The sequence below is a fragment of the Cornus florida genome, unplaced genomic scaffold, assembly GCF_030987335.1.
Source record: "Cornus florida cultivar Cherokee Brave unplaced genomic scaffold, ASM3098733v1 CherokeeBrave_3.0.0_Hap2_Chr07, whole genome shotgun sequence".
In the NCBI taxonomy this organism is placed as follows: Eukaryota; Viridiplantae; Streptophyta; class Magnoliopsida; order Cornales; family Cornaceae; genus Cornus; species Cornus florida.
This window is the reverse complement of record NW_026775577.1, coordinates 26,634,491-26,706,579: the sequence shown is the minus strand read 5'-3', so window position 1 is coordinate 26,706,579 and position 72,089 is coordinate 26,634,491. Positions and strand designations below refer to the sequence as shown.

At 35.7% G+C, this 72,089-nt stretch overlaps 2 protein-coding genes across 2 annotated transcripts; one reads left to right on the top strand and one right to left on the bottom strand.

Moving 5' to 3' along the window:
• Positions 1-4,103: 4,103 nt before the first annotated feature.
• Positions 4,104-4,682, bottom strand: LOC132316482 (F-box protein At5g07610-like). Its single transcript, XM_059814954.1, has one exon. The coding sequence runs from the start codon at positions 4,680-4,682 to the stop codon at positions 4,104-4,106; it is 579 nt and encodes a 192-aa protein (XP_059670937.1).
• Positions 4,683-32,002: 27,320 nt separating this feature from the next.
• Positions 32,003-43,831, top strand: LOC132316481 (methyl jasmonate esterase 1-like). Its single transcript, XM_059814953.1, has 3 exons — positions 32,003-32,470; positions 43,283-43,405; positions 43,553-43,831. Exons 1-3 carry the CDS (start codon positions 32,003-32,005, stop codon positions 43,829-43,831), a joined length of 870 nt encoding a protein of 289 aa, XP_059670936.1.
• Positions 43,832-72,089: the final 28,258 nt, after the last annotated feature.

Below are 72,089 nucleotides of genomic sequence, written 5' to 3'. Positions count from 1 at the left end.
CAACCAAACAACATGCTGATCGTGTACTTGTGCTACTCAGGAAATTTTGTAGTGTCAAAAATCTATCTCTAAGCGCTCGTACCATGGGGGTAAGCTTGCAATTCTTTTCTTGATAATATTGAGTGTTGAATTTCTTTTTCCTTTTAATTTTGTTATTGCTATTATTTTTAAAATTTGATCTAGTATATATGTAGCACTTCCATGACTTATGTTCATGTCTTATTAAGGCGCTCGAACTGTGCTGGTGACAATAAACTGCCTTTATTCACTAATTTGACTTGGATGGGGCTGCATGTTCACAATTGCTATGGTTGGAAACATCTACTGCTTTTGTTCAATAGCATGCCAAACCTGGTATATCTTGATTTGACTAGATTGAAGGTGAATAAATTAACATATAAGAAAATTTTGAAGTATTTATTTTGTTTTTTATTCACAGTTTCTAAACTTTTGATTTCTGTGTCTAGAATTGTGAAGATAATGCTTTTAAGGATTTCAATTTTATTGAACAAGAAGTGGTGCCTTGTTTATCGATGCGTCTTCAAAAAATTGGAATTCATGGATTTCAGGGGCTGAGTGATGAGCTGAAGTTGACAGAGTATTTTCTGAGAAAATGCAATGTATTACATGAGATGTCAATTGTAAATTTTTATTTAGATGAAAATCAAGAGAGAATTTCTCAAGAAAGTGGAAATGTTTCCTAGAAGTTCAAGAAACTGTCAAATTGTTCTTGAGAAAGCACAAGAAGTTTCCTCACATGGAATTGCATCTGTTCTCTGTATTAAAACACTATCAAATTGTGTTTGTTACATTTATTCCCGATGGGACAGTTTATTTGATTTTTGTTTTGAATACTCCTTTTATACTATGTTTGTAGATCGGGTAATAAAAGGGTTCTTTTGAATTGGAGATGTAGGGGTAACGAACTCTTATCTTTTGCTGTATATGTTTAACTTTTATATTGAAAGAAAATTTTCTTCTTGTTGTTAATCTTGTCTACATTGGAAGAACAAGTGTTAACTAAAATCGAACACCAACCAGTAGAACTTCACGCTATGTTTGGGCTATTTATTTGTTGTTCTTCCGCTATTTCATATATGTGTGGCTTTTATCTCTTTTCTTTTTTTCTCTATTGCCAAAGTGGGCGATATTCGTATCCCCTTTGTTTCTTAACTGTAGTTTCTTTTCTGAGGGGATCATGGAGCAAGACATTCTAACACAGCTCGGGGGTTTGACTTTAACACCGGCTGAGAAAGAGCCAATTCACTTGTCAGTCGAGGATATGGCCCAAGGAGTTCAGGTTAGAGTCTCTTTGCCAAAGTTTAGACTTCTAAATCTCTCACTCTTGCAGGTGCGAAGTTTACGTTTGGAAAACTTTTTGCTAAGTTGTAGCCAAAGAATCAACATAAGCAACCCCTGCACCATCGGATTCAGGTTTTTAAAGTTTCGCATAACTTGTTCCACTTGATTATTCCAGACACAAGTGTTCGTCATGGGGTGATTCAGGGCTGTCCTTGGTTATTTGATAGCCACCTTGTGGTTATTAAGGTGTGGGAGGTGGGTCTTTTAAATTCTGAAGGTCTATTCCAAGTCTCTCCATTCTGGATACAACTTTCCAATGTTCAGGCAGATTACTTATCTGAAACGGTGGGCCAATGAATTGCTAACTCCTTTGGTAGATGCTTAAAAGTTGAATTACGGGATAAGAGTGGTGTGGATGGTAAAGAGAAAGGTCTTGCGGATAGTCGGGTTCTCTGCATTAATGTGGAGCTGAATGTTTTACAACCTCTTATATGTTATGTGGTCTTACATAACCCGACTAGGGTGGCTTCCATGGCTAAAATTCGGTATGAAAAATTACCTTCTTTTTGTTTCTTATGTGGTATCATTGGAAAGTTTATACTGTGGAAAGGGGTCCCGGGATGCCGGATTTTAAGGACTATGGGGGTTGGCTTGGGGTCGAAGGCTTTATAGGGCGGGATTTATGGCAGCCAGAGAATGATGGAAGTGCTAGTAGGGGTGAAAATAAAAAACAATGGCTTTATATGGAGGATAATGACTCTGATAGGGTGGATGATGCAGGTCACTCCCCTTCCTCCTCCTTGGCTCATCCTTTTCCTGAATGGTTTGGTAACTCTCATGGGATCTTTGGGAGCCATTTGGGTAGAAACTCTTTCCCTCAAATGCTTCCTTTGCAACCGCCAGTGGTTGCTTTGTCATGTGTGGGTGATCCAAATTGAATGCCAGGTGGAGAGGGTCATGGTGAGGGGTCTATAGGTACTATTGATTTACCAATTTTGCCAGCTGTGGAAAATAATGGTAAGGGGGTTATGGTGGATTTTAACCCCGGGACAAATCATTTGCCGGTGCTTAAAGGGGGTATTATGGTAAGGTCGTCCTCCTAGAGTCATGTAGCTTCTATGCAGCTGGACGATATAGTGAACTTTGATCTAGTTACCTCACCTATTAAAGGCTGGATTTTGCTGCTGTAGCGTTGGGCCCAATTGGTTAAAGGAAGGCATAAGGGCAAGGCGAAGTCCACAGCTGGAAAGGGCTCTCCCTCGGATTCGTCTGCCACTTCAAATAGTCAGGGCTCCTCGTCGGCTCGAAAGGGTCGTAAACTTCATCAAACACTATCCAGTGGGTCTTCAGCGGCTCAGCAAAAAGGGGATAAGCGGCGAAAGGGAATGGGAGGGGGTGATTTGAGCCAGATGGCTTCATTGAGTCCTCCTAGTAGTATGGCTGGTGTTCACTCAGGTTCTTCCGGCGGCTTGGGAGCGTAGTTGATGAATTCCTTCAATACCGAGTCCTCTCAGTCGTTTGAAACTAAGATTGCTATGTTAGTGGGGGCTGGACGGTCTCCTACCTCAGAAACTGGTTAAGCTTTAGTTCTCATGACAGTGGTCATGTCTTAGCTTTAGCATAGTTTCTCTGGGAGTTGTCTGGCGGTCTTCTTTTGTGGTTCTTTTGTGATGTTTTTATGCTTTATTTGCTTCTTGCTATTTCTGTAATGGCCTACTGGCTCTTTTTTATCAGGACAAATAAAAAAAAAAAAAAAAAAATACCAGCAGTACTTTAGAGAGGATTAGTCAATTCCCAATGTAGTGTGTTTAATATATATATATATATATATATATATATATATATATATATATATATATATTACAATACAGTATTTGGGGCTATTCAATTGCATATCCTATCTTCTGATAATTAGCATCTAACACCCTTGGTAAACACCTGAGAACTCTAGGAATAAGAGGATTTTTCTAAGCAGTACAACGACAACTAAAACTTTGATGGACATAATGCAATTGATGGACATAAAAGAACATAAATATAATGTAAACTAAATAGATTTTAATAATGGAGTTCAAGCTACAATTAGAACACTGAAATAGAGACCACCCAATCCTAAATGATTACAACGCACCATGAACAATCAAACAGAAAAAAGTGTCTCAATGTAACGATAGATACCAAAGTGTTTACGCCACATAAGATCATCAAACCACGCAAGATCGTCATCAAACCAACAAGAATCTGGATGGCTAGGTATATCACCAAGCTTCTTAAAGGTGTTCTCCTTAATGTTATAGGAGATGATCATATAATTCATCCCGGTGCGTACATATAGTACCAAAAACACATCTCCTTCATCTTCACTGTGGATTAAACTAAGCGCTGTAACCTTGCGGACAACCATCACTGCGTTAAAGCAAACCCGATACTTCATTGTCCACTTGGAGTAATCACTTTCCATCTCCCAGACATTGACATTGAATCCCATATCATCATAATATCTAATAAAATGCAAATGACCTCCGGACTCCCCAAAATGCCAGAATTTAAAACCTGCATCGTTACACGGTGGAGATGGCATTGGGCAAAATCTTTCTTGATGGACATCAAAGTATAAGGAAGTTTCTTCTGCGTGGTAAGAAATCCAATGGATGGAACCATTGCAATAGACTCCTTTATTCAAGTTCACACTATTTAATGATTCCGGAAAAGGATGAAAACCTGAACCAATATCGTCTAGTGGTGATCTCCGCCAGTCATTGGTTTCTGACGAATAAATATGTATTTGATACAAGTAGTCATTACCATGCTCTGAAGCTTGAACCAAAACAACTTTGTAGTGAAGGTGATTTTAAAGGATCGAAAACCAAATATAAAAAGTCATCAAGGAAAGGGAAAGTGCAAGTGAAAGGCCATGGAAGAGTAGCGAATTGCTTGGTAGTAGGATTATAAACATGGTACGAGTACGATTTCCAACTGGAACTGCCAAAGTGCTGCTGGTTAGTAAAATAGAGTAGAAAACCATTACAAGAGTGTGTGATTGTGGTAGACATATCAGGAAAGAGAGGTGGTGAATTGTTTTCTTCTCCACCATGAACAACGGTTGTAATATCACATTGATTCCTCAAGTCGGAGTGAGGGAGAGGAATGTATTTGATGGTTTCAGTTCGGGGTCTAGTGTTGAAGAAAAGGCCGGAGACTTTGGGATGATGATGGGATTGCCAGAGGAGGAGAGAGAAGCGAGGAGTGGAGATGAGAGAGTGCCATGCTTTAGAGACTGACTTGAACCGAATGAGGGATTTCGCCGGCAGATGCTGAAGGATCTCCACCGCCAAGTCCTTGTTGCTGCCGATGATTTCAACTGCAGCGGTGGAACCCATTCAATCAAACTAATTAATTCTTCTCTGATCAATGCTTTCACTTGTTGGGATTTGAATCCATATGTTCTAAAGGACTTCTACAGACAGCGAAATCAAATCCTAATCTATTGGGGATGCCTAAAACTCTCTCTCTCTATATATATATAACTATCTTCTTCAATTGTTTTCTCTGCAACCCTTTACAACACAACTTTTTGCTAAAGCATTAAGAAAGGCAGAGAGATTAGCCTTATATATATATAAAAGCTAATGGCACATTATACGCCTACGTATACATATTTAAAAGTAGGGTTTGTGAAATTTACGCCTACGTATACATATTTAAAAGTAGGGTTTGTGAAATTTAATCGAAACTATAAATTCCTTAATATATATGATTTTTTTTTTTTTTTTTTTTTTTTTTTGACACCCTTAATATATATATGTACATGGAGGAGATTTAGGCTTGTAGCCTGTTTAGTCCTCATCTCAAAACTTGTTTATTGATTTTCTAATTTAATAATTTTTTATTCATATGTCACGACTCAGGCTTCTTGGATATGTATTCATCATAAAATTTCTAAAATTATCTTTAACAACTTGGTGTACCAAAATAAAAATTTACTACTAATTGTATGAGTTTTTAATTTCTATTGATCTTTCTAATTATAGAAATTTAAAAGTATCACGATATTCTTGCTATAATTCCTTTAATTTAGATTATATTCTATACGTTAGCTAGCTTGATAATAATTAAAGTGGAAGTTTTAACGAAAAAATTAATCCAAATAGAACTAGGAGATTGCAGGTTCATTAATGTCTTTTGACTTTTCCAAGTTTCTCACAAACCCATCTCTCCATCTGCACCAAGTTCAACAGGTCGATTCTCTTCTTGTTCGGCAAGGGCTGGAACGGGCTTAGCTTATTCAGGCAAGGGTTTGCTTGGGCTGACAGATCCGAATTTGGTGATGTGGGTGATTGATGGAGCGAACGGAGATGGCGTCGCGACAGCCGGAATGACACCGAACCCAACCACCACAACAACAACAAACACCCAACCAATTTAACCACCCATTTCAGATCACTTAAACAAACCCACAGAAAGCACAACAACCCACAAATTCAAGAACAAGCACAACCTCACTGGCCGCAAACCTCCGCACCGACCAAAGCAACCAAAGTCGGCAACCCCAAACAACCCAATCGGCAACACCTACCAACCTAACCTACCTGTGACTGCAACTCACAACCATAGTCGGCACAAGATGGTGTCCACTTCGCCGGAGAAGAAAACAGCACCCGAGATTGACGCAAAATAATGACCCAACAAACCGTGGCCGTAGGAGAACACGACCCGCCGTCCCACACCCACAATCCACACACGACGGCCACGCAAACCACCGGCGAGAAGACCGTTACCCGCGACGCATGACAGCGACCCACAGTCGACGGCGCAGCAACCTCTGGTTTGGCGTCTTCCTTCCCACCAAACCACCACCGTCCGGCAACGTCCCGCAATCTTTGGTTTGGCCAACGCTGCAGTGCCCAACCGATCTCGATGCCTTCGCCGTCATTGCCTCTGTGCCTAACCGGATGTCTCCGCCGCCGGATTGTTACATATATATACCTGTGATATATATATATATATATATATATATATATATATATATATATATATAGATATAGACACTAGGGGTATAATGGTCATTTAAGTAGCTTGATAATTTGGAATAAATAAAATTAAAAAATTAGGAGTAAAGTTGTCTTTTCAATATTTTTAATAGAGACTTACTGAAAAGTAAAAATGAACTTAAGTCATAATTATTTTTAAAAAATATTTGAGAGTGATATTTGTTTAAATCTGAAGGGGTGTAAATGAAATTAATCCTTAATAATAATAGGGTTTTGTTTATCGAAACTATCTACTAACCCCCTAGAATATTAAAAAATCCTTTGATATAACATAAACTATCACATTACCCTCATTTTGTCACAGACCCGTTAAATTCTTGCAAAATAACAAGTATACCCTTAATAGTATATTAATATTTATTTAAATATAATTATAGTAATTATATATATAATTATAATTATAATTACCATAATTATATATATAAATATAATTACTATAATTATGGTTATTATATTTATATTATAGTAATTATATAATTATTGGAGACTGTAGAGGTGCCCATTATATAATAACTTCTGTATATTATTTCATCAATTCTTAAATATAAAAAAGATGTATAAAATTTACAACCTTATACCTGTTAATTATTTTTTTCATTAACAAGGGAATTAAAAATTCCTACACCGTGGAACGTGAACGCTGAACTAAGCCTTCTTCCTACCCATCTTCATCGGCTCCATTAGGGCTTCTTTCTCGGCGCATGAAACGGTGACAGCGAGGTGTGGTGGTCCCGGAGAAGACAAGCGACAGCCACACGACAGTGGCAATGAGCAATGCCACCACCGCCACGACGACGGTGCCAGTCTTCGCAATCAGCTAATATAGTTGTCGGTGTCATGTTGATGGTTGTGGGGCGAAGTCGTCAACTTTACTGACTTCATTGCCTCGAACGTTCATCTCGGCCTACGGCATGCGCAAGGAGGGGTGACGGCGAGTGGACTACAGTGGTGGTAAATAAGAAAATCCGATATGGGTTGTGTTCTGTTTGAGTTCTGATATTTTGATTAATGGGTTGTTGATAGATGCAAGCATTGCTGTAATGAGGTCTTTGTGTTTGGGTGTGTTTTGTGTGTGTGAGAGAGATTTTATCCTTTGGGGCTCTTCAATTGCATATCCTATCTTCTGATAATTAGCAAATAAGAACTCTAGGAATAAGAGGATTTTTCTAAGCAGTACAACTACAACTAAAACTTTGATGGACATAATGCAATTGATGGACATAAAACAACATAAATATAATGTAAACTAAATAGATTTTAAGAATGGAGTTCAAGCTACAATTAGAACATTGAAATAGAGACCACCGAATCCTAAGTGATTACAACACACCATGAACAATCAAACAGAAAAGAGTGTCTTATTGTAACGATAGATACGGAAGTGTTTACGCCACGTAAAATTATCAAACCACCTAAGACAACGAGAATCAGAATGGCGAGGTACATCACCAAGCTTCTTAATGGTGTTCTCCTTAATGTTGTAGGAGATGATCATATCATTCGTCTTGGTATGTACATATAGTACCAAAAACACGTCTCCTTCATCTTCACCATGGATTAAGCTAAGCACTGTATCAATGCTGCGGATAACCATCTCCTCCTCAAATGTAAGATCACCCATCATCACGTCAAAGCAAGCCCGATACTTCATTGTCCACTTGGAGTAATCACTTTCAATCTCCAAGATGTTGACATTAAATCCCATATCATCATAATATCTAATAAAATGCAAATGACCTCCGGACTCCCCAAAATGCCAGAATTTAAAACCTGCATCGTTGTACGGTGGAGATGGCATTGGGCAAAGTCTTTCTTGATGGACATCAAAGTATAAGGAAGTTTCTTCTGCGCGGTAAGAAATCCAATGGACGGAACCATTGCAATAGACTCCTTTATTCAAGTCCAACTATTTAATGATTTCGGGAAAGGATGAAAATCACCAATATCATCTAGTGGTGATCTCCGCCAGTCATTGGTTTCTGACGAATAAATATGTTTTTGATACAAGTAGGCATTACCATGCTCTAAAGCCTGAACCAAAACAACTTTGTAGTGAAGTGATTTTAAAGGATTGAAAACCAAATATACAATGTCAGCAAGGAAAGTGACCGAAAGAGGCCATGGAAGAGTAGTGATCGAATTGCTTGGTAGCAGGATTATAAACGTGGTACGACGGACTCCTACCGGAACTACAGCTCTGCTGCTTAGTAAAATAGACAAGTAGAAAACCATTACAAGAGTCTAAGATTGTAGCACACGTATCAGGAAAGATAAGTGGTGAATTGTTTTCTTCTCCACCATTAATAACGGTTGTAATATCACATTGATTCTTCAAGCCGGAGGGAGTGAGAGGAATGTAATTGATGGTTTCAGTTTGGGGTCTAAAGTTGAAGAAAAGGCTGGAGATATTGGGATGATGATGGGATTGCCAGAGGAGGAAAGAGAAGCGAGGATTGGAGATGAGGGAGAGCCATGCTTTAGAGATTGACTTGAACCGAATGAGGGATTTTGCCGGTAGATGCTGAAGGATCTCCACCGCCAGGTCCTTATTGCCGCCGATGATTTCAGTTGCAGCGGTGGAAGCCATTCAATCAAACTAAGTAATTCTTCTCTGATCAATACTTCAAACTTTTTCATCCCTCTCTTGGGATTTGAATCTATATGTTCTAAAGGACTTCTACAGACAGCCAAATCAAATCCTAATAAAAGACTATGTTTGGCCCACCTCACACGTATTTATAATAAATAAAAATTTATTCATTAGAAACATTATACCATAAGGAAACTAAAAAAAATTACCTAAACTTAAAATTTCTATAAAAATTATAACTAAATAAACAAGAAACCTAAATAATAAAGGAAAGTGATATCCACTTTCTACTTTTCAATATTTGCACTACAATCTTAAAAAAAATTACAATTTTAACCATAACTTTACAAATAAATAATTATTAGTTTTTAAATAACACAACCGCCCTTTTAGATTTCGTCTCCTTATCTCTATTCTTTAATATTTTAGTTCTTTTTTGACAAGAATTTTTTATTTTTTTTTTTTCACGAGACCTAAAAAAATATATATATTATGCTGAATAAATTGCTTCTTTTGACCGAACCAAAAAAATAAAAAATAACCATTAAAAAAATGATCTCTTTTGTCAAGATTAAAAAAAAAAAGTATGAAAAGAAGAGAATTAAAATATATATATATATATATATATATATTGAATAAATTATCTATTTTGTTAAGACCATAAAAAAAATATTTTTATTGAAATAAATTATTTCTTTTGACACAACCCATAAAACCATTACCAAAAAAAAAAAAAAAAGGTTACACTAAAAAATATTGAATAAATATCTCTTTTGATTGTATATAAAAAAAAGTCACTATAGAATAAATTATCTCTTTTGACTGCCAAAAATAAAATTATTAGCATAGAATAAATTATTTTCTTTGAGAGAGGACTTCGAGAAAAAAAAAACAAAAAGAAAGAAAAAAAAATAGTAAAGAAAGTAAAAAAGGTAAAAAAAAAAAGAAAAAAAAATTGTATAAAGGGTAGTTATGACATTGTAAATTGAGGAATGGTGCAGAATTCAAAGACTTTTTTGTCATTTTCTTTAAAAGAAAAAGATAAATGAAATGCAATTGGAGAAAATTGGAGTGCGGATATCGCCTCTCATAATAAAAACTAGTACTAAATACAATAAATTCATATTAGGTGCTTCAAAACTCCTTATCATTCATGTAACGACCCAATCCGTTGGATCCAAATCGCTAACCGGGTCTTTACCTGAACCCGAGGTGACACAAGTGTACTATAGTCATTTCACATTAATTTAATGCTTCAAAGTCCACTAAGGGTAAATCCATCATTTACTAGATTCATTCAATGATTTAAATGAAATTCGGGGGCCTAATGGTCGTCCCATGTCATTATAATGCTCCTAGAGTTCATAGGAGTAAAATGGTCTTTTTACGTGGTTAAATAAGAATAAGAAATCCAAAAGGGTAAAATAGGCTTTTACCTTGGTTAAATAGTGATATAAAAGACTCGAGGGCAAAATAGTCATTTTCTGGGTAAAATATAACATGTGTACCCTTCAGGGGTATTTTTGTTATTTTTTAGGGTCATTCTGTACTTTGGTTGAATTCTAGGGTCAAATGTGAAATTATACGAAAGTTTGAGGTTAAATAGTGATATTAGGTTCTTCTAATCAATTAGATGTGTGTTCAATTAGATGACATTTCCAGTGGACATGCAATTTGCCAAATCCCCATCTATGCGCACACTTCCCATCTGTACACACAAATGCTAATTTGTGTGCACACTTCAGTGATCTATACGCACACATCATTGGCTAAAAGTTTAATACACCACTGCCAATCTCATCTAATCAATTAAATGGGGAATCTAACCGGTTAGATGCTGACCAAAACCATGTGATGGTGAAACACACCCTTTGCCACGTGTGTGAACGTGAAAATAAAACCCCACGCCATTTATAATCATCAACAACACATTAAATCACCAGAATAAACACGTGAATCAACATTCAAAGATTTTTAAACCCTCATCATTTAATATGTACATATCCCAAAAATAATAAAAACGTTTTAAATCAAATAATTAATTTTACAAAATCAAAAGGCATCCATGGCCATGATTACAATGCTTCACTTGAAGCTCACAAAAGACATAATCTGTTACATACAACCATTGATTCATCATTTAAAGGTTAAAATGCTTTATACGCCATATTATACATATCCAAAAGAATAATTTACATCCCAAAAGAATATATCCACAAAATAATACGGCCTCGTGGTCATGATTACAAGGTTTCATTACAAAATCATTTCATATGCTAGTCTATTACAAAAGGCATCAAAAGTCCATTTTTCTACTTTTAAGCTTGCGGTGGTGCATATAATAAATCCAAAAGGGTAAAATAGGCTTTTACCGTGGTTAAATAGTGGTATAAAAGACTCGAGGGCAAAATAGTCATTTTTTGGGTAAAATATACCATGTGTACCCTTCAGGGGTATTTCTGTTATTTTTTAGGGTCATTTTGTACTTTGGTTGAATTCTGGGGTCAAATGTGAAATTATACGAAAGTTTGAGGTTAAACAGTGATAGGGTTCATCTAATCGATTAGATGTGTGTTCGATTAGATGACATTTCCGGTGGACATGCAATTTGCCAAATCCCCATCTATGCGCACACTTCCCATCTGTGCCCACAAATGCTGATCGGTGTGCACACTTTAGTGATCTGTACGCATAGATCATTGGCTAAAAGTTTAATACACCATTGCCAATCTCATCTAATCGATTAAATAAGGAATCTAACCAGTTAGATGCTGACCAAAACCACGTGATGATGAAACACACCCTTTGCCACAAAATAAAACCCCACGTCATTTATAATTCATCAACAACACATTAAATCACCAGAATAAACACGTGAATCAACATTCAAAGATTTTTAAACGCTCATCATTTAATATGTACATATCCCAAAAATAATAAAAACGTTTTAAACCAAATAATTAATTTTACAAAATCAAACGGCATCCATGGCCATGATTACAATGCTTTACTTGAAGCTCACAAAAGACATAATATGTTACATACAACCATTGATTCGTCATTTGAAGGTTAAAATGCTTCATACGCCATATCATACATATCCAAAAGTATAATTTACATCCCAAAAGAATATATCCATAAAATAATATAGCCTCGTGGTTATGATTACAAGGTTTCATTACAAAATCATTTCATATGCTAGTCTATTACAAAAGGCATCAAAAGTCCATTTTTCTACTTTTAAGCTTGTGGTGGTGCATCATCTACAATTTTCTTGCCATGTGTTGAAAAAAAATAAATAAATAAGGGGTGAGCACAACGGCTCAGTATGAAGTGCCTAAGACACACCTCTTATGACCACTTTAATCCATACAATGAGTAGAAGAAAAGAGAAACAGGATCATGCCATTATGAGGAAAAACACAATCAACATTAACAACAATAATCTGAAACCATAGGCAGCCATGCTGTGTTATAGAATGCAATGGAATGCAATGTCACCCCCATTTCCAAAAACCATTTCCGTTCATCCTTTCCAAACCGTTAATGTAACCCGGTCCATGGCAACTCTATGGCGCCACGAGAGAATGATTGACTGACTGTCCCGGACCCATGGCAACTCCATGGTGTCATTTGGGGCCCAGGTAACTCAACCACGCTAGGTAGTCCCCTTAATTCCCTCTAGGTCACACTTATAACGCTACGGACCCTAGGCAACTCCTAGGCGACCGAGTTTTCGCAAACCACTTTCAAAACCTTTTTCCTAAAACCATTTTCTTTCCTTTTCAAATTAGAATTCCCATTTTTTTGCCCAATGTCATACATGAATGCATCATGCCTTTTCCATGCCATAATTTTTCACATATTCACATTTAAACCACATGGCATACTTGAAAGAAATTGTGTAATATATGTACCATGCTTTCACATTATAACTACGGTAATTTAAATACACAAGGCATGGAATAAAATCACTTAAAACATGCTCTTTCACAACATAACAGTCAACACATAGTCACATACATTTAACAACACATAGAATCATGTAAATACACATAAAGCTCATGTCTCAAGAAATTATCCCTAGCAAGACTAGTCTCAAAAGATAGCCCTCATCATGAAAAACAAAACTCCCTTCTTGACCTTCTCCAAAATCTCACCTTAACCCTCTCAAATCTAGGCTTAAGAAATGGAATACATATATGTGTAGATATAGAGATATAAAGAGAGAAAAGAGAAACGATAGAGAGAGAAAGTCTGCCGAATGATGGAAGAAGGAAAAGAAATGGGTTGTTCAACATTTGACCTTGTGGTCCATGGCATGCCACTTGTCAAAAATGTGTGTGAATTCCACTTTTTGGTTAGTTACTCCTTTGCCCATCTACATCCATTTCAATACCAACAAGGTTCCTAAAATATCTCCCACCAAAATAGATACACATATATGTATACATATTGGTGAAAAGTCCATAGCGCCCACCTAAAATGGCAAAATCGGGAGAGGATCCCGAGCCCAAAAATCGTCCCGACTTTTCAAAAAATTCTAAAAATGATCCCATTGCCTTAAAATGACTTAAAAGAATTAAAGATACATTTCTAAAACTCTCGGCTCCGTAAAATGACCAAAATGCCCCTCGGGGCCATGTGGCACGCAAATTGAGACACGAATATATAAATAAAACAAAAAAAATCAGAAAAATCAGGGGACATTACAATTCACCCCAGTTGTCAATGCCCACCAAGTATCAATCAGCAGGTAATTGCCCAAACTTTTATTTATATCCATGTTTTTGCTAAATTGACATTACTAGTTTTTATAAACTAATTAATGTAGTGTATGTCTTGGTTTCCTGAAAAAACATGTAGTGCATGCAAGGACGGACGTAGGAATTCATATGAGGGGTGGCAAATTTATATAGAGAGGTTTTTTCATAATTTCAGTGGGAGCAATTTTAAAATTTTATGAGCATAAATGAAAAAAAATATAAATTTAGGATTGTAAAATGCAATAATAAAAAAATTCAGTGGGGTGGATGCTCAGTGGCTTTCACTGCACCTACCAATAATAAGATTCTCTTTTATCTATATGTTTTATCGGACAAAACACACAATGTCTAAGGCTGTAAATGAGCTGAACTGAGCCAAGCTCTGGGATGTTTAGGCTCGGCTTGAGTTTGATCGAGCTTTGGCTAACCGTGATTGAACTCGGCTCGCTGGTGTTTGACCAAGCTCGAACAGCTCGATTAGAGCTCGTTTACGATTGTACGTTACAAAGAGAAAAGGGTAGAGATAAGTAGTTGCAGACGATGCAATGGTCTTCACCTTCCTGAAATGGTGTTTGGCTTCCTGCTTCCTTGAATTCGAATTGAGAAGAGTGCTTTGAATAAAAAAGCCCTAAATTATTGATCACTTTATTTTAATGATTTGAGAAAAAATAGAATTTGTTATACCATTTGATTGCAATCTAAGACACTGAACTTGTTCAAAACGCGTTCAATGATGTCCTGACCATTACATATAGGAAGATCAATAGCCTTAGATTTTGCCTCTCTTTTGTCTTTTCCCATTTGTGTAGCAGACTTGTTTCATACAAATTTTTGTAGCTATATTTTGGTTGCGGCTGTGTTGTGTGCTAGTGAGAAAGAGAAGGTAATAAAAGATAGGGTTTTAGAGAGGCAATAGAGATGGGCTTGGCTGTAATCCATTTATTTATTTGTCTATTTATTTATTTTTTATCTTTTTGCGATAATAGTAATAAATATGTTGTTAGATTGGGGGACACCTGGACTTACTACTTACTAGAAATGAAATTTAATGGCTAATAAGCTTTTTTAAAATAATCTAAATATATTTGTATATATATATATACTAGAAATGAAATTTAATGGCTAATAAGGTTTTTTTAAATCATCTAAATATATTTGTGTATATATATATTTGTAAAGTTTTCAATTTTTACCATTTTTCATTTTGTGGAATTTTTTTATTTTTCAAGAGTAATTTCGTCTTTTCCCGTTTTGCCTACCGGACACCGTGGGGGTGTGTTGGTTGTGTCTAAGAGTTGGTTGGGACATTCTATTGAATTCAGGACTCTTGGAAATGCAAGGGTCGCCATTTCAGCATTTTTCTGTTTCTCGGGCCAGGTGGTCCCATGCGAGACCCGTTATCAGTTTAATTGAGTACAAGAATTTTATTTTGAGTCCATTACATTTCATGCATTTTATTTGATGCAATTATATGTGGATACATGTCTATTAAATAGTTGTATTACATTTTATTTGTATATATATATAAGTTAATGGGAAAAGATTTTTTCTTTTTAGTGGCTTATGGGACCCGCCACTTTACATATGTATTCTAATGACCATAAGATCATTATAGACTTCCAGTTTTTCCATCTCCCAGCCACATTTTCCCTCTTCCTCTTGGCTTCATTTTTTTTTTCTTTTCTTTTGTCACAACTGTAACCTTTGATTTTTTCCTCAATTGTTGGAATTTTTGGGTGCCATTTGCTGCAAAACGGAGAGCACGACGAGATCTACTCATTGATGTAAGCAATTCATCATTTGGTGCATCCTAGGAATTTCGAATTTTGGACCCATTTTGGGGGTTTTCTTCCTCCTTGAGGTAGGGGTGTTCTAATTTGCAATCTTAGATTTTTTGTGAATTAATTCTCTATAATTGAAGTATAGCATGCTCGATTGTAAATTTTTCTTGAGAAATTGCCATGATGCTAGATATATGATGTGTATTTCTATGTGTGTTATGCGTAAATAATATATGTGTGAATGATTTGTTGGTTGAATATGGAAAGCATGCCTTTATGATTATGTCCTTGTTTAATATGTGTAATTGTCGAAATTTTGTTGACCTAAAGAATGTTATAAATTCATGAGAAAATTCTTCTTTAGTATGAAATGTTGTTACGGTTAGATGATTTGAAAATTATGGTAAATTGTGAAGCATGAAGTATTCATGCATCCATTGGGAAAGTAAAAGGGGAAAAGTATTTTTTTAAACCAATGAAATTGTTTTTGGGAAACGTTTTCAAAAGTGTTTGTTAAAAACTGGATGCCTAAAAGGCACCTAGTGGTCCGTGGTGTTAGTGTGGTCTAGAGGGGAGCTAGAGAGAGACTCTAGTATGGTTAAGCTACTTAGGCCTAGACAACGCCATAGAGAGGCGATGTTGTGATACCCCCGGATTTCCGGATGCGGGTTGGCCAGGCCCACGCCCACGCTCGATTACCCAAGGACATCAAACCAATTAGTAATAAACGAACACAAAATACAATTAAGATAAACTGGAATAAATAAAACTACTAAAAAGAAACTAAAATAAGAATCCAAAAACTGAAACCTCAGAATAAAATTTTATAAATAAGAAACTATTCTAATACATTAAATTTCTCCATTTCCAATACAACTCGGGAATCCATCTGGTGGACCCCTAATAAACTCCAACACTGAAAAACAACAACTGAAGAACTCCAATGCTAAATCGTGAAGAAACTCCTACGTCATCGGAAGAATAAGTAGCCGTCTTTGCTCACCACGAATAATCTTTAAGACCTGGAACCATTCGTTAGCTAAAAAATAATAGTGGGTCAGGCCCACGAATAAGTTCTATCCTAACTACAATCTAAACAAGACCCGATACGCAGATACGTCTTAGATGTCTCAACCATATCTATATAATCCGTAAAAATATATATATTCACACTACAGGACTCTCACTGGACTATGATGAAGGTCTCAACCTGAATAGAAGGCAACATACAAAACGCACCTGAGTGGGCATGACTACCTAAACCTAACAGGGTATACCTCAACCACCATAACCAGCTATGCATCCTACTGCACATACATTCCCTAACCGACGATCCTGAGACTCAAGCTCATACCACGGTACCATAAATATATATTTAAAGTCCGATCCTCTCCATCTATAAGAAATCCAATTAGTCGTTCAGCTTGTTCAACCACACAGACTAACATAAATTATATGTATATAAATTCCATCCAAATAAAATGTTGTGTCGGTCAACTGTTCGTCGTCCAGACACGACATATAATTAAGATTTAAATATTTTAATTAAATCCCTATCATTCCTAATACAGAAATATAAACAACCATCCAATATGTCGTTCAACTATTTTAGTTGACAGGACATGAAACCATGTAGGATTTAACTATTTTAGTTAATCCATTTCGTATGTATGAATAGGTAGGAATTAACGTTTTGATCTAATCCGTCCCTCCATATGCCATCGTCCCATACCGATGCATATCATGCATATGATTCGTAAATGATGCAACATTTCAAGCAGTGCATCAAATAAAATCCACACAATCCATATAGTAAACAAAGACAGAATTTAAACAGTTCATCAACTAAAATCCATAATAATATCCATGTAATTGATGAGACAAAATTTAATAGTTTGTCAATTTAAAATCCAAAATCCATCCATGTAACTGACGAGACAAAGTTTAACAGTTTGTCAATTTAAAATCCAAAATCCATCCATGTAATTGATGAGACAAAGTTTAACAGTTTGTCAATTTAAAATCCAGCACAACATCCATTGCATTAATGGAACAGAATTTTAACAGTTCATTAATTGCAATCCAACCTAAGTACAAGTAAAATCTATCCGGTACATGACCCTATTATGTGTCCAATATAGATTTCAAAATCCTCCTCCAGTCACCTAAGTTGCTTAAATAAATTTAACTAACTAGATATTTTATATCCGTTAACAGTGTGCGACATTGTTTAAAACGTCCACACTGTGAACACCATTAGCATATACAGATAAATTATGCATTGGGGGTCCTAATACAACCTAACACCATGTTTAGAGTCCACGCTACAATCCATTAAATTTTTTAAAACAAGATTTAGCAATTTAGTCCTTCCTATCCATTAGCAACTTGCAAAGTTGCTTATTTATACACTGTTTATTCTGTTTGTTCTATGGGTCAAAGCATACAATTAGAGAACTTAGAATCCTATGAAATTACATTTAAAATTCTCATTCCAGTCCCTGAAACCATTTAGAATCCCAAACATGTCTTAAACAGTGCCCGAACAGTCTCAAAACCTATCCAAATAGAGCCAAACCAAGGGAGTCTGCTTTCTAATTTAACACAGCAGGCTCTAAACACCTTAGAGTGGGCTCCCTAGCCTTTGGAGCCGGTTCTATGAAGGGGGGAGCCAGCTCCCAACTTCCTGGAGCCGGCTCTCTCCTCCTTTGAGAGCCCTGCTTGCTTCCTTCTCCGTTTCCGACCATCTGCTTCGTCTCCGGCCCTTTCCTACCCCTCTATTCTTCCTTAAAAATTTTCCTAACTGTCTAATACATATCCAGTGTCAACCCCCAGTCCTTAGTTTACAACAGTGCAACTAAAACAACAATTTAAAACAACAAAATTTTACAATAAAGTTTAGCACATATAGACAATTAAATTGACATATATAAAACATGCAAAGTTCAATTAATATTCAACTAACATCCTAGAGACCCTCTAGATATGCACAGAACACGGGCCAAAGAGAGAGAGGAAGGAAAGAACTTGCCTCTGATTTCCGTTTAGAAATCTTAAACTGTCGTCTCCAGCAACTCTGGCAACCTCAGTTGTTTTATCGACCTCTATTGCCCCTAGTTCAACACACGAGCATACGTCAAATTCCCCTCCTTGATTCAGTCTTAGCCTAAGCCAAAACCCTAGCCTTCCTTTCTTTATTTCTCTCTGTTTCTCTCTGTCTCTCTATCCGGAAACTAGGTTTTCTTACAAACCCTTGGCCAACATACTGTTCTTTAAATAGGCTACTATGAAACCCTAGTCCACTTATAATTGGAGACAGAAAGCCCTAAATCAATTCTAGTCGACCAAAACCCGTAACGTGATCACGTAAAAGACAAAAACAAAACCCTAATGTGATCTAACTAATGCAGTTATTAATTAAAACAATACTTAAATAATTTAATTAAATAAGCCATTAAATTAAATCCCATTCTTTAATACATTAATAATAATACTTACATAAATCATCAAAATCAATTAACAAATAACTTCACACAACACTTAATTCATTTAAACATAAAACACGAAACCAATTTAACACCTAGCCACGTAGCACCCAAAAATAATAAAATAATAAAATAAAATTTCAATTATATCCTTTTTAAAACTAGGTGTATTACACATGTGGTATGGGAAAGCTAGCCAACCCTCCCTTTGTGATGTCTTGGAGGTGTCTTGGGTCGGATCGCACTAACGGTTTGAAAGTTAAAACGGTATTGTTTCAGAAATGGGGAGCGACATTGTATAGCATGGCATTGTATTGGCATACATTGTATATTTGGTGGTTATACGACTTGCGTAAGTATTTGTTGATTATTATCGTTACTTTACTTGTTTTCCCCGAGGCATAATCCTATTTACTTCTACTCCATTCCTTATGTGGATTCACGGGGTCATAAGAGATGCCTCTTAGATACTTCCTACTGAGCTTTATGCTCGCCCCACTATTTTAACATTTTTCAGGTATGGGAAAAGAAGGGGCAGGCGACAACCCATCGTAAATTAAGACTGGACTAGAACTCTTATTTTGTTGTCTTTTGTGTAGAAACATGATCATGTATCTTTTATAAAAATTAAGTGTAACTTGTATAGTGTTGTAATAGTAGAATTTGTGTAAATAAATATATTTTATGGACTGTAACTTAATTAAAGTGATTCCTTGTTTGGATGAGATGGAGGAACGGGACATTTTATATGTATGTATTGATTTTGGGGATGTTGTATATTGTTACATTGTGCGTTGGGACATGATAAATTAGTTTTGATGCCCAGTAAGGCCATTGCATTTTTATGTATTTGAACAAGTTGTAGAGGGACTTTTTCTGCGAAGGTCATGCCCAAATTTTATATATTTTATTATTATTATTATTATTATTATTATATTTTTGGTATCTTTTTGGGTTGTTACAATATTTATATTCGAATTCAAAATAAGCCGTTCAACAAGCTTGTTCATGAATATGTTCATGAACAAACAAGTCGAGCTGGGATATGTTTGGGCTCGGTTTGTTTAATAATCGAACATGAAATTTTTGTTTGAGATTAGTTTGTTTATTAAATAAACGAACACCAACCGAGCTCCTAGTGGGTCGAGCTCGAATGTTTGATTTATTTACAGCCGTAACAATGTCACGTCACCACTTTGTGATGCCTTTATATTTTGAGGAATGATGAGAAGTTGTTACTAGTATTGAGGGTTTATGAACCCTAGCTAGGCTATTGCTTGTGAGAGAGCATGCGAGAAAGACGAAATTATGACGCGTGGAATCGAGAAATAATGTGCATAAATTAAAATGAACTAGCAGAAGAAAGAGCCCAAGTACCAAGAGTTTGAAACAGGTTGCAAGGCTTGCTTGGTTTATAACAATGGAAATAGTTTTCTATTCTTGGAAAACTGAAAACAGAAAACTGTACAAAAACCTTTGCTTGGTTTAGTTTTCTAAAAATTGTTTTATGAAAACTTAGTTCTAAAAAGACCTATTTTTAGAGAACAATCTTTTAAAGTTTTCTAAAAACTGTTCTCAATTTTTTGAGTTTCTAATAAATATTTTCAAAGTTACAAGCCAAGCATGCCGGGCCTGCTTGGTTTGTAACTCTGAAAACATTTCTAAAAAACTCAAAAAATAGAAAATTGTTCTCAGATTTCAAGAACAATTTTCAGATAACCAAAGCAGACTACAATTTTCAGCATTTGCAGTTTGAAAATATGCTTGTTAGTGAAACTACAAAAATAATTTTCAGAAAACAAAAACTCATAAAACTACTTAGTTGTATATACTAAAAATAGTTTCATGAAAACTAAAGACTATTGCATATCCCTCTTTTATTTATTTTTTAAAATTTATTATAAATATTAGATGGTTAATATTCTTAAGTTAACAAAAATTGCACAAATACAATATTGAAGTTTTTTTTTTTAAGGGAGGAGAAGAATTTTATTGAAGTTCTTATAAATTCGAAGTGTATTCTTATAATGTCCTGGATTTTATTATTATTATTATTTTATTTCATTTATTTTTTTGCACCTCGTTTTGCATGCCACGCGGGCTTCGAGGACCGTTTCGGTTATTTTTCGAGCCGAGGGTTTTTAAATTTATTTTTAATTATTTTAAGTCATTTAGAAGCGATGGGATTGATTTCAAAATTTTTTGGAAAGTCGGGACGATTTGTGGGTTCGGGAACTTCTCTCGGTTTTCTCATTAAAATGAAGGGCATTATGGGAATTTCACACACACACACATATATATATATAGATGTAAACATACATTGAGATATTTATTGGGATTTTAATGGAAGGAATTGATTAAGTGAGTGACAAGGTGGTAAATTGACCAAAAGTAGTTTCACTCAAAGCTTGACAAGTGGCACTCTTAGGGCCATGGAATTAATTGTAAAAAAATCAACCCAACTCTTTGCCTCTTCATTTAGCCGAAGCTCTCTCTCTCTTACTAGTTTTTGTTTTCTCTTTCTATATCTATATGTATCTATATTGCATAATGCTTCCAAGCCATTTTTGGAAGGTTTAAGCTATGATTTTGGTGATGATCAAGAAGGGAAAGATGGAGAGCATGTCAAGGGCAACATTTTGAGACCATGGTTGCTAGGGTTTGGAAGAATTTCAATTTTTGGGAGCCTTAGGGCTTGTTTGGCTAGCTTCAATGAGGTAGGGGTTTCTAATGCATATTCTCTTTGTCTTTGGTGAATTATTCTCCATAAATTGAACCTAACATGCTTAATTTGTGAAAATTTGTCTATATTAATGAGGGTTTGCATGTATTTGAGATGATAAATATATATTATGTGTTAGTTGAGTTTATAATTATGGCTTATTGTATTGTAGGAACAAAGCATGCTTAGTTTTAAATGGGTTGTGCTTTATATTAGTATATTGCATGAAAATTTGATGTTGAAATTGTAGAAAGTGTTACCTTGAATATTTTTTTATATATATGCAAGCATGAGGTAGACGAAGTGTGTGAAATTTTACATTGTCATGGCATTGGATAACATGAGACATTTCATGCATTTATTATTGGGTATGAAATGGGAAAAGTTATTTTATAAAGCAATGGAAAATGGTTTTGGGAAAAAATTTGATGAAAGGTTTATGAAAAACTCGGTCGCCTAGGAGTTGCCTAGGGTTTGCGGCGTTAGGGTGACATAGAGGGAACTAGGGAGACTGTCCTAGCGTGTTTGAGTTACCTGGCCCCAAATGATGCCATAGAGTTGCATGGATCAGGGACAGTTAGCCAATCCTTCCCTCATGCCATCATGGAGTTGCCATGGGAAGGGTTACACTAACGATTTGGGAATGATGACAGAAAGGTTTTTGAAATAGGGAGCGACATTACATGACATTGCATTCCATAGCATGGCATGGCTTGTTTACAATTTGGACTTGTTGCTGTTGAGTTTTTCTTCGATATGGTATGATCCCATTCTCTTTATTTCTTATTCGTTGTATGGATTCATGGGGTCATAAGAGGTGTGTCTTAGGCACCTCCTACTGAGCAGCTGGCTCACCCTTTACATTATCATTTTCAGGACACGGGAAAGAAGTGGCGGTTAACGTCCCACCACAGGCCTAGTTTGGATTGGGTGATCATTTTGTTATTTTGTACGTAAGTTCCATTAATCTGTTAAGTCCAGCTCGTTGTAATTGGTAATAAGACTTATGGACTGTAGGGATTGTAATTTGCTCCATGGACTGCAAACTTGTAGTAATTAGGGTACAATTTATGTAAAAAGACTTATTTCACTATGTAATGATGTAAATTGGTCTTACCTTGGTATATGGATGTTGTTTTACCATTATACATATGTTTATAGATGTTTTGGGGTAGCTTTTAACCATATTAAAGGTTTCAAGTGATTCCATAAGGATGCCAAGTTGTTTAGGCACTTAAACAGAGCAAATTTCGCATTTCTGGGCCATTTTGGTCGACTGGTAAGCCATTTCGGTCGATCAGTATCATTTGGAATCAAAACCAGTAGCCTAGGACACTTAGAGCCACAACCGGATGACCGGAGTGTCATTTCGATCGACCGATGGGTCATTTCGGTCGACCGGTATAGCACACACAGGTCTGCCGAAATGAAACAGTGACAACTTTGAATCCATAACTTCAAACAATCGTATCTCACTCATTTTAACTTTAAATTGAGTCAAATTTGAGTCTAACTTCAAGGATTTAAGTCAGATTTCCAATGAATTTCAAATATTGCATGTATATATATTTAATGTTTGGGAGATAAATGCTTCTATAATTAAAGTAATATATATATATATATATTTTTTCTGTTGATAAGGTTGAGTGTACCTATATAAGTTCGGAGTTGATCCCATAAATTTTAAGGAAGAGAATTTTGAAATATTATTAATGAATGTGTGTATATATATATAATTCTGCTCATCAATCCATATATATAATACATAGATAACGAAACGTAGAAATAAGCCCAAAATTAAATTAGCTGTTTTAATTTTTATATTTGCACGCAATACTTTTTACCAAACATCTAGTTTTAAGTTCAAAATTAGTGATTTCATTTGTGATTATATGGACAAAATGACTAAAAATTATTATTTATATCTAGGTTAAATAAAACTCCCTTCTACTATCAAATCTTGCATAAAACTCCCAATAAAATTAAAATAAAATAAAATAAAATTCTAAACTAACAAAACTTATCAAGTTACCTCCAAACCAGTGATCGACCCATTAATTGGGTTGTGAAATGTCAAATTTGACTTTGCTATTTAATATTAAATTAAAGTTATAATTATTATTTTTAAATTGCAAAAATAATATTGTAGGCAAGAAATGGGTCATTGATCTAGTGAGATAACAACACCATTAACATTAAATAATATTATTGTAAATGGAATTTTTATAATTTTAAAATAATAATGATAACTTTTAATTTAATATTTAATAGTAAGGTCAAATTTAACATTTCACGACTCTTTTAAAGGGTCGATTTGGAATTAAGTTGATAAGTTTTGTTAGTTTAGAATTTTTTTAATTATACTTAGGAATTTATGTACAATTTTAAAAGAAGATGGGAGTTTTATAATTTTAACCCTTATATCTATAATAATATATTTTTCATTATTGATATATGCATGCTCTATCTGTGTCCTATTATGTTGAAATTTACGGTATCAATTTGTCTGTATTAAGTCGTTACTCGTGTTTCATCTCTGTATATGTGCTTTCTAGGTTCTGGCCTATCTCAAATGTCATAATTCTCCTTTGAAAATCCCTAAATACTTTATGTTCACTTTTATTCCTCTTATTTACATAAATTTTCTCTAAATTTGCTTTTATGCATTGGGATGCAACTCTTAGAGCAGCCTGTTTATCAATGGCTATACTGGCTGGTTATGCGTATAAAGGTTACTAGTCATGTCTACAATTGGACTGACTGACGTGACTAGCTACACTATATGGCCAGCCAAATGGTACCTGGCTACAAAAGAATATATAATTGGTGGAACTAGTCAAAAGAATAGAGAAAAAAATGCATGGAAAAAGGAAAAAAATTTAATGGGGCCTGCAAAGATGGACCACTAGTATTAGTACTTGTGGACTAAGTCAGAGAATCATTCTCAACAGGTGCTGCTCTCATGCTTTGATCACGTTGTCATTTCTGTTCTCACTCTTTGAGACTTAATTTTGCCTCTTTTACATTCTTACTCTAAAATCGCTTTATGTAACTTAACTGGTGACCAGTCTTTTAACAAATTTGTGCGGGACATGTCATATATATATATATAAACTTGGCAAACATATAACATGATATAAAAACATAAAAGAAAAACATGAATCATCCCTTGCTAAGGCAAGGCGGTGATCCTAACCACACACAAACTTATCAAAAGCACCACTAAGCATGCCCCACAACATAAAATGATCAAAGGCAATCCTTTATATTGCAGACCAACTTGTACTAACCAAATAGACTGCTAAGGAGCCAGAAAAGGCAGAGAGCTAGGGCAACGTGAACTAATTAATAATAGCACTAAAAGCATAGCTTGTTCTTCACGCACAAGCGACCAAGTCATAAATAGTGCCTTTGACAACTACACAGTACTTCTCATTGATAGAAGATAAGAAATGATCGCCGGAACCCAAGATGACAATGACATGTTCGCCGGCAATACCTGAGCAGCAAAGACACCTACGACCACAACAAACCGCCACCAATCCCAAAAAGCATCAGAAATTCCATGAACGAAAATCTTGCACATCGTTGAAAAGTTTCTTATATCACCCATTCGTAGTTCAAACTCCATGTTTGGGGAAGGAGGCACATCACCACCGAGCCGTAAATCCGGCATGGAAACTCAAAGAGAGGTACACTCGGATGGAAAGAAACAAAGGAAGTCCAGTACAGAGGGCATGACCCAAAACAACACAAATTGCAATTTAACACCACAAAGGAGAATAAAACAATCGTAACAATACCTGGATCTAAAGAAAAGAGAGGCAAAGAAGAACCTGCGGAAATTACCGATGATAAAAACCGAGTAACGACACAAACCCGAGTAGAAAATCGGTACCGGTGTATCCAAGCTGGTAAACCGATTTGATCTGCTATAGGTACAACGATGATAATAGGAGAAAACATGCAACCCAAATCAGAGAACTTAAGACCAGAAAATGATGGAAAAACAGAACATGAGATCCCAAAGTAAGATGTGAGGCCACACCCAGAGATGTATATAGCAAGCCTTATGAAAGAAACCCACAGAATCCCGTGATTAATTGAAAAAAACCATGAACCCAGAGATCACCCTCAGGATCCCATGGCTGAAGAATGTCGACAGCCTGAAGCTTAGCCCAGAGGATACTGAAAACATCCGGCACACCTATGTGTGACATGAGAACACCAACTCAAAAGGGAAGAAATCATAGACACGAACAGATTCAAGAATATATCCACTCACTAACCATAACGTCTCGACAAAATGCGAGAAAACTCTGCACTTGCAGAGAAGACTCTACACAGATAGGGCGCCCCAACAAGCCCCCACGAGCCCCACACTTAATATTTCCTAGCTAAAGTGACTTGCCATGTCTAGAATCATGTACATTCCCGATGGACTCGAGCAAGGTTTTAAGTTAAGGACAATTATGATCGTATCTGCTTTTGGGAGAGAGCTAGTACTTTAATGCGGTGTCTTTATCATCATCATTTATTGTACAATGCTTGCATACAGGCGTATCTTATCCATTTTCGTCATTTACGTGTGCTGTTCAATGTCACACTATACGAGGTAGGAAAAGGGACGTGTCAATTAAAACTGGTATTATTATTCAGTTCCTGAAATGTCAATTAAAATCAATCAAGTTTTACACCGAGTTAGGTTTACGAACCAAAAATTGAAGAGGGCTTTCCCAAATTAAAATGGTTTCTTACGTGTCCCTTCACCAAATTGGTGGGTGGGTCTGATGGATTGAGAGGGTGCTTATGACCCACTACAGAAACATCACATTGAAAATTCAAATGGTTTGTGAAAATAATAATAATTATTATTATTATAAAAAAAGAAGAAGGATTTAGCGGATTAAAACCAGAAACTATTTTACCCCTACACTCATGGACGGAGTCAAGAAATTAAGTCAGGCAAGCACACTGTACATGGTTAAATAAAAAAAATTCAACTACATTGTTGACCAACAGTGTTGCCAGACAAAAAAATTTAAAAAATAGAAGTGTATTGATTGTAGACTAATTAAAATTCAAAATAGTATATGTCGTTATTTGCAATAATAATAATAATAATAATAATTGCAGTAAAGAAAAATTAAAAAACATAAAATATAGGCATTATGTTCATAAATGAGTGCAAGAAGAAGAAATTTTTAGAAGAGGAAAAAAATAAAAAAAGAAAGAAAAAAAAAAAAATGAGATAACTTTGAAGCCAAGAAAAAGAGGATTTGTTTGAATAAAGAGAATGCAAAATATTTTGAAAGAAAATAAGAGAAGCATGAGAGAACTTTAAAATGGAGAAATTTTTGGAATGGCAAGAGTAGTAGTGAATAAATGAACTAACAAGAAATTCTACAATAGTTGGGAGTATTTTGACAAGTGGTGCTCTCTCAATCAAAGCTTCACAATATTTATCTTGAAACACTCTACTTCTCTATTTGTTGAAGAAAACAGAGAGCTTTGATTGAGAGAGATACTACTTGTCAAAATTCTCCAGAATATTGTAGAATTTCTCATGAACGCCTTAGCTGGATATTGTAGAATTTCTCATGAATGCCTTATAAGAAGTGTAAAAAGAGATAATAATAATAATAATAATAATAATAATAATAATAATAATAAGACATACTACGTGCACGAGCCAAGACTGTCATTTACGAATGATGCGGAAGGTGGAAAATGACAAATAAATTTTTTTTTTTTTTTGAATGGTAAAGCAAACAAAAAACCCATTTGCCCACGCTTGGGCTCGAATTAACAACCCTCACCCTACCTGACACAATAATATTGTCCGCTTTTAACTTTTCCGAACTGGTTTCTCCGAACCAGACTTCCCAGTCTTGAATATTTCATCCATTCTGGTCGTCAATAATTCATCTGTTCTGGTACTACTCTCGCATAAGCACGCTTAACTGTGGAATTTTGATGGGTTCACGGCCATTACAACTTTAAACGTGTTGTGTCATGAAGGGTGTTGACCTTACATGTAGCACTTTCACCTCATCTTCCTTAGGTGATGTGTGATCATAATGTACACCCTTAATCTACTAGTGTGGTAGCTCATCAGTGTCTCACACCTGCTCATAAAGGTCATCACAATCACCCCCATGGGGCCCAACGTCATTGTTGGCCATATTTTTGGTTGGGAAACGGCTCTTATACGTACCACGCGTTCTGCGAAGTTGTGATGGGTTCACGTCATCGCGACTTAAAAAGGCATTGTGTCTTGGAAGGGTGTTGAACCTATATATATCACTTTCACGTTTACCTTCCTTAAGCGATGTGGGATCATGACACCAGTAATATGCCAGTGTGGTAGCTCGTCAATGTCTCGCACCCGCCCACAAAGGTCATCACAATCACCCCCATGGACCCAACATCCTCATTGGCTACGCTTCCGACTTGGAAGTGGCTCTTATACCACGCTGGCTCTTATACCATTTGTAAAAGCCCTCACACTACCTGGTGTTGACCCTAAAATCGGCTGACTAGAGCTGATCTTAAATTGAGATGTTGCGGGCATGCGAGAACCAACTATATGGTTCAATTGTGAATAGTCAACTTGCAGTCTCTTTGATAAATTTGACTATCAGGCGATTATAGGAGAAAGAGAACAAAAAATACTCCTTAATGAGTTCTAACTACCTTAGTTAAAAGGACTTTTCAATGAATAACTTATAGAAAGAAATAAAGAGAGAAATAAAGAGAGATTTAGAAGGAGAGAGATAGAACGAGATTTTGAGAGAGATAGAGATAGGAAAAGAAAGAAATAGCAATGGTGCTATTTTGGGAAAGAGCTTGAGAAAGAAAACAAAACAATATAAAGATTCTGAAGATACTGGAGCTCTAGTACAGCATGCCTCTTTGTTTATTTATAGAAAAACAAATGGTAAAACAAATTCCTAAATACAAGCATTCTAGTTTTATTATAATACAACTAAATAATTATTCAAAACAAACTAATCCTAACTGAATACTAATTCTTAACTAAATTTAAATACAGGATAAATATATAACTCTTATCTAATGTATTTAAAGTTCAAACATCTTCTATCCAATCTACGGTGCCCTTGCATGTAGCTTGGTTCTTATGTAAACTCTGCAATGTCACTCAAACCAAATTCTATCTGCTACTCTTTCAAACATAATCCATGTGAAGCCCAAACTTCTTCTAACTGCATTGAACTATCCCAACCGAAGTCCAAGTTAATTGTTTAATCCATGTAGACTAAAAAATGTCTTTTAGCCCAAACTCATTACTGCATGCTTTAGCCTAGTATCCTCTCGGCCCAAACCTCTACCATGTCACTATTCATCAGGCCCAATTAGAATCCAAACTCAATTACCAAAATGGGTGTCAACACCTGGTACAGTATTGTTTACTTTTGACTCCCCCGGACCAGATTTTCGAGGAGGTTATCCATCCTGGTACTAGTATAAGCACGGTTCACGACCGGTCATCACGGTTTCAAAATACGTTATGTCATAAAAATGTGTTGAACTTACGTATAACACTTTTACCTATACCTTTCAAGGCAATGTGGGTTCTAGAATTACTTGTTGGACTTCTAGGTGTCTCTCATATGCTAGAAGACTACAGCTCATTAAATATATTCTTCTCAATATGATTAGGTTTTGGTGTGGCCTTTACATTCTTCCAAAGATGGTCATCAATCAAATCAACATGGTGCTGAAAAGGGTTAATTTGAGAGCAACAAATGCACAAGTTGCATGGTGCAATGTATATAAACCGAGGACTTTGGAGGCATTGGCATCCCTAAGTTGTCATCTTTGAATATAATCTCAATGTTGAGGCATATTTGGAACTTGTTCAAGGACAATAGTCAATCTATTTGGCTTAGATGGGTGCAGAAAAAGATTATTAAAAAATTGTAGGTTCTAGTCCATCAAACCTACTCAAACTTACTCTTGGAACTGGAGGATGATTCTGCATTTGAGAGGAATTGCTAGACCTTTTGTCAAATACATTGTAGGTGATGGCAAAGGCATTTCCTGTGGCATGACTTTTGGCTTCCTTCAGGGCCTCTTGACATGAGAATTGACAATGATCTCATAAGGTATTCTCAGTGGGAGGACATGACTATGGTCAGAAGCTTCATCAGGAATGAGCAATGGAGATTTCCTAGGCTTTTCATCAACGTGGTTCCATCAATTGGAACAACTGAACAACTGCCTATTATCAGAGTTCGAATGAAAGACTTAGTCATATGGACTTTGTCGATCTCCTACTGGGAATTTCAACCTCTCTGCCACTTACCGAGTTCTATTGCCTCCTTCTCCTTCCATTTCGTGGCATAGTTCCATTTGGTTCTCTAATCATATACCAAGGTACTCATTCATTGCCTGGTTAGCTCTCAGTTGCAGACTCTAGGCCAGAGACAGTCCTAGTCTGGCAACAAAATTTAATTATTTTCTCTTTGCCTTGCTAAAGCTGAAAGTCATGTCCATTTGTTCTTCAAGTGCAATTTTTCTTCTGATGTCTGGAATTACTTCCAACACTTATGTGGGATTTACATTGGTGATTACAATGTTTTTGACATTGCGAACTGGTTTGTTGGATGTGGAGCTTCAGCACCAAACATCCTAAAGCCTTTGTGTTCAAATTGTGCTTCACAACTTGTATCTACTTTCCGTGGAGGGAAAGATACAGAAGAAATTCTGCTAACAAACAAGCTTCAATTGGAGCAGTTCAGAATCAGCAACGTGCACAATCGTCTTCTTTCTTATAAGCTTAAGAATACTACTGAAGCAAGAATTGTGGCAGTAGCTTGGAGCTTCCAAGCTATGTTTTTCTTTTACCTAGATTTTCACTTTTCTGCAACTGTTTTTGCAGTTGTGGATGCGACTGCTAGATGCTCCTGTACGTGTGGGCCTGTTTTTTTGTTTTGTTTTATTGGGCTGCCTTTGGGTTAAGCCTTTCCTGTGTACAGTTTCTTCTTTTTAGTGAATGATGGATTTATCCCCCCAAAAAAAAAAAAATTAATGTGGGATCATGGCACCCGTGCGCCTTGCCTTATAAAAAAATGTTGAATCAACACATAACGCTTTCACTTTCACATTTTTCAGGCAAAGTAGGATCACGATACTTGTAGCTTACTAGTGTGGCATCTCTCGCTTAGTGTATCGCATTCGCTCACAGATGTCGTCACAAAACCCCTCCCTTTCCTCTCTTTCTTGAAAAAGAAAGGTTATACCACTAGATCAAAAGCTTAGGTAAAACATGACAGGTACATAACACGCAGATATAGAATAAGAAGCTGCGGAATATGGTGGATATAGAATTATTATATTTTGAAATCACAAATTTTCTGTCACCAATTAGTCAATGTAGTAATACGAATGCTTTTAGTAGATGAGTTCGATTCAACTTGTACAATCCATTCAACTCGCGTAAATTTACAGAGTCGTGCCAGACAAAGTTTATTTAATTCGTATGATGATCCGAGTTAATTTGCCAAGTGTCAGGTCCACCTTTCTTTGAGCCATTTTTTTCAACATATATATACTTGAAGCTGAACATATCGTTTAAACTTGAAATTCTGTCACTTCACTTTAGTAATAGATTGGTCTACGTATCCCTCAACTATGTTGACGTAACCACTTAAAACTCTCACGCAAATTAGTCTTTAATTTTCCTACGCACTTTCCTTTGTACCTTCAAAAACAGAGCATTGAGTTTAATCCACAACTATAAAAAATAAAGGTATTAAAATTTAACAAGGTATTACAAAGAAATTAAAATCGCTAGATACATTATTAAATAGTCTATGTAATTAAATGATAACACATAGCGTGTAATAATAATAATAACTTAGAGCTAGCACTGTAAAAAAAAAAAAAAAAATTACAAAAATCTTATACATAATATAACTTTAGGTGGCTTAATTGTTACATTATTGTATGGCTTCAAAAATTCAAACATACTTCCTTAGTATGCATGACACCTACATCCACATAATTACAAATCACTGTTTGTGCTATACATGAATTTCTTAATTCCAGCAACCCAAAATCAATTAGTTGATAACTAGGTCAAAATTTGTCATTTTTATCTAATCTCGATGATGGGTTCACAGTAACTTAAGTTCTAGCCCCAAAAGGCTAGTTTTTTTACTTATTTATTTCTGCAATTTGGAGCCCACAATCATTGGGTAAATGAAGATGGTTTGTTCTCACTTCTCAGTATATATATAAATCTAGGTTGATGGAAAACAAAGCACGTCTATTGAGACTATGGCTTCAATTCCATTCTTCGTCTTCCTAGTTGCAGTATTCTTGCTCAACCCAGCATGCATTTTAGACGGCCATGCTGGGGCGATTGGGCCGGAACAAGAACGGGAGAGTACTAGAAAGCACTTTGTCCTAGTTCATGGTGCTAACCTTGGAGCATGGTCCTGGTACAAGCTCATCACCCTGCTCAAATCCGACGGTCACCGTGTCACAGCCTTCGACCTTGCCGGAAATGGAAGGAACCCAAGGCGGCTGGATGAGGTGGCCTCCTTTTTTGAGTACGTGCAGCCATTGACCGACTTCATGGCTTCCCTGCCTGATGGGGAGACGGTGGTCCTAGTTGGTCACAGTTATGGTGGCATTTGCATTTCTCTAGCCATGGAGAACTTCCCCAAGAAAATCTCGGTTGCAGTTTTCGTCACCGCCTTCATGCCGAATTATACCAATCCACTAGCTACCGTTTTAGAAACAGTAAGGAAATCTCTATTAGAATTAAATATTCTGCAAATAATTGCATCATTAAAATGCATGCATTCTTATGTCTCAAATTTTATATTTTGTTGGTTTTCATTTTGAAATGCAAAATGAAAATATATATATTTTTTTTCAGGTAAAATATTTTATTTTTAGGCATTTGACAAGAGTTTGAAATTGAGGTTTCGAGTGGAGTGTATAAAATGTCTTATCCAAAATTGATAAATAAATTATTTTTGTTAAGTTTTACAAGCAACAGAGTTAGAACGTCTAAATCTCTGGTGGGAGTAATATTTTTTTTCTTTGTAAATATTTTATGACAATCGAACTTCAGAAAACACAAAAAAAAATTTTGAAAAATATTTTACACTCAAACAAATGGAGCCTTAGTTGTATTTTGTTAATAAAAGTTTACTGTCATAAATTAGTTTTACTCAAAGAATTTATATTTTTTACCTAACAAGATAACCAAAAAGAGCCCTGTCAATAAATTGGTAGGTAAAGAGTTGGGTGTCTTGGGACTTCTGAGAACAAGAGATGCTCCTTAGGTAGAGAGGATAGATAAATATATATATATATATATATGCGCACGTGAAGATACAAGAAATTCTTTCTCCACTCTCTCTCTCTCTAGTATTCCTTTCTCTCAACCCCCAAAAAGATACCCTTTTCTTTTCCTTCCTCCTCCTATTTATAGAGGTTTATAAATATTGATGGACTGCTGGATCTAGGCCCGTTCCTCCATGAGTCCCGGTCCTCTTTGATGGGCCTATGCGCGTTCGGCCCATATGGTAGTGTCTTTTTATGGGCCTGACCCACCTGTACGGACTCAATGCCGCGTTTGCAAGTCACACCTAGCCCATGTCATATCGGGCCTCCTCAACTGCCCCCATAATTACCCCTTGTTTAATAAGGGGGTAATTATTGAAGGCGTCTCATCATGACGTTGACGGCTCGAGAAAACCACATGGGGGAACGGACGGTCAGATCCAGAATCAATGTTCCGGGGCTCGATGAAGTTTTCACCTTCCTGACGCTTCGGCCCTCGGGCCCCCCTCGCCTTTATAAGGCTCTAGAATGCCATTCCATGCCCTTTTACCGTCTCCATCATCAGTCAAATCTCTCTCCTTTTAGAACAGCGCTAAGCTTTTTCCGGTGAAATCCTTCAAGAATCGTTCTTCCAGCGGTTTTGCAGTGCTCTTTGTTGCTTTCTACCTCAGAGGTTAGTTTCGTTCCTTTTTACTTTCGGCAGGCTTCTTTTTACCCCTTCTAGATCCTTCAAACACCTCCACCATGGTTGTAGATCTGGATGTTCTTCGTATGAGACTTAGACTTCCTGACAACATCGAAGTTAGGGTTTGCCCTAAGGATGTTAACATTATGACCGGTGCCGGCCTCCTGCCCGGCGAAGTCTTATTCACGAACCTTCAATTGAATGTCGTTAGGTTCCCTCTGCACCCTTTCTTTAGTTATGTCTTCAATAGATTGGGGATATCCCCCCTGCAGGTAAACCCCAATTTCTTTAGAATCATATCCGTTATGCTCCTGTTGATGCGTGACAGAAATCTGGACCTTGACCTCATAGATCTTCTTCTGTGTTATAAGGTCAGTAAGATCCGTACTAACGAGCCCTTCTACCACCTCTACCCGTTCGAGAAGATGTCCATATGTACGGACACAATAAAATCTGAAAAGGGTTGGAGGGATAGCATCGTGGGCATTAGTGGGGCTTGGTCTTCGCCGGCTGCAGAGGGTTACCCAATCCCGAGCGCCTTTGGTGTCTGTTCTGTTTCCTCCTATAAGAAATTCAAATCTCATAAACATGATTGCCCCTGCGAAACATGCGTTCCCCGTTTTTGTACTTTCTTATGCCGTTCCTTAGGAATACCTTGTGATGACTTGAGCTACAGTGTTTGCAGGGATAGGAGTAATTACTTGAAGAAATACGTTCTGAACGATATTCCTTCCTGCTCAGATCTCCTCACTTCAGACAACCTCTTAGTGCTCTCATCACTCGGCTACAACATGAGCAGGCTTCAGATTCCTTCTTTTGGCAGGAAGAAAAATACTCCCCCAGCCACTCCTGCTGCTGGGGCGACCTCCTCTCCAGCATCAGCCTCTTCCTCAGCCACCATCTCTGACACTATCCCGAGCACAGTGGCTATTAACTCTGTTGTCAGCACCCCTGCTGCCAACCCGAGCGCGTCTCCCCAAACTACCACAGCTCCTGCCGCCGTGGGGGGTGTTCGGGACAAAGAACGAGGCAAAAGGCCTCATCCCGACAGTGGAATCGATCCTGAGGAGGAACCTCTCATAAGAAGGACCCGGGTCTCCGGGCCGGGTACTCTCTTGCATCGCCCGATCAGAGCTCCTGCTCCCTCCGGGCCTATTGCAGCTGGTGCCTCTGCTTCTGCTTCAGGCCCCCCTTTGATCCCCACCTTACCGCCATGGGTCCCTCGGTACACCCGAACGGATGGGACGTTCGTGAAACCGAACGAGACCATGCTGAAGGATGGCCAGATCGCCATGGCGTACTATAGGAGCATGTGGACTCCGAAAGACCTTGAGGCGGTAAAGGGCCTATCCCAGAAGGATGTGTTCAGCCGCTTTCCCCAATCTGCTATGGAGGTGACTTTTATTTTCCAACTCATGAATTCTCTCATATTATTTGGTCTTGCCTTCGCCCGACCTGACTATTGGCTTAACCGTTATTAATGTACATCTATGCAGACATTTTTCGGAATGATGGCTATGCAGAAGCAGGTGGAGATGGGGAATGCCAGGGCTCGTAAGTTTTCTGATAGCCTGGAGGTGGCTAATAAAGAAAACGACCTTCTCGCCATCAAGAATACCGAGGTATTGGCTCGGCTTGAAAAAATTGAACAAGAGAGAGATGTCCTGAAGAAGGAGAATGACTCTCTTCAGGATGAGAAGGATGCCCTCCAACTTGAAAAGAGCGTCTGGCAGACTGAGCGTGATTCAATCAGAGACGAAAAGGCAGAGCTCCAGCGCCTTCTGGCTGATGAACAGTCTGCTCGGATGGCTTTTGAGAAGAGAGCTCTGGACGAGCGTACCGCTCTGATCGATGCAATCAGCAGAGTGAGCGGTGGGATGCTGGCTCTTCACGCTTGGTTCTCAAGGGTCGGTGCTCTTAGATATGCTCAAGGATTCCGAGAAGGTTTCGCCGACCGAGTTCCAGAGGAGGGACAGACCAGCTCCACTCCAGATGAGGTTGACAAGGATTTAGGGATCGAACCTCTGGGGGTCTATGTCGACCCAGAACCCACCGAAGCGGAGCGCATATTCGATGAGTACCAGGACATTGCTTCCTCAAGGATCATTACAGCTCCTACTACCGCTCTGCCTTTGACCGCTCCTCAATCGTCAACTGTGGTACCTTCCATAGCCACTGCTGACGTTGAGCCCCAGCCGAACGATTCAGTCATTCATCTTGATTCCCCACCTCGTGAAGGTAAGACGGCTGATGGGACCGAGGAGGTGGGTCGGCACAACCAGGATGCTGTTGGTACTGAGGCAGCTAGCTAGGACTCCTCCGGACTCTTCGATTCCATACCCTTTTTGTAACTATGTGACTTGGATATCTCATTTTTTGTAAACTCAATGCTTATTACGAATGAAATGACAAAACTCTTTTTCCCTTTTTCCTTTGTGCTATGCTCTGTTCAACCTATTTTGAATACATATATGCCTTTTGTCTCTTTTCTTTTATATTAACTTTGCCGTGTGTTTGTTTATGGCAAGTGTCTGGCGTTCGGCTTATGGTGCCGGCTGCCACCTTTAAGTGCCTGGCGCTCGGCTAGAATGCCACTTGCCACTTGGCTTTTCATTTTTTAGCAAGCGTCTGGCGTTCGGCTTATGGTGCCAGCTGCCACTTTTCTTGCTTAAGTGCCTGGCGCTCGGCTAGAATGCCACTTGCCACTTGGCTTTTCATTTTTTAGCAAGCATCTGGCATTCGGCTTATGGTGCCAGCTGCCACTTATCTTGCTTGAGTGCCTGGCGCTCGGCTAGAATGCCACTTGCCACTTGGTTTTAAATTTTTAGCAAGTGTCTGGCGTTCGGCTTATGGTGCCAGCTGCCACTTATCTTGCTTAAGTGCCTGGCGCTCGGCTAGAATGCCACTTGCCACTTGGCTTTAAATTTTTAGCAAGCCATTGGAAAGGAAAGTTATTTTTGTAAACTTCAGTAATTTGCACATTCATACGTACTTGATTGACAACAAACAACATCCAATTAAGGCCGAAACTTAGCTTTTATTGGTAGTACCTCTTCAGAGACGTGGCGTTCCAGGGCTTGCTGACCAACCTTCCCGCCATGGTTTCCAACGTATATGCTCCCTTGCCTATGACTTCTGCAATTCTGTATGGGCCTTCCCAGGGTGGCATCATTTTTTTGACCATCCCCACCTTTCTTTTCAGAACCAGATCGCCAGGGGCAAAATCCCTGTGTTTTACTCTTTTGTTGTGACTATTCGCCAACACTTGCTGATACGATGCTAACCTTATAGCTGCAGCGTCCCTCCTTTCGTCTATCATATCGAGGTTCAATCTTAACATCTTGTCGTTCTGATCTCGACTCCATGCTAAGCTTCTGATAGTGGGGACCAGATGCTCAACCGGTATAACTGCCTCGGTACCATATGCCATTGCAAACGGGCTCTCCCCAGTCGGCCGCCTGGGGGTGGTTCTGTAAGCCCATAGGACGTTCGGGAGCTCATCCAACCACTTCCCTTTATGGTCTTCCAGCTTCTTCTTAATGCAGGCGAAAATGGTTCTGTTTGTGATTTCTGCTTGTCCGTTGGCCTGAGGATGGCTTACTGCAGCCAACTTCTGTTTGATTCCATACTCCTCCAGCAGCTCTCTTACTTGCCTGCTGTCGAGGTTCGTGCCATTATCCATGACTATTGATCTTGGAACGCCGAAACGGCAGATAATGTTGTTCCAAATAAATCGTCTCACATGAGTCTGAGTCACGCTAGGATATGGTTCTGCTTCCACCCACTTAGTGAAGTAATCCGTGGCCAGTAACACATACTTGTTCTGAGCTCTTGCAGTTGGCAGAGGACCGACCACATCCATCCCCCATTGCGCGAAAGGCCATGGCGAGGCCATTACGTGCAATTCTTCAGGTGGTTGGTGGATCAATGGTCCATACCGTTGGCATTTATCGCACCTTCGAGAGAACTCTTCCGCATCTCTTGACATGTTTGGCCAGAAATACCCTTGTGTCATTGCTTTATGCGCTAACGATCTTCCCCCAGAATGATTGCCACACACACCCTCATGAATAGCTCGCAATACCTGCTGTGACTCCGCGGGGGTGACACACTTCAAGTATGGGCCAAAGTAGGATCTTCTATACAGCTGGTTATGCATGATGGCGTACTTTGCAGCATTCTTTTTGAGTTTCCTAGCTTTATCCCTTTGCATAGGCAAAACGCCATCTCGAATATAAGCAATGATGGGGTCAATCCAACTCGGTTCATACGGTATGACGTTGACTTGCCAAGGGTCAGAGTCCAAGGGTTCTTCGAAAATAGATGGCTGGGTCAATATTCCTACTGGAATCACCCTCGCCAATGTTTCACCGGAACTCGAAGCACTACATGCTAACCGGTCTGCATCTGCATTCTGTTCCCTCGGTAACTGTATGAATTCAATTTTTGCAAAGTCCTTGGCTTTATGCAGAACGGCAGAACGATATGCCCCCATCGTGTCATCCTTGGTTGCGTACTCACCATTTACCTGCCGAACAACCAACTGCGAGTCACTATAAACAGTCAAACTTTTGACCTGTAGCTCTTTGGCCAATTTTAACCCATTCAGCAACGCCTCGTATTCCGCTTCATTATTGGTGGCTCAGAACTCAAGTCTGAGTGCTTGACTCAAAGAAGTACCCTCTGGGGTTTGCAGTTTGACCCCAATTCCCACCCCCATCTGGTTAGAGGAGCCATCCACAAAAAGTTTCCAAGAGCCGCATCTAAGGTCTTCTTCCGTATCCTCGGAATCACATTCCAGCAGGAAATCGGCTACCGCTTGCCCTTTGACAGCTGTTCTCGGCTCGTACGTTATGTCAAATGAACTTAACTCTATGACCCACTTTGTCATTCTACCCGAGAGCTCTGGCTTGTGCATAAGCGTTCTGATTGGAAAAGTTGTTAGAACAGCTATGGGGTGGGATTCGAAATAATGCCTCAACTTTCTTTTTGCATTTACAAGTGCAAGTATCACCCGTTCGGCCTTTGAGTATCTTTGTTCTGCCTCCGTTATTGTTTTGCTTACATAAAATACCGGGTATTGCACCCCTTCCTTGCAACGAATCAGAACGGCACTTGTCGCGACACCAGATACTCCAAGGTATAGAAATAACTTTTCTTCTGGATCCGGGGCTGACAGGACTGGTGGATTCTGCATATATTCCTTCAAATGGGTCAATGCTTGTCGTTGCTCATCCCCCCAGACCTGTCTTCCATGGCTCCGAATCGTGTCAAAGAACGGCTTGCAGCGATCTGACAGTTTTGAAATGAATCGACTTAATGCGGCTATTCGTCCTGTGAGGGCTTGCACTTCTCTGATCGTCTTTGGCTCGGCATTCTTAATCAAAGCCTCTGCTTGAGCGGGGCTAACTTCGATGCCTCTGCGATTGACCACGTGTCCCAAAAACTGACCGGAACTCACACCGAACAAGCACTTGGTTGGGTTGAGCCTCATCCCGTATCGCTTTAATACATCAAATACATCTTGCAGATGTCTCAGATGATCATCCTTCTTCCTACTCTTTACCACCATATCATCAATATAGGCTTCCACAATCTTTCCTATTTGATTCTTGAAAATCTTGCTAGCAAGTCTTTGATAGGTTGCTCCCGCATTCTTTAGTCCGAAAGGCATAACTTTGTAGCAGTATGTTCCTCGCTCGGTTACAAAAGAAGTTTTTTCTTCATCCGCGGGGTCCATAGGGATCTGATTATAACCTGAATAAGCGTCCAGAAAGGTCAAACGCTCATACCCGGTTGTGGCGTCCACCATTTGATCAATCTTAGGCAGCTGGAAGCTGTCCTTCGGACAGGCTTTGTTCAAATTGGTGAAATCAATGCATACTCGCCATTTCCCATTCTTCTTCTGTACGACAACGACGTTGGACAACCAATCAGGGTAGTGTACCTCTCTGATAAATCCCGCATCAAGCAGCCTATCAACTTCTTCCGCTATGATTTGATTGCGTTCTGGAGCAAATCTTCGTTGCTTCTGTTTCACTGATTTGAACTTGGGATTGACATTCAGGGAATGACAGGATACGGAGGGATTAATTCCAGGCATGTCTAGGTGACTCCATGCAAATACGTCGGCATTGTGGGACAAGAAGTCCACTAGCTCTTGCTGTTCTTCTCTGGTCAGTCTTGTTCCCACTCTGGTAGTTCGTTCTGGCCTGGACTGATCAATCTGCACATCCAGAAGGGGCTCTTCGGTCAAGTCAACTGACTCCTCCACCCTGTTCCGCTCGGGCGGAGGTTCCTGTAATTGCTATCTGGGGCTTGCTGAACGGACGGACGCCTTCCCTTTTCCAGCATACTTTAGTGTGACGGAATAACACTCTTTGGCTGCAACCTGATCCCCCCGGATGTCTATCACTTTATCTCCATCGGGTCCGAGGCACCTCATGACCTGATGCAGAGTTGAGGGTACACCTTGGACTCTGTGAATCCATCCTCTTCCCATCAGGAGATTATACGAGGGGTGAATTTCTACAACCACAAAAGTTTCCATAAGAGCTCGTTCTGCAGCTTGAACTTCTACTTCCACCATCCCGACGGGCTCCACCCTCTTGCCATCGAACCCTAACAGGGGATTTCCAGTGGGCTTGAGCCTCTCTGGTTCAATCTCGAGCCGATCAAATGTGTCCCTCGGCATGACATTCGCACTGCTCCCAGGATCGATCAGAACTCTGCGCACCAAGCAGTCCGCCACTGTCAAACTGACTACCAACGGGTCTTCATGGGGCAGTTGAACACGCTGCAGGTCTGTCCAGTCGAACTTTATCTACATCGACGGGATCTGCTAGTGTAGAGTATTCACACTGCTGACCCTTTTCTTCATCTGCGCCTGCCGTAGGCGCGCTCGGAGTAGCTCATCTGACTCTTCACTAGGCTCGGGTCAACCATGGATAGCATTGATAATACGAACTGGTTGTGAATTGTGGGTGCTTTGTTTATGACTCCTTTTTATTTGTTCCACCGGTCGATTCTGCTCTATCGCCGAGCCTTGAACATAACTCGCGAACTCCCCTCTAGCTATCAACATCTCCACTTGCCTTCTCAAGTTCCTGCATTCGTTAGTCTGATGACCGAAATCAGAATGGAAAGCACAATGTTTAGTCTGATCCCTCTGCTCGAGGGGTTGCCTAATTGGCAGTGGTGGATGAAACTTATCTTTATTCTCCTGATATAGCCTCGCCAGAGTGACCTTCAGCGGAGTAATCAGCTCTTCCTCCCTAGACCTTTTTTCTGCCTTCCAGGAGGTCTGACGTTGCGGCTGAGCCTGCTTCTGCCTGATCTTTGCCTTGGACTTTTCCTCGGTCGACACGAGCGACGCTGTCTGTGCATTAGCTGCCTCCTCTTCTTCTAGGCGCACAAAGCCATCGGCTCTTTCATTGAGTTCATCCATAGTCGTCGGCGTGTTCACTACCAGACTGGTGTGAAACGGAGTTCCACGTGTCATGGCTAACTTGAAGGCTTGAACTGCTGTAGAAGGGTGGCATTCGATCACCATACTCTTAGTGAGATTAAACCTGGTGAGAAAAGCCTGGAGACGTTCATCTTTGTGCTGCCTCATCGTGAATAGGCTCGAGATGTCCTTCGGCGGACGCTTGTTCCCATAGTACTGGCTTATGAACCGATCGCACAGGTTTTTGAAGCTACCAATGGAGCCCCTAGGCAAGTTTTTGAACCAGCTGAGCGCCGGTCCGGCTAGGCTTGTAGGGAAACATTTGTACATTAAAGAGTCGTTTTCCGTATTCAGGGCCATTTTCAACTGGATATGGTACACATGATCGATCGGATCGGTTGTTCCGTCAAACAGAATAAAGACTGGCATAGCAAACTTCCTTGGATGCGGGGCATTCAAGATCTCGTCGGTGAATGGTGAATCAACCGTCCGAGCTGCGGATCGGAGGGCTTCATTCTCTCTCTGGAGTCCAGCGGTAGCTCTGTGAGTTACGGTTCTGCCCTCCGATCCGCGATGAGTGATAGTAGCCATGGAGGGCCGGTAAGACGGATCGAACGACCGTTCCTCTATGAACTCTCTTTGCCAAGGCGACGCTACTCGACGGCGATCAACCTCTATCACTTCCTCTCGGTCGAACCTTTCCCTATGCGGATCGAAGGTTATGGCTTCATTCCGTCTAATCTGCTCATGTCGCGGATCAACGTGAGTCGATCCTTCGTGATCCTCAACTCGACGAACATTTGGCGGCAAATTGTCCATCATCCTTTCATCACGGTGGTGAGCTGACTGATTGTTCTCGTCCTGCTCGCCTTGACGCGCGATATTAGATTGAACACCTCCTTCACCGACCGGAAGTGGATGCGAAACCGCAGGTATTTGCTGATGTTGCATTCCAGCTTTCAATTCTGCATTCTCTTTTTTGAGAGCTTCAATCAAGTTCATCAACTCCTCAAGCTTTGTTTGCTGGATAGCCTCCATCGGATTGGAGCTTTCACCTATCATTATTCCTGAACGGAGTAAAGGCATTAATCTCAAGTTCGCGAGTAGATCCGAGCTTCGCGAGTGGGAATTTTTCAGATCTGGTTTCGAATTCTCCGAATTATGCTCACCGTTAACGAGATCTGAATTGTCTGAACTCTAAATCCGTCAGATCCTGCCACAATCGAACAACTCGTTGTTGCGTAGATCTGAAGCCATTTTTGCCAAAACTTCAAGAACTGAAATTCCTCCAGAGTAGGTCACAATCGTTTAGATCTGGATCCAACTCCCAAAGATCGAGTCTCGATCAACCGAATTGGTCTGAATCTACCCGATATTCCTCATTGATCAACCAAACTTCCATGCGCTTCCCACAGACGGCGCCAATTGAAGATACAAGAAATTCTTTCTCCACTCTCTCTCTCTCTAGTATTCCTTTCTCTCAACCCCCAAAAAGATACCCTTTTCTTTTCCTTCCTCCTCCTATTTATAGAGGTTTACAAATATTGATGGACTGCTGGATCTAGGCCCGTTCCTCCATGAGTCCCGGTCCTCTTTGATGGGCCTATGCGCGTTCGGCCCATATGGTAGTGTCTTTTTATGGGCCTGACCCACCTGTACGGACTCAATGCCGCGTTTGCAAGTCACACCTAGCCCATGTCATATCGGGCCTCCTCAGCACGTGTGCATGATTCTACCACGTGTGATATTTTTGTGGCTCATGAATAGGTCGGTCACCACCAAAGATTGTAACGTATTGGTACATCATCTACTTCTCAATATGAAAGATAAGAGTTTGCAGTGTCTTTCTTGTCAATGAAAATATATATGTATAGACCAAAAAAGAGTTGAGTATGCTATGCCAAAATTTAGTCACTAATGTGTGGTCATATTTTCAGTTAAAAAAAATGTGCGGTCATATTTAATTAATAGTACTTTTTTTTACGAAATTTATAGTAGATTAATTTTTAAATAATGTCAAAATTTCTCTCTAGCTCTTTCGTTTATTATTGAATCTGTGTGTATTAGTGTATGTTCTTTTGCTCTCTTAACACGTTTCTTTTTTCCTGGCTTTTGTTTTGGAGAACAGTATTTCAACGCGACTTCGTCAGACACTTTCTTGGATAGCATAGTTGTATATGATTCGAATAATCAGGTACTCTTTGGTCCAGAATGCACTGAAACTAAGCTTTATAATGATTCCCCAACAGAGGTGAGGTTGGATCCGATCTCAAGCAATTTCATGTGAATAAATCCATAAAACAGATTTTTTTTTTTTTTTCTTTTTAATTTTATTTGGGGTAAATAAAACAGCCCTTGTTCTGCTTGATGAGTATTGATCATGTAGCTTTGCATGCAGGACGTTGAATTAACTAAAACGTTACTGAGGCCAACCGGGCTTTACATGGATGACTTGAGCGAGCCTCTGCTGACACAGAATAATTTCGGGTCGGTCACTCGAGTTTTTATAATAGCTGAAGATGATCAAATCCTGCCAGTGGATTATCAGAAATATATGATTGAAAATAGTCCACCTAAAGAAGTGAAGTCCATAAATGGATCCGACCATATGGTCATGAGTTCAAAACCCGACGAGCTTTACCTTACTTTGCAGGAGATTGCTGATAAATATAATTGAATTAATGTGTGTCACTGTGTGTGTTCTTTAATATTAAAGAAGTGTGTTTTATATGGCCGGCTGTCTATCATTGGCCATTTTATCAAGTATTCTCTTTGATTTTGAGTTTTGAGTACAAGTCATGGAAATAATGGATATATATATATAGATGTAAATGTATTGAACCTGGATCCATACAACAGGTCATGAAAATAAAGGGTAAAATATATATTTTTTATTTTTTTTTGGTGTTTGGTTCTAGTAAAATATTAAGGAATTTTTTTTTTTTTTTTAAATTTAATAAAAATAATTTATTCATCAATTTTCAGTAAGTTGTGTTACATGTCCTATTCGATAAACTTGACATCAACCAAATGTCAAAAAATAAAAATTAAAAAAATTAAAAAAAAAAATAAAAAAAAGTCACTGTGAAATTTATTTTAAAGGGGCAACCCTTAGAACAATGATAACTTAAGAAATGAAGAATCAACAAAGAACATTTAACATTAAGGATTCATTTGTTTAGAAGTAAAATATTTTTTTATTTTTTTTGGTGTTTGGTTGTTGTAAAATATTTATCAAGAAAAAAAATATTAAAATTTAATAAAAATAACTTATCCATCAATTTTCGATAAATTATTTTACACGTCCCACTCGATGGACTCGACCTTAACCTCAACAAGACCATAAAAAAAAAAAAAAAAAATTAATAAAATCCTAAATATAGAATGTGAATAAAAAGATTTGAAGAAGGAATGACACTCTGCATAAGTGGCTCCGTCCGAGCTCACATGCACTCATACTACCATTCATGTCAAAACTGCGAATAGGGAGAGAATATTTTCTCACATTGAGTGATTAACTGCGTACGTATTTTATAAATAAAGATTTATGCTAGTAAAATGACTTACAGATATTTAGTGTTACGTAAGTATAAAGAATAAAAAATTAAAAAATTAAAAAATTAAAAAAAGTCAAAGCTAAATCAATACAAGAGAGACCTTGCTAATTGTGCACAGAACTAAATCAATGCAAGAGATCCGGCTTGTGTGTTAGCCAATTATATCCTGCTAAACCATAACACCACATATTTCATTTAAATTCAAATTCATTTAGAAATGAAATTTGAAAAAACAAATAAGAAAAAATATGAAATGAAAGGATTTGAAAATCTATTTTATTTGACTCATTATCTAAATTTCAACTCTTATCTCAAAATGTCATTATTCTCCTTTGAAAGTCCCGAAATTAATAATTTATCTTCTCTTTCAATTTTCTTCTTTTCTTAAATTTTCTCTGTAAATTCCGTGATTTACATGTGCTGTTAAATGTCATTCTTGATAGGAAAAAAAGACTTCCACATTATCAATTAGAACTGAAATTTTCAGTTGCTGAAACTTCAACTAAAATCAGTCTAGTTTCAAAAAGATTGGCTTGTTGATTTGAAAAATGGTTTCTTGATGGATTAAGAGGATGGCATTGAAGAACACTGACCAGTGGGCACAGAAAGATCACATTGGAATGGGTCCTGAAAAATAAAAATAAATAAATAAATAAATCAAGAATTCAGTGGTTTAAAAGCAGAAACTATTCTGTCTCCACACTCTACGCGGAGACATCCGTCATGCCTTTGGACTTTGGAAGATGCTTCTAATAAGTGTGAGAGACAATGTTTAAAAAATAATAATCAATAATAAATAAATATTACTTCCGCTCCAAAATAATCTAGTTTGAGACAATAAAAGTAAATAAAATATACCAAAAATGTCACATGCAATTGACTGATGCCAAAGGTGGGTAGAAAATGAAGTAAATGAAGATGCTTCGAATAAGTGCGAGAGACAATGTATAAAAAATAATAATTAATAATAAATAAATATTACTTTCGTTCCAAAATAAATGAACACTTTCGTCTAGTTTAAAACAAATAATAAATAAATAAATAAAATATACCAAAAATGTCACATGCACTTGACTGATGCCAAAGGTGGTAGAAAATGGCAAAAATAATTCACCATGATATAGAAGAAAAGCCAATAAGATCACTAGGTTCCAACTCTTGAAATTAAGGGTGGGTATAGAATTATTAGATTATCCTCGTTTGCATTCTCAAATGACACTTTCTTTTCTTTTTCTTTCTTCATATTTTTTTTTTTTTTTTTTGATAATTATCATCATCAATCATCATTCTTCTTCCATTATATATAAGTGGGTCCACCATTTTTTGTCTTTGCTATTTTCTATTGAATGTCATATTGTCTATTATATTAACTTTAGCTTAGATTTATTTCCTTTTAAGGATGGTTTGGTAAAATGACACTGACTGTTAGTCCAATTGAGGTTAGTGTTATGAGGTTTGTTTTTTTAGAAGAGCTCAGTGTAATTTTGAAAACTATAAGAAAGTTTAGCATAATTAAAACAACCCTTGGGGAGGTCGATGTAATTTACCTTTTGTTTTTGTTAAACACCTTGTATGTGCTATGGCCTCACTAGTCAGTGAAGCCATCTGAATGATGTCCGGCGGTTGACGAGGAGGTCTGATTCAGGACATTCAGGGAAGGAGGAGGTCTGATGCCAGGACACTCAGGGAAGGAGTCAGAAATTTGAGGTTAGGGAATGACAGGTTTGTATTATGTAATTAAAATTAAAAAATTATATACATCAATTGTAAAAAAAAAAATTAAAATTGAGCTTTTAGAAATATAATTACAATAGTTCGAAGTTAAAATTTTTTAATTTTTAAATTGATACAAACTAAATTTATTTTTTTAATTCTCTACTTTGAGTCAATATATAAATGTATTTTTAAAGAAAAACCATAGAGAGTCAATTAAATTTTTTAATAAATTTGAAGGGCAATACCTACAAAGTAACTGACATGCCATCACTGGTTTTTTTATCAAACTAGTTTCTTATACATTTTGAGGGCCCACGTGCATTGATTTCATTTTGACTCTTACACCCATATTATATATACTGTATTTATATATCATATTATATATAGGGACTTTTACAATAAAGTGATCTTAGTGTAGGTATATTATTCATAGCCAAACGTAGTTTACATATTTATAAATACATGAATCAAGTTTTATTTTAATCTTTTATAAAGTTGAATTTATATTTTCACCCTTATAAGTTTAATTTATGCACAATTTACCCAAAGAACAACTTGTTCAAATATTAGAATTTTGTCAAACAGCACTTAGGAACTGCTACATAGCTTTAGAATTAGGAGACACAACACATAGTCTACAAAGAAGAATTAAAGAACTTAGATCTAGAATTATATTAATACAAATTATATTAATACAAAATATTTTAGTTTATGAATAGATTTAACTTTAATAATTTAGATACTTCTATAAAACGATTAGGAGAAAATTTAGATTATATTAAAGAACAAGTAATACAGAATTCTAGTCCAAATAATTTAGATAATATGATAATATTAGTCGCAATTAAAGATATCAATAGTGATCTTAAGAATATTGCTGAAAACCAAAAAATAATCCTAGACTCTTTAAAATCCCTTAAAACCGATCTCAAAAAATTATTACAATAGTTTTATGAGCACCAGTAGTCCTGAATATTTAACTGCGTTAGCTGAACTTTACAAAATTGATAAAGAACCTAAAGGATTTACTAACTTTAAAATAGACTTACAATCAACTAATATACACATTAGACAAAAATAACTTTTTAATTCAGTTATTACTCCAGTTATCTGATAAAGTTAATAAACTTGAAGAGAAATTAGAAGTAATACAAGAAAGTATTCCCAGAGAATCTTTAAAAGAATTATCAGATAAAATAAAAGAAATAAAATTGTCAGTTAATAACCAGTCCTCTCCTACAACAGCCAAGCGTGTAAATTTATTACAACTTCAACCTCATAAGCAAATACCACAATGGCCATTATCCTTAGAAAAGCCAAAGAAATAATAAGAGTAGAAGATTTATATGATAATGAACATGATGCTAAAAAATATATAGAACAAGGAATGAAGAAGGTAAAAAATAAAATTAATCTTTATTCTAATAATTTATTAGATTTTCAGAGCAAGATATATAATCATTTTAGCCAAAGAAAAATAAGTGCAGTTAACAATCAAGTTATTTTAGACCTTATAATACTCGAAGCATGCCAAGAACTAACTGATAATAATTTAGAACTTATGCATTAGGCATCATAATGATAGGATTAGTAGGATTAAATAGAGCAGAAACCAGAACTAGAGCACTTGCTTATATTTATGATGATCGATGGAGTAACCATTAACAAGCTCAAATAGCCAGCGCTGAGATAGACTTAGCCGACAATGCCGCAATAGTAGGATGTATTCCTAATTACACGATGACTACCAAAGAATTCAGTAAACATATTAAGATAGCTATATCTACGAAAAGATATAATATAACCGGACAATTTGAAAATTTATTAGTTAATACTTTATTTATAGGTAAGGCAGTTAATTAGTATAACTTAAAGTTTAAAGCCCAATTTAGTGAAATAGATAAACCTTTTAGTAACAAATATGTCCAGATGATTGAAGCCAGAAAAGTAAGCAGTATTACCCATGAAGGAACAAAATGAAAATTACCTAAACTTACTAATACACCTAAAAAGATTCCCGCAAATAATATGATATATGTTTCAAATAGTGGAGATGCTAGCATAAGGTTTAGTAATTATAAAAGACAAGACAATTTAGTTGATGATACTCAAAAAGATTTCTTAACAACACTAATATAGATAGAATCTCTTGAAGAAATAAATGTCCTTTATGATAGATTAAAAGATGAAATTCTAGATAAAATAATGTACGATTTCGATAATTTAGAATTTGAAGTATTACAAGACAAGTATCCAGAATCTAAATACCAACTTATCGAAAGTATTTATTTAGGACAAGGAACTAATGATGATATTAAGAAAAATATTATAAGTGTCGGATTTGAATTCTTCTATACAGCATTAGAATTAAACACAGTCAAAGACGAGTTAAATGTAATAGAACATAGAGAAGGGAAAACACCAGAAGGAACAGGCTCTCACTCAATCAACCAAGAAATGAGTGACCAAAGAAAGACTAATACCTCAGGTAGTAATACCTTAACTGATGACTTTACTACTGGACAAAGATTAAATCCCTCACGTGAAACTTATATAGAAAATAGAAATATACCAGATATGTACACTTTAACACAATATTGTAGACACTATGAAAATATACTAGCGCAATCATCAGGAACAATATTAGACATAGCAAGACACGATCCCCAAGACTGGGCAAAGGTAATCGAAAACTGGGTACAAGATTGTATTAGGCAATCTATTTTGACCAATTTTGACAATAGAATTCAAGCCTTAACCTATTGTGAAACCTTATTAAGAGGAACCATTCATGACTGGTGGCAGGCTTATAAAGCTATTTATCCAAATGATTATGCCATCTTACGTGATAATTTTACCATTTAAGGCTTTACAAGCCTCATTAAAAAAGTATTAATTGGTGAAGACAGATTATTAGATGACACCTTAATAAAACAAAACGAAGCTTTACGTAATTTAGAATTACTACAGATTTGTGATTTTAGATGCATAGAAAACTATACCAATAAGTTTTTTGAGTATTTTGTAGCCACTAGTAAAACAGGTGATAAAACATTACTTAATCGATATCTTCAGAAGTTACCTGGAAGCGTAGGAACTAAAATATGGGAAAAATGGTTAGAAAATCCTAGACGTGATACTCTAACCATAGGAGATAGAGTTAATCATGTATATAACATGTTAAAAGTAGAATGTCGACAACGTAAAGAGTCTAAACAAATCAAAAAACAATTTTATTATATGTGTAGATAAATAGATTTTCCACCCTAATATGGGTGTATGCCTCAGAAAAATTATAATTATAAGCATAATAAACCTTAAAAATATAATTTGTGTAAAAGCAAAACCTACAAGAACTTTCGTAATAAAAAACCCTATGTTAGAACTAACCCTAGGCAATTCAGAAAGCGGCCTTGGTATAAGAAGCAAAAGATAAATAAAGTTAAAAAAGACAAGAAAGACAAGGATAATAAGGTAAGCACGTTACCCACAAAAGAAAGACATTGCAAATGTTTTATTTGTGGAGATCCAGGACACATTAGACCAAATTGCCCTTATCGATACAAACAGAATCCTATTAAAAGGATACAAGAAAAGATCAACATACTTGAAGATATTGAAGAACAGATAGAAGAATTATATGAACTAGAAAGTATTTATGACTCTGACGATGATAATGAAAGTATATATAGTATCGAGAGCTTAGATAGTAACTTTGATAATGATAAAGACGATGAAGACTTTGAACAAGGGCTTCATTCACTAGAAGATTTCGTTTACACTATAAGTAATCCATCATGTCAGTATAACTTAGTTAGTTTTCAATTTTCTTCTTATAATTGTAAACAGTGCAATACATCTATTAAAAAAGGTCATTATTGTAAAAATCATTGTAAAACTTTATTATGTCATAAAGCAAGAAGATATTTTAGTTGAATCTATAAATTTAATATATAAACCATCTAGTCTAATTCAATTCCCAGTGACATTAGAATTTCAAGAAAAATTAGTTCAAACTTCAGCTATGCTTGATACTGGCACATCTAAAAGTATCATTCAAAAACATTTAGTCCTAGACGAAGCTTTAGTAAGATTAAATTATAATGTTATCATAAGCCAATATAATAATGAAAAACTTCCAATAACCCATTGTGTTCAAAACATTCCTATATTAATTAATAATGAAAAGTTTGTTTTACCCCAGACTTATGTAGTTAATAACATTCCTAGTACCTATGATTTCATCTTAGGATTAAATTTTATAAACTCACTTATCGGAGGATTTATGTATATCCCTACAGGTTTACAGTTTTTTAAGAAATGAACCTTTATTCCATCTAGAGATCCTTTTATTCCTCAAAAAGATAAAGGAGCCATTACATATGTTAATACCTTACCTATGACAGAAGAAACGACTGAAAATTTATTTAATGTATCCGAATTTTTAAAAGATGTTTCTGAAACCTTAATGTTTCTTAGTCATCTTGATGAACCAAAGATTTTCCTTAATAATAAAGTTGTATTAAAAAACCCCAAATTAAACATTGATAATCTCATAAGATTAGTTGAAACCACAGAAATTTTAGGTGAAGACCCCCAGAAACACTGGTATAAAAATAAAATTGAAGCAAAATTAAATATAATAAATCCTTTTATAACTATAAAGACACAAGATAATCCTCATACCTTAGACGATCAAGAAGAATTCCAAAAACAAATTAAAGAACTATTATTACTAAAAGTAATAAGAAAAAGTAAAAGTAGACATAGAAGTCTAACTTTTATGATTAAAAATCATGCCGAAATAAAAAGAGAAAAAGGCTCGTATGATTATAAATTATAAAAGATTAAATGATAATACCTATGATGATAGTTATAAAATCTCTAATAAAGATGCTTTAATAAATCGAATCCAAGATAGAAAATGGTTTTCTAAATTTGACTGTAAATTAGGATTTTGGCAAATCCGGATGGCCGATGAATCCATTGAATGGACAGTGTTCACATGTCCTAAAGGACATTATGAGTGGTTTGTTATGCCTTTTGGATTAAAAAATGCGCTACAAAAATTTCAGCGTAAAATGGATACTATATTTAATAAACACTCAAAATTCTGTTGTGTTTACATCGACGATATCTTAGTCTTCAGTCAAACTAAAGAAGAGTATAGAAAACATCTTGAAATTATATTCAATGAGTTTATAACACAAGGACTCATTATAAGTAGTAAAAAGATGATATTAGAAAAATAAGATATTGAATTCTTAGGTTTATACATAAAAGATGGAAAAATAGAATTACAATCTCATATTGTTAAAAAGATTTTAGATTTTCCTGATAAATTAGAAGAAACCAAGGTGTTACAAGCATTTTTAGTATTATTAAACTATGATCGTAATTTTATTCCCAAATTAGGACAATTGGTAGGACCTTTATATTCAAAACTAGGAAAACATGGTCAAAAGTATTTCAATATCCAAGATATAGAGTTAGTTAAGAAAATTAAATCTTTAGTCTCTCAGTTAGAACCTTTACAACTCCCACTTGAAAAAAGTTATAAAATTATTCAAACAGATGCATCAGCTCAAGGATGGGCAGGCTTACTTCTTCAAAGACCGACAAAAGAATCTTCTCGAGATGAAGAACAAATTTGTCGCCATACTAGTGGAACTTTTAATAACGCACAATCTATTTTACCCTCAACAGATCTAGAAATTCTAGGAGTAACCAACTCTATTGAAAAATTTCAGGATTTCCTCGATAAAGAATTTCTTATACGAACAGATTGTGATAATATAGTTAAATTGCAAATAAAGCAAAACAACAGCGGATGTCTGCTAAGCGATGGATTTCCTTCATTGACTGTATTACTGGAAGAGGTTTTAAACCTATATATGAACATGTCAGAGGAAAAGATAATTATTTAGCAGATATTCTATCTCGTTTACTAATCGATTATTAAATTTTGCAGGAATGGAGATCAAAAGCAACAATAGCTATAGTCTTATACCAGCCACTTCTAATCCTCTTTTAATTATCCAAAACCTAGCTCAACAGTTCCGCACTAGACATAATCTTTTTCCTGACCAAAAACTTATTTTGGATAATATTTGGTTTTCTAGACACAACCCCGATAGAACTCTCGTCAGAAATTTAAATACCTTAAGTGAATATTTTGTATCAACTAATACAGCATATCAGAATTTACAAAAAGAGCATGAGGTTCTTATATCTCATTATAAAAAGTTGAATTTAGCCTATCAAAGATCAACAGAAAACCCCACAGAACTAACCATTTCCGAACAAATAACTAATGAAGATGAAAATTTTCAAAAAGTTCAATTTTTGCAGATACAAACCAAGCATGCTAAGCTTCTACCCCTCTTTTCCTCAACTTACAGAGAAATCCTAAGACAACAAGTTAAGCTCTTCCCTAATGATCTCAAAGAGCTTATTCTTGAAGAGATTAAGTCTGATGGTTTCAAAGAATGGATTGATATCCAAATCTACCTCAAAAATAACAGTCCACCCAAAGGAACCCGATATAACAATTTTTTCCTACGATTTATACAAACAGGCACCCAGATACCTATGTCCGTTATCTTATTAGATGTAGATCCTATTTTCTTTATTCTTTTTGAAGTAACCAGAAAAACCCTTTTCTCTACAAAAACAACCATCTGTTATCTAAGTAAACTGTTAGAATTAGGAATGATCTACAGTGTCACTATACCCAAGGATACGCCCTTAGAATATCTAAATTCTTTGTGTAATTTTTCCAACCGTTTAAACCAAGCCATTGCTTTTGTACAGAAAATAACCCAAAATTTTATGCTAGAAAGTCCAATTCTCCTTCAAATCATATCCCCAGAAATTGAAGATATAATAAATGAAGAAAAGATGTTGTTAGAACAGCTTGAGTTGGCCTACAGAAATGAAGAAACTAGCTCACCAGACAGCACTGATGAATATCTGGCCCGCATGCACAGAGGAGATATCTCACCAGCTAGCCCAACCGACAGAAATTTAGATAATATGCACGAATTTTGAGGAAAAGTAGATTCTCCACAGTCTAAAGATAAAGGCAACTTCAACATCCAAGAAAAAGTAGATCCTCAATAGTGTACAGTTAAAAACATATCCACCGAAAGCAGATTCGCAACAGCAAAAGTAGATATAATTTTCCAAAAGACGACCTCAACAGTTCAACAATAATTCATGTTATCTTATCTCTAAAGCATCTTAAATCTCAACCATCCATGCAGCATCTTCAAGCTCAACTGTCGATTCATCCCTCTCTTCTGCTATAAAAAGAAGCCTTTCTACTCTAGAAAGGATCATCGAGTTTTAGAAGCCATCAAGTCTCAAACCATCAAGCATCCAGCCTTCAGTTTCTAGTGTGTTTTCTTTTGTGATTTCCTTCAGTATATTTCCTTTGTAACATATAGTGTGAGAGTGTATCCATATATAAATAGTGTGTATTCATGTATATATTTTCCATGAAATAAATCATCCAATTTGCTCCTGTTCAACAAATTCCTTTTCTTTATTTAGTATTTTCAGTACTTTCAGGCAAAAGATTTATGTCGACAAATAGATCAAATATATAGATTTTATTTAGCCAGACAGTGTAAATCCTAGAATTTTCACATACTCCAACCAGTACAAGCAGCCTTAGTTTAATTTAGCAATTTCTTCTGTGAGTTGACTAGAACTGTTGGCTTGTTGGCCTGTTCTTTGTCGGTGTTTAGGCATTCTTACAGGGCGTTATCAGAGTGATCTCAGGTTCGGCAGTCATTTCTATGATTTAATTGTTAAATTGATTCTATGTTATTTTGCATGCTTCTATCTGGTCGGATCCGTCTCAATTTTGGTATCAGAGCTATACTGTTTCGTTAAATTTAATTTATATATGTGATCTTTTGTCTAAAGAAGTCTATAAGTCTTTATTAAGTTACTGTATAACTTTAATTTACTGTGAAAAAATTAAAACGAAAAGAAAAAATATTAAATCTTTTGTCCAAAGACCTTGCTGTAATTTTATTTTATAATCTAAGGCTTTTTGTATTAATTTGGGTCAATTTAGTAATATAAGTTCTTTTGTGGTATAAAGCATAAAGTGGAATTCATTTTAGAGAAATATTCCCTAGGTCAATCCTTTTAGAGAAAATCAAGGCTTTGTTTCCATTTTAGAGTAAAATTTGGGCCTTAAGCCCATGTATTAGTAATAATTCCTTATATATACTATATATACAGTGAATTCCATGCACCTCAAGGAGGCTTGTTAACATTACACAACCTTTCATAATCCTATTTACTTTTAATGTCAACGACTTTTTAACCGTGTTGGCCAAAAAAAAAATATTTATCGCCATTTCAAGTGTTAAAATAGCAAAATGGTTGGCATGAGAAAATTGTTAAAGAAACCATAACTTCAGAGATGATAAAGTGAAATTATGAAACTTATTTGAGTCTATGTGGGACATTGTGTAATCTTAGGAGAAGTAAGTAAAATTTTACCTTATTTATATCCACCAACATACCAAAAACATGCATAGCACATTTATGATGCAGTGGTAGGGGCAATTTCCTGAACCATGTAAATATATATATATATATAAAGAGAGTACTTTTTGCCAGAAAATTAGTTTGAAATGACCAAAATGTCCTTCAATTAAGTTGAAAAGACCCTATTACCCTTAGTGTGTAATCAAATTAGCGAAAGAAAAAAAAATTTGTCATCAAATTACGAAAAAAGATAAAAATAATTGTTCAAAGGGACAAAATTTCCCTTTTCTCTCCTCCTGTCCTTTTTTTCTCTCCACTCACCCATCACCACCAATAACTCCAATAGCTCTACTGCCTTCTTCACCACCACCACCACCACCATCTCCCTTACATAACCAAAGCAAATTGAAAACTAATATATGATTTATTTTTTTGTTGGTTTGTATGATTCTTCTTTTCTAAAAGGACGTTGAGTGTGTGAGAGCATATTATGAGTATATCTCCCTTACATGACCAAATTAGCAAACTGAAAACTAATATATCTATGATTTTTTTTTTTTTTTTTTGTTGGTTGGTATGATTCTTCTTTTCTAAAAGGAGATTGTGTAAGAGCATATTATGAGTATGAATGATAAATGTATATGACATGCCAATTTAAACTAAGAACCATGCTTGAAAGGATAAAGGAATATTTTGTGAAGTTTATAGCAGTTTGAAGCATTCTTTTCTTGTGAACACCACTTGTATATATATTCAATATCTGAGTTGATTTTTTAGTTTTTAACCTTTTTATAATTATACTATTATAGCACAATTGAGAGAGTGAGTGAGTGACCACCATTACTTATTTAAATTCCTTTAATTAACTTAAGATTTTGGAAGAAACTTAAAGTGCCGACACTCTTTGAGTTAGCTTATGCATCTAGCTGTTCTTTTTTATTGATTTTGAACAAATTTGTTGAAGCTAAATTGTCTTTATATATGTATGTATGAATTATCTTTCATAAAATATTAAGATGAATTAATGAAAATCGTTTATTTTCTTGAAAACCATAATAAAAAAATAAAAAAAAAATTAGAGAAAACTGTTGTCCACTAATATGTATTTACTTTTCCACAGAACCATTCATGACAAATTTGTGACTTTGTAAAATTTCAATTGTAACAAAAAATCAGACAATCACCATGCAAATTTAAATTAAATGGGTTGAAATATATATATATATATATATATATATATATATATATATATATATATATATATAACTGATATATGTGTTGAAAACGGAACATAAAAAATCGAAACTTTTGATGAAATTTGGAGTAGATTACGCTAAGAGTTTTTTTTGCAGATCTATAGACGAACGCGTTCCTCTACACAAGGAAATGAACGTGGTATATTTGCTTTCTCAAATCTGTTTCCGGATAAATGAGAAATTAGCTCCAAAGTGAGGTATTTGATAACCCTAAATGGGTTTGCAAAATGTGGGAAGTACTTGTCCCACATAAAAAAAAAATGATAAAACCAATTGGAGTTTAAATAAGCTAAGTATGCATGGGATTTGGGTTTGGGCCCAAGGGCACCTAAGTTTTTAAGAGGGGGATGACCTAAGCAAGCTTGGGTCCAAACCAACTACCACATATGCGAGCACCCAGCCAGAAATAGGGCTGGGCTTGATTGTGAAATCCGATAAATTTTTTATTAAACGAAATTCTAGAATTAATGTTGGGCATGTGTTAGACTTTTATTATAAAATGTGGCTAGGCTTAAGTTGGTTATTTATCTGAATGAGTGTGAATGGTCTAAACCAAGGGTTGCACCTGGTTCTTCAAATTGAATTCAAAATAAAACCAATTTACAGTTTTTTATTTTGAATGAGCCATTGTAACCCATGGTTGCACCCACCATAACAGGCACCATGCTGCTTATATAAACCCCCATTGGGTTCATTTTCTAAACACACCAAAATTCAGAATACTTTTCTTCTTCTGAATTTTCTTCTTCCTTCTTCTTTCTTTGGTTTGTGAGTTCGAGCCCTAGTCTGTGGGTTAGAGCCTTAGTCAGTGAGTTCGAGTCTGAGAGTACTATACTGAGCCGGTTCACCTATTCCTTCGGTTTGCAGTGCTACTACCGAAGGAAGATAAGTCGTTGTATCCTGGGAGATAGACGTCACTGAGTCCATTAGTACCATAATGGGATAAACCTATCTTAAGGATATAGAATCAAATTCTAGCCTTGACTTTTAATCAGGTTCTTTTATCTTATAGTTTTTATTTTATTATATTAAACTATATATTATAAGAATATATATATATATCTATATAATTATTTTATAATAATAAATATATATATATATATATATATATATATATATATAAACATTATATTTTTACATAATATTTAAATAAATAATACTATAGTATATGGTATACTTAGACCATATTTTGGACTACAATCTTAAGACAGATTCTGCTTATACTATAGTTAAATTATTTAAATTTTGTTGTTGTTATTTTATTACTGTAAATTGACTCGTGGTCTATATATTTAATGTATAACAGACGAATGGCAAGTAAAGTACTACTATGCCTAATGTTCTCGTCAGTCATAGGGAGAAGCCTGAAAAATTTAATGGGGTGGAGTTGGTGTGTCATCGCACCAAACCAAAAGTTTATGTTTATGTGGCCAAGTTTTACATTTAAAAATTGTCACTACTACCTTTCACTAAAAATATAGCTAGGGTGAGTAGGGATCGTCCCAAGGGATTGAGTGTAATAAAAATTAGGGTTAGTAGGTCGAGTGATAAAAAATAGTGGTTGGTTGGTTGAATTAAACTAAGGTAAACAATAATGTGATAGAGAGAATAAAAGAGAGAGAGAGAGAGAGAGAGAGAGAGAGAGAGATCTTGGGGTTTAGAGATCACCACTAAGCACAGCTTTTCTACACCTTTAAGTAATGATTAATGAGGGAAAGAGCATGTATTGCAATATAGAGTGTGTGCGTGGTTGTCTCAACAAGCATGGATGACAAATTAAGCATATATTGTCTAAACAACATGGTGGATAGCACAACATATCAAATTAAGCCATTAATCCTTTCTTTAAACTGACAATCCAAACAAATCACAAGGTTAGAGATACATGTTACTTGTTTTTCATAAGTATGGAACATCAACAACAAGCATAGATTGTCCTCCCATTTAACAACTACACTACAACTAAGCTAATGACATGAAATTAAACTAAGGGGAGGCATAATCCATCAAGTAATGAGTGTGAACCATCAAATAAACCACAAGAACATGACATTAAGCACTATGTCTTGACAATCTCTAGATCTATAGCATCAATACACATAGACATGCATCAATAACACAAGAAATAGAGGCAAACACATGAACATCTATTCTAGCATACATTGTCATACGTTGTTGTTTGATGCAACCTATGCATTGTATGATTATTGTGTTTCCTAAAATATAGGAATCCTGTATACCACTTGGTATATTGGAGTTAAGTGGAGCCCTCATAGTGAGGTTGCGTCTACTTGGGAATAGGAGGATGTTTTTTGTTCACAGTTTCCAAGAATAATGGAAGAAAGTAAGGACGAATTCCGAGGACGGAATTCCTTTTAGTAGGGGGGAAGAATGTAATACCCCTAATTTTAAAATGATAATCTCGGCATTTATTTATTTGTTTTAATTGTATTTTTAATTATTTAATTGATTATTTGACCAATTGCTTATGTGTTTAATTGAATTAGGTATTACTTGATTATTTGATTATGTGTCTATGTATTATTTGTATTTGTCTATGTGTTAATTGTTTAATTAGATTATGTGCTTAAATGGTGTTTTGATTAATTATAAATTAAATTTTTTCTTTTCTTTTATTATTTTATTTTATTTTTCTTTTATGGTTATGGTTAGTAGTAATGGGCCAACTAATTGGGTCACATGGACTACTTGGATAGAAGGTTGGATGTGTATGTATTATTGCCCATAGATAGTTGTGCATGTATATATATAGATATATATTATATACATACATAAAAGGGAAAGTAATATATTAATTACTTTTACGGTAACTTGGGTAGTAATATTTAATCTGATGTATATGTTTTATATTTAAATAATAAAAATATACATAGATTTGATACGTGTTATGTTTTAAGTTACTTTATAATATTATAGTAACGGATAATCCATTAATAAATAATAGAATGTGTATAATTTATTTATTTAATAAAAAATATACATAAATTATATACGTAACATATTTTACTTACCTTTTTAATATATATAAAAGGCAAAGTAATTTATTAATTACTTTTATGGTAACTTGGGTAGTAATATTTAATCTGATTTATATGTTTTATATTTAAATAATAAAAATATACATAAATTTGGTTATTTTATAATATTATGGTAACTTAAGTATTATTGGATAATCCATTAATAAATAATGGGATGTGTATAATTTAATTATTTAATAAAAATATACATAAATTATATACGTAACATATTTTACTTACCTTTTTAATATATATAAAAGGGAAAGTAATTTATTAATTACTTTTATGGTAATTTGGGTAGTAATATTCAATCTGATGTATATGTTTTATATTTAAATAATAAAAATATACATAGATTTGATACGTGTTATGTTTTAAATTACTTTATAATATTATGGTAACTTAAGTATTATTGGATAATCCATTAATAAATAATGGGATGTGTATAATTTATTTATTTAATAAAGATATACAAAAATTATATACTTAACATATTTTACTTACCTTTTTAATATTTTAATATTTATTTTTTAAGTTGACTTGGATTGGGAAAAATGGTTAGAATTATTTTATTTAGTCTATAAATATATTGCTATAGGTTGTAAAAAATGGTTAGAAATATTCACGTGATATATTCTAGAGAGAGAGAGTTAGAGAGGGAAGGAGGAAAAGAAAGGAAGGATGAAAAAAACCCTGTAGAGAGAAGATCAAGGAAGAAAAAGTTCAACTTTCGATCTGAAAGTTTAAGGCAAGTTCTTCTTCTATCTCTTTCCCTTTCATTCGTGTTTCTGTACATGCCTAGAAAATTCCAGTATTTATTAAACACGTAAAATTAAATAATTATGCATGTTTAATTGGATTAGAACATAGGTTTTATAAAGTTGGTTCATATCTGTTCTTGTGTTTTGAATTGATAAATGCATGATTTTGATTTGATTTTCGGTGTGAATTTTTATATGTTTAAATTATGTAATTTTCATATCTGTGGAATGATGGAACGTAAATACATGTCTAGAATTCCTGAACATTAAATAGGAACTAGGTTTGGGTTTAAATAAATTTAAATAGACTCATTCATAATGATGTTTGCTATTTGAATGTTTTAAACAAACGAATGGATTTAATCTTTTAAAATGTTTTAGCAATTGAGATTAAATGTGTATGAAGAATTGGATATGGAGAATACTTATTTAACGATATAATAAAATATCATCATGTATAAGATTCAGTTTGTGTAGGACATATGATATATGAAGCTTAAATAAATACTAAGTCATTCATATTTTGTGATAACTTGTTTCATATTATCATAGTTATTTCTGGATTATTTGATGTATTTCTTTAATCGTTACATCAATTGTTGGATTGTGTGGTTTAATGCACCAGTATGGGACGGTGGCATTCTAGGGACGGATTAACTTATCAGTTAAGTCCTACCTATTTTATATAAGGGAATGGATTAACTAAAATGTTAAGTCGTACTTATATTTAAGTCAGGTCAGCTGAACAAGTTGAATGACTTAAGGAGGATTAATTTATTATATAAGAGAATGGATTAACTAAAATGTTAAGTCCTACTTATATTCAAGTCAGGTCAGCTGAACAAGTTGAATGACTTATGGAGGATTAATTTATACTGGATAGGATGGTTACTAAATTATATATATATAAGTATGGTGTCATGATATGAGTTTGAATCTCAGGATCAGTGGTTAGGGCGCGTATATCGCCAGGGATGTGTAGCTAGATATAGTGTAGTTGTGTACCCTGGTAGGTCTAGGTATTCATGCCCACTATATGTGCGTTTTGCATGTTGCCTACTATTCAGGTTGAGACAACCCTATAGTCTAGTGAGGTTTCTTTAGTGTGTATATATATATATACAGACTACTAATTATTGTTGGATTGACTAGGATGTATACGTGTATTGGATCTATGCTTGGACTGTAGTAAAGTAGAACTTATTTGTGGGCTTGACGCATCATTATTTTTCAGGTGTTCGTTAGGAGTAAAGGTTGTTCGTACTGAGCGGGGATCAGTCTACTTCATTATTCCGATGCTGCATAGGAGTTCTTTTATGATTTAGTTTCCTGATTTAGACAGCTATTGCTGTCATTTGTTTAGTTTGGATTTTCAAGGGATCCACACAGTATGGATTCCCGAGTTGTATTTTGGAGGATCAGTTGTATCAGAAGAGTTTATTAATTAATGGAAATATATTATGAGGTTTATTATTAGATTATCATTTTAGTTTCTTGTCAGTATTTTATTTATTCTTCTTTATACTTTTTGTACTCTGTGTTCGTTTATTGCCGATTCGTTTTTGATATCCTCGGGTGTTCGAGCGTAGGCCTGGCCAATCCGCATTCGGAAATCTAAGGGTATCACAGTTGGTATCATAGCACTCCAGGTTCAAGTGTCCTTAGGAGTGTCTTTCGTTATGTGACTTCCGCGTTGCGTCTCTTAAAACTTAGAGCTCATATTAGGATTCGTTGTACTCTATTTACGGTTCGTTAAGAGGAGCTGATGTCAATTAGATTCTGTAGTTACAAAATGGTTGGCACTAGGAGAAGGATTAGGTTCAAGGCGAAAACAATAAAAACCTAAAGAAGTAAAGGAGTAAGTTATCGATTTCTTTGCCAGAAGCCAGAATTTGAGATCGAAGGTTTAGTTCCGGGTTGGTGTTACTTTAAAAGTATAAGCCAGTGAAGGATTTAGGTGTATGTGATAGGTCACCGCATATCGGGACCAACACAACTTCAGTTGATCTCAAAAAGGAGACAAACGAGGAGTAGGAGTCCGAAGAGGATCCATGGAGGAAAGTTCAGAGTATCCAAAGAGATAAGGTACTAAATCTTGAAGATGGATGATCGCATGAGGGTGATTTTATTTACTGGTAATATAACGGATGATATTAGTAGAATTTGTGTTGATCAATCTACAAATAATTAAACTTTCTTATCATCTCTAAAAGAGATATATAAGAAGTACTCTTCAGGAGCTTGGGGATTTGCTGGAGTTCTTATCAAAACGAAACATATGATTTTTTATCATGTTTAGAAGAGTATGTGGATTATGTTGTGACGTTCTAATTTACTTTATAAAGCTAAGTTAGATAGTTTACATTCCGTGTGTAGGGAGGATGAGGGTTAAGCCCTTAGTATTTGCTTAGACAAACAAATGTTGCTTTTAAGTTATGTTTAAATGATATGTTTCAAGGTTGGATGAGTACCTATGAAACTATAAAAGGAAATTTTGTGAAACAATTTTTGCAAGTTAATTTCAAATGAGACTTTCTTTTCTAGAAAGAATGAAGTTTTAAGTAGAAGTATATTTTGTGCTTTTGTGTTTGTCATATGTGTTTTAATTTTCGTTGATTTTTCTGGTTAATTGTATGTGGTTTAGTTAGGGACACAAGTGTGTGATCAGCCAACTATTGTTTTAATAACATGGAGTAATAGCGCTATTTACGCTAGATTTGTGAGCGTACGGTCATAGGGTTTGGTAGATACACATAAATCTAGCCAATCTATTGGACCTGAACATGTGTCATTATGGTGTATTTTGGGATGGGATAATTAAACCATCATTACGAGTCAAACAATTTAGAACGATTAGTTTGATATACTTTACGTTAGGTATGGATTCGTATCATATTACAACGCTATGATATTGGTGGTTGTTAATGTTTCGGTATGCGTGAGGTAGTGGTAAATAAAGATCACTGTAACGCCATGATGATATATTAGAGGTGCTGGATTTACTGAACATTTTCTTGAAAATTTCAGAAGTTGTTACCAAGTCAGAAGGAGGATTTAGTACTGGATTAAGTACTTATTGGAATGACACCAAGTAAGGATAGGAGACTGAATAAATATTCATCAGTGAATTCTTAATCAAGAATTTATTCAAGAGGGTGTGTTACTAGGAGGAATTTGCCGGTGTTGCACATGGAGGAGGAAACTAAGTCTCTTCATTTCCATAAATAATATGGAATTATTTTTTTAGTCACAATTTGCAACAATTAGCTGTTATAAGGAAATTGATGACTTATGTAGAGGATGGAAAGATTTTATATTCTTTTGAAGTTAGACAAAGAAGTTGGATTGTCATTAACTTGTCTTAAAGAAGTAGTGTGTGTCAAAAACAAGATGGTGAGATCAAACACCTATATAAAGATGAGATGCATGGTATGTATGGAATGGTCGTAGTTTGTTGACTTTTGTTGAGTTAAAGTCATAGTTGACTATTGATAATGCAATTACCGATTGATTTTCAATATCGGTAAATTTATCACGAATCGGTGGTGGATAGATTTAGTTACAAAATTTGCTTTTAAAGATTCTCCAATTTAAACGTTGGGTACAGACGAAAGCTGGTGGTATTGAACTAACAGTAATTTCTATAGACAAATTGGATGGAGGATGCACGGACTGAGTTTCGCAACTTTTAGTTCTTCATTCTGGTGGAAACATGATGCTTTACGATAGGCAGGAGAAGGGACATAGTGATTTCTCTTTAAGTCTAATATTTATTAGATAGTAGAGATGGACCATCAAAGATCACTAGATCCTTTGCAGCCATTTCCTATACTAAAGTGGAGATGAGAGAGCATTTTACAGATTTAGTTGCGGGATTTCTGATTTTACACAAGGGTTAGGATTCTGGATGGGAAATTGGTTGACTGATACATTAGATCAGCTTGATTCTTGTCTATTTCGAACTGGTAGGACTTCAGTTCATATAAATAGAATGGATCACGAGACGGTTTAGATGGATTATAGTGGTGATTCACACTTTATATCAAGTTTCGTCTGGTGGAAGTAATGATGTAAATGGATGCTCTCAACAAACGATAGAATATTTAAATCTTTCGGTTAGTTGTTGAGTTATTAGATGCATTTATAGCAGGTGTAATACTAACACTTATTATTACTACGGTAGTTGAGAAGGTCAACTTTGAATATTGGAGCTGACCTTGGAGACGGTGTTACCTTACTCAGATGGAGTTTAAGGTACTCGAGGAGGATTTAGTAGTTTCTGTAAATAGTGATATGACGGTCGGGCGAATGAGCTGGAAAATTTATAATTTTTCTCGGTGTGATCAAACGGTTTGAAGGTACATCATGACATCAAATGTCGGTTTTGGTGAACAGATAAGGATAAGGATGCATATATAATTGCCCTAAGTGTAAACCCTACTACAAAGGTGGAAAGTTGATCATCGGATATCATAGGAATCTTTAGCCACTTCCTATCACAAATATGGAAGTTGAATTAAATAGGAGTGACGGTCGATGGGAAGGATCGACATTGATTTGGAATTTCAATTTTCCATATGGAATCCGAGTAGTGGATTGAGAAATATCGCTTAAGGACATAAATTTAAGTGATGCTTATTTTAGAACTTCATAGTAGTTCTATAGTTCAGTGATAGTGGTATTATAACATGTGGATGTTCATTTTAGTGGATGCAAAGTGCTATTTCGAAGGAGCTTTATGAAGATTTTGGAGCAGCAGCTCTACTTCATATCTATAGACGAAGGAATTAATCGAGAGATTAAATTAGACCATAAAGGATATCTTTGAGGCGTATATCCTAGATTTTCATGGACAGTTGCAAGTGTTTACTTCACTTGTCAGAATTTTGTCTGTGATATTGTTAGCACAAGGAGGTTAGTATGACAACTTTGTAGGTTTTGTATCTTTCACAATGCATACCTCTCATTTGTTGGTTGGAAATAAAAGTAAGGGTTGTACAATCAGACCTCGACTTCATTTAAAAATATGTCAGAAAGAGATACTTCCCTTTGTATTGAACTGCGTGCGGTTGGGAGGCGACAATGGGATGTTGTAAATAGTTGAACTCGTATACTAAAGTTTTTCAATCAGGGAGTAGTTTGTTCGTTTTGTTTTCCATATAAGAAGAAAGACAATTTTTGGAGAAAGGTCAATTTTACTTATTACATTGACTTTTAGAGGATTGTGTTTTGCAATTGAGGCAGTCGCCTCTGAATTAGCGTTACCAAATTATTAGCACTGGGATGCATAGGAGTTTGTGCGTATATTTTATGGCACTTAGAGGTATATAGATTATTCCCTTGTCGACATGGGAGGATTATGTTGTTGTTTGATGCAACTTATGCATTGTATGATTATTGTGTTTCCTAAAATATAGGAATCCTGTATACCACTTGGTATATTGGAGTTAAGTGGAGCCCTCATAGTGAGGTTGCGTCTACTTGAGAATAGGAGGATGTTTTTTGCTCACAGTTTTCAAGCATAATGGAAGAAAGTAAGGGCGAATTCCGAGGACGGAATTCCTTTTGTTAGGGGGAAGAATGTAATACCCCTAATTTTAAAATGATAATCTCGGTATTTATTTATTTGTTTTAATTGTATTTTTAATTATTTAATTAATTATTTGACCAATTGCTTATGTGTTTAATTGAATTAGGTATTACTTGATTATTTGATTATGTGTCTATGTATTATTTGTATTTGTCTATGTGTTAATTGTTTAATTAGATTATGTGCTTAAATGGTGTTTTGATTAATTATAAATTAAATGTTTTCTTTTCTTTTATTATTTTATTTTATTTTTCTTTTATGCTTATGGTTAGTAGTAATGGGCCAACTAATTGGGTCACATGGACTACTTGGATAGAAGATTGGATGTGTATGGATTATTGCCCATGGATAGTTGTGCATGTATATATATAGATATATATTATATACATATATAAAAGGGAAAGTAATATATTAATTACTTTTATGGTAACTTAGGTAGTAATATTTAATCTGATTTATATGTTTTATATTTAAATAATAAAAATATACATAAATTTGATAGGTATTATGTTTTAAGTTACTTTATAATATTATGGTAACTTAAGTATTATTGGATAATCCATTAATAAATAATGGGATGTGTATAATTTAATTATTTAATAAAAATATACATAAATTATATACGTAACATATTTTACTTACCTTTTTAATATATATAAAAGGGAAAGTAATTTATTAATTACTTTTATGGTAATTTGGGTACTAATATTCAATCTGATGTATATGTTTTATATTTAAATGATAAGAATATACATAGATTTGATACGTGTTATGTTTTAAGTTACTTTATAATATTATGGTAACTTAAGTATTATTGGATAATCCATTAATAAATAATGGGATGTGTATAATTTATTTATTTAATAAAGATATACATAAATTATATACTTAACATATTTTACTTACCTTTTTAATATTTTAATTTCTATTTTTTAAGTTGACTTGAATTGGGAAAATGGTTAGGGTTATTTTATTTAGCCTATAAATATATAGCTATAGGTTGTAAAAAAAAGTTAGAAATATTCACGTGATATATTCTAGAGAGAGAGAGAGAGTTAGAGAGGGAAGGAGGAAAAGAAAGGAAGGATAAAAAAAATCTTGTAGAGAGAAGATCAAGGAAGAAGAAGTTTAACTTTCGATCCGAAAGTTTAAGGCAAGTTCTTCTTCTATCTCTTTCCCTTTGATTCGTGTTTCTGTACATGCCTAGAAAATTCCAGAATTTATTAAACACGTAAAATTAAATAATTATGCATGTTTAATTAGATTAGAACATAGGTTTTATGAAATTGGTTCATATCTGTTCCTGTGTTATGAATTGATAAATGCATGATTTTGATTTGATTTCCGGTGTGAATTTTTATATATTTAAATTATGTAATTTTCATATCTATGGAATGATGGAACGTAAATACATGCCTAGAATTCCTGAACATTAAATAGGAACTAGGTTTGGGTTTAAATAAATTTAAATAGACTCAATCATAATGATGCTTGCTATTTGAATATTTTAAACAAATGAATGGATTTAATCTTTTAAAATGTTTTAGCAATTGAGATTAAATGTGTAGGATGAATTAGATATGGAGAATACTTATTTGACGGTATAATAAAATATCATTATGTATAAGATTCAGTTTGTGTAGGACATATGATATATGAAGCTTAAATAAATACTAAGTCATTCCTATTTTGTGATAACTTGTATCATATTATCATAGTTATTTCTGGATTATTTGATGTATTTCTTTAATCATTACATCAATTGTTGGATTGTGTGGTTTAATGCACCGGTATGGGATGGGGGCATTCTAGGGATGGATTAACTTATCAGTTAAGTCCTACCTATTTTATATAAGGGAATGGATTAACTAAAATGTTAAGTCCTACTTATATTCAAATCAGGTCAGCTGAACAAGTTGAATGACTTATGGAGGATTAATTTATTATATAAGGGAATGGATTAACTAAAATGTTAAGTCTTACTCATATTCAAGTCAGGTCAGCTAAACAAGTTGAATGACTTATGGAGGATTAATTTATACTGGATAGGATGGTTACTAAATTATATATATATAAGTATGGTGTCATGATATGAGTTTGAGTCTCAGGATCAGTGGTTAGGGCGCGTATATCGCGAGGGATGTGTAGCTAGATATAATGTAGTTGTATACCCTGGTAGGTCTAGGTATTCATGCCCACTATATGTGCGTTTTGCATGTTGCCTATTATTCAGGTTGAGACAACCCTATAGTCTAGTGAGGTTCCTTTAGTGTGTGTATATATATATACGGACTACTAGTTATTGTTGGATTGACTAGGATGTATACGTGTATCGGATCTATGCTTGGACCGTAGTAGAGTAGAACTTGTTTGTGCGTCTGACCCATCATTATTTTTCAGGTGTTCGTTAGGAGTAGAGGTTGTTCGTGCTGAGCAGGGATTAGTCTACTTCATTCTTCCGATGCTGCATAGGAGTTTCTTTATGATTCAGTTTCCTGATTTAGACAGCTATTGCTGTCATTTGTTTAGTTTAGATTTTTTAGGGGTCCACATAGTATGGATTCCCGAGTTGTATTTTGGAGGATCAGTTATATCAGAAGAGTTTATTAATTAATGGAAATATATTATGAGGTTTATTATTAGATTATCATTTTAGTTTCTTGTCAGCATTTTATTTATTCTTCTTTATGCTTTTTATACTCTATGTTCGTTTATTGCCGATTCATGTTTGATATCCTCGGGTGTTCAGGCGTGGGCCTGGCCAACCCGCATTCGGAAATCTAGGGTTATCACATACATAGATATATGGATAGAATGAAATGATCAATTGGAAGCATTAAACCACATAAATCATTGAATAAATAAGATCTATATACATAAAAGTGTCAAGACATGAATCACAATACAAAACCCCTAAAAAATCCATAAATCAAGAAGTAGAAAGCATGCTTAGGGCAAAATCTAGCCCCAATAGGATGTCTAGCCACTCATGGCTGATGTCCTCCAACCCTTAAGGGTAAGCTCCATGGAAGAAATCTGCTCCTTGATTGATGAAGAGTCTCCAATGGTGTCTTTAGCCTAATCCTATTATTTTCTTCCTCCTTAAAAGTTCTACAAGGTATGGTATGATATGATGTGATATGATGTGTTATGATATGATATGATGTGATATAATGTGATATGATACAAAAAATAATCCTTATCCTTATATAGGTAGGTTAAATGACACCGAAAATGAGCTGGGGTCGTATAGCAAATATTCCCCAATGATTGGATAAAAGACAACTTTTTGTGAGCTGAAAATTTAACTTTTTCGAACTAGAGGAAGTTCGATCGATCGAACCTTAGACTTGGATCGATTGAATATGGCTGAGATCTATCGAACTTAGGCTGGATCGATCCTCAATGGCGGCCCCTTTTTGGATAAAAACAAATCTGAGATATTTTGAAGATATTTTTGGGAAAAGGACAAAAGCGGTTGGTAGGGTAATACAACTGGATAAGATCAATCATTTGGATAAGGACAAGTATGTTCAATCGATCAAAGATGGAAGTTGGATCGATCAAACTTTGAGATTTTTGAATAGGAACAAACTTGGCTTAGATCCATCTTGAAGTGCTGAGATCGATAAAAGTTGGATCAATCGAACTTTTCTTGAGATCGATCGAAGTTACTGAAATTCCACCCTTTGCTTCCTTTTTGCTCTACTTTACTCCTTTCTTTGATTCATCCCAGAATCAAAGATAGATAAGTACCTGAAAATGGAAATAACACGAAATCAATACAAAACGGTAAAATAAGATAGATAAAGGTCCTAGAATACCTAAGCTTAAGGGGTTTAAATACGCATTTTTCAGCGCTCATCACACCCCCAAACTTAAATATTGCTAGTCCCTAGCAATGAACAAGAAAGTAAAGGAATAAAATGAACAACTAATTAACTATGAACTAGAAAGCAATAAATGGATAACACCATTTTCGTAAGGAACACGATTACATTTAGCATATGCAACAAGCCTTTTAAACCCCTAGGTTACCCCTAATGGACGAGTGAAGTCTCGTGAGGGTTTCCAGAAATGATACCCACAAACATTAAGCTCATTCTTTCACAAGAGGCACCAATATTGCAAATAAGCATTGGGAGAAAACTACCTCAAGTATGCAATTTTTCAAACATTTCTAAGCAATCTCCCAAAATTTCAATATCAAGCAAACAAGTATGGTCCTCCACACATCAAGAAAATGATCATGAAAATCAAAACAACTCCAGAATCCTTTTTGAGTGGACCAGCATCAATTGTGTTGCTATCTAAGCCAACTAAAGAAATGATCACATCCTTACCCTCAAACTAGCACACAAATCTAGTACGATCACCAAAACAAAGAGTAGACCTTTTATGAAAGCTTTATTCATCTAGGTGCATTTATTCTTTTCACTCGATTTTTATTTTTATTTATTTTTATTTTTATTTTTTTTTAACTATCCTAAGGATCAAAGATGGAAGCATGATGCAATGTGTTGATTTATTAAGCTTTCTAGCGATTCATGAGGTCGAACATTAGTTCAATGACTCCCAAACCGGACGGCTTTAGGCCATTAGGTGTTCAAACACCCCTACAGACTTACAAGTTTAAATCAACTAGGCTACAAATCAAGACAACCTCTATCTAATCATTTCCCACTTCTCAACTTTTTGGGAGAAGTCCTCACTTTTTATTGATTTTGCAACTTTTTTTTTTATAAGTTCAATTATTTACCTAGAGTTTGGGCCCTCCACCTTTAGGCATGAGAAATTCAATGCTTGATGAAGCTAGAATCCCAGCTACTCAATGAAAAGGGATTGTTATCCACCTTTATCAAGAATGAAAGTTTTCAATGTACTACTAGCCCAATTGGGATATAGCCAATTCAATAATCAACAAAGCATGTACCCCATAAATGAATGCTAGTATGCACCTGTGCTAGTGTAGAATACTAGAGTGAATCTCAAAACAATCACAAAATCAGGATGATGTGGACCACAAATGCAAGCAAGATATCAATCTTTCGAAAAATTTACTCATAAATGGCATCCACAAGGCATACAATGAGTATTGGACTCTTAAGTTAAGCAATTTTTTAAATTTTAAGCAATATAGTCCTCAAAAGATCAAAATCATAACTAATCATGGACCAATCATAGAAAATCTCTCAAATACACAAGGCATGCTCAAATTTTTGAATTTAAAAATAGACACTGCAAAGCACAATTACCCCCAAACTTAAATGGTACAGTGTCCTCAATTTTAAGAGAGAACAAAAGGAAAGAGTATACCAGTGCAATTAAGGCAAAGAATAGCTGGGACTGAAGTATCCAAAGTGGGTGGCATAGCCCCCCCAAACTTGGGATTAATTGTGGTCCTGAAATTTGGCACTCGGATAAACTCATCAGATAACAAAAGGGATAATAACAGTGCACAGTGATCATGCAAGTATAAATGGGATAGCAACTGAAAATAGAGAGAGGTAAAAGGGTGGTCCTAAAAATTTTGGGCAGTATTCTCTCTCACTGAAGTCACTGGAATGCACCTAATGGAGTCAAACAGATAGCAATAAGAATATGAAAATATAACATCCATACAGAAAACATATATAAATAAAAATAAAGTATAGTACATCCTATATCAGAGCCGACAGACACGGATGCAAAAATAGTATAACAGTATCAAAAACATGCAGGTATGACAGATATATGAGAGATCAAGTGGAGGAGGAAAGAGATAGAGAAATCAGAAAGATAAGGCAGGATGGGCAGGGCGTGCTCCGCGGATGTCTCGGGATAGATCATGAAATGCGGCCATGACATCCGTGCGGAGGGAAACAATGTTAGCTTTGAGGGCGACAGTCTCTGCGCGGATAGATACCACTGAGTCCTCCAGAGTCTGAAGACGCTCTCCAAAGCTGGGTATGTGATCTGGAGCCTCAGGTGCTGGATCGGGAGAATAATGATCCTGAGCTTACTCCGCATCGTGAATGGGTGACCCAACTGGAGAGTGCTGCTCTGTGTCCTCGGCAGGCTGCTTTAAATTAATGTCCATGTGTATGGTAGCCGGATCGACTGTTGCGTCGTCCGTTGCCGGGTCTGCTGCTGTAATTGCCTCTTCAGCCTCTAGCTCCTCTGCTGCCTCGGCTGTGTCCTCCTGTAATCTCTTGATAATAGTATTGTAGCTCTTATCCCAGTCCTTTTTCTGGAAGTGACAGGATCCTCTCTCAGGGTGCTACCGTGGATGGAAAAGATAGCGCTGGTCTAGCAAGATCTGGGTGATGAGGTGGCCAAATGGGAGAGACTTAGCCCTTTTGGGCCTCTCCTTGCTAATGTGCTCATTATAGAGCTTCCTCATCACACTCCAGATGAGCGCAGAGATAGAAAACTAATGCCCTGTATAGAAAGCGTACAGAGCTATCAAGTAATCGCCTCTTCGCTGAATCTTATGGCTAGTTATGAAGGCATTGCGGAACAAGACTGAG

Coding starts and splice junctions, on each gene's coding strand:
- LOC132316482 (XM_059814954.1), bottom strand. CDS start 4,682: ATGGGTTCCACCGCTGCAGTTGAAATCATCGGCAGCAACAAGGACTTG.
- LOC132316481 (XM_059814953.1), top strand. CDS start 32,003: ATGGCTTCAATTCCATTCTTCGTCTTCCTAGTTGCAGTATTCTTGCTC. Junction 32,471..43,282: donor TAGCTACCGTTTTAGAAACA/GTAAGGAAATCT, acceptor TTTGGAGAACAG/TATTTCAACGCGACTTCGTC. Junction 43,406..43,552: donor ATAATGATTCCCCAACAGAG/GTGAGGTTGGAT, acceptor CTTTGCATGCAG/GACGTTGAATTAACTAAAAC.